The 64,371-nt window shown below is 36.2% G+C and overlaps 2 protein-coding genes across 2 annotated transcripts in view; both read left to right on the top strand.

Moving 5' to 3' along the window:
* The window catches only part of LOC149963367 (metabotropic glutamate receptor-like), a 23,260-nt gene extending 12,687 nt beyond the window's left edge, over window positions 1-10,573 (top strand). Inside the window, exons 6-9 of the mRNA XM_090170577.1 lie at window positions 4,927-5,189; window positions 6,929-7,305; window positions 8,899-9,133; window positions 9,516-10,573. Coding sequence (XP_090026703.1) covers window positions 4,927-5,189; window positions 6,929-7,305; window positions 8,899-9,133; window positions 9,516-9,951 — 1,311 coding nt within the window. The 3' untranslated portion in view covers window positions 9,952-10,573. The remainder of the gene's footprint in view (window positions 1-4,926; window positions 5,190-6,928; window positions 7,306-8,898; window positions 9,134-9,515) is intronic.
* A 30,038-nt stretch (window positions 10,574-40,611) lies between these two features.
* LOC149963368 (uncharacterized) lies at window positions 40,612-60,243 on the top strand. Its single transcript, XM_090166503.1, has 7 exons — window positions 40,612-40,647; window positions 41,220-41,326; window positions 41,407-41,464; window positions 42,416-42,701; window positions 59,209-59,423; window positions 59,667-59,947; window positions 60,006-60,243. Exons 1-7 carry the CDS (start codon window positions 40,612-40,614, stop codon window positions 60,241-60,243), a joined length of 1,221 nt encoding a protein of 406 aa, XP_090022629.1.
* The last annotated feature ends 4,128 nt before the right edge of the window (window positions 60,244-64,371 follow it).

Below are 64,371 nucleotides of genomic sequence, written 5' to 3' on the forward strand. Positions count from 1 at the left end.
GAAATTGGAAACTTATATTTAAATAATCCGATCCCACTCTACATTGTTAAAATATAGTAGATATTCAATATAATCTGACCTATAATTTAGTACACAGCAGTTTCTTGAATCCCAAACACTTTTCTAATTAATAATTCAGCAATGAATATAGAGATGGCGCCACGTTTTCGGCTGTCACCATGATAGGGTGGGATCGGCTTATTTTAATTAGGGAAATACCTTGTTTAGTTACTATCGAATGCTGCCCATATATACGTCAATTGATTATTTAGCTACTAGGAAATTAAATGCTGTCGTAATCTTCGTAAATGGCTGGTTTTAGTTACTGTGATTTCCTGCCGTAATCTTTATAAATGACGGTTTTAAGTTACTGAGATTTCCTGTCGTAATCTTCGTAAATGTCTGGTTTTAGTTACTGTGATTTCCTGTCGTAATCTTTATAAATGACGGTTTTAAGTTACTGAGATTTCCTGCCGTAATCTTCGTAAATGTCTGGTTTTAGTTACTGTGATTTCCTGCCGTAATCTTCGTAAATGTCTGGTTTTAGTTACTGTGATTTCCTGTCGTAATTTTCTTAAATGGCGGTTTTAAGTTACTGTGATTTCCTGCCGAAATCTTCTTAAATTGTTGGTTTTAGTTACTGTGATTTCCTGCCGTAATCTTCGTAAATGGTGGTTTTAAGTTACTCTGATTTCCTGCCGTAATTTTCTTAAATGGCGGTTTTAAGTTACTGAGATTTCCTGCCGTAATCTTCGTAAATGGCTGGTTTTAGTTACTGTGATTTCCTGCCGTAATCGTCGTAAATATCTGGTTTTAGTTACTGTGATTTCCTGTCGTAATTTTCTTAAATGGCGGTTTTAAGTTACTGTGATTTCCTGCCGAAATCTTCTTAAATTGCTGGTTTTAGTTACTGTGATTTCCTGCCGTAATCTTCTTTAATGGCGGTTTTAAGTTACTGTGATTTCCTGCCGAAATCTTCTTAAATTGCTGGTTTTAGTTACTGTGATTTCCTGCCGTAATTTTCTTAAATGGCGGTTTTAAGTTACTGAGATTTCCTGCCGTAATCTTCTTCAATGGCTGGTTTTAGTTACTATAAAATACTGTCGAAATTTACGTAAATGACTGGTCTAGCTATAATGAAATGCTTCCAAAATCTTCGTAACTATCAAGATTCTGGAAATCTGCTCGAAAAATTGATTTTCGCTGCTTCAGTGACTGCCAAAGGATTTCATTTTGACAATAGGGAACCCATTTTATAGAAAAATAAGATAAGTGTACGTGGATCAACGGGGGTTTAAATCTTTGTTTCGTTAAATTAGCCTTTTTCCTGGAATATCGCCCTCGAATGTTATTCGGCGGAAAAAAGAGTCTGCTATGTCGGGTGGTAGGCCTTGTCATACGATTTGGTTGCGTCATTAGTTGCCTACTCACGGGGAAAGCCAAAGGCTCTTAAATTTCCATGAAACGCATTACTTTCTTCTTCCGTAGCTTCGTCTTAAATCGATTTTTATATTTGATACTTTTATTCCTCAAAGCAGCCTCGCTTCCTATCTAGTTTGCGTTCCATTTTCCTCGAAATATTCAAGAGCTTAGACCAACTTCGCTTTAAATCGTCAAAGGTTTGGATAGTATTACCCGTAGTAAGCCGCAAAACGTTAATGTCATTTTTGCCGTTACGGAATCTTATCAAATCATATCTGAATGTTAATAGAATTATTTTAAATTGAAATATTTTAAGTAAGTATGCCTACAACTACATATTTCAAAACATTGTAATTTGATAAAACTACTAAGAATCAATGGGAGCCTGGGAAGATGCATGTTTTAAAGGCCTAAGTTTTCTTCTGCCTGTCACCCTTTAAATTAGGCCAACATGTTCAGCGGTTGGCCTACCACCAGGGTATTTGTACTCCACTAAGTTAATTTAAAGGGTGACAGGCAGAAGAAAACCTAGGCCTTTAAGTCAATAACAGTACTTGAGGGAGATTATTACCTCTCTCTGAAGAAATACATTATGCACATCTGATACTATCAAATTTACGAAAAGTTGTTTACTTTTTAAAAGATCGGTTATCTTACGCTGATGTGTTTTTGTAGCCTCTAGATTTGCAGTGATGAAAACTGTATACAGGGTTGCCACGATGCCTGGAAAACCTGGAATTGCTGGAAAATTCAGGGAATTTGAATATTGGTATGAAAATCAGGGAAAAGTCAGGGAATTTTAAAATTTTGTCTAAAAAACAGAGAAATGTCAGGGAATTTAATTTCGGTTGCAAATAGGAAACTTTTACTACAATATAGGTTAAAAAATACAAAATAAGTCAGTGAAAATCTTCGGAGATGGTCAGGGAAAACATGAAAAAGTCAGGGAATTTGATTGTGAAAAAACTGTGGCAACCCTGGTATGTATGATGTACCATTTCGGACATATAGTAAAATACTACTGATAGCGATGGATACCATAGAAATATAAATTAGACTAGAAGCACTGTCCTTTCCGTCAATCCCAAGGGAAACAGGCGAGCTAGAAGGCTGACATTAGGGTGGAATCGCGATGTACGCGCCATCTGACAAACGCATTAAACATTGTCGCCATGGCTACGACGCGAATTTCGAAGAGGGGGGGGAAGGCGATCCACTGCGCATCACGTCGTGCGCAGCTGCGGTCTTTTCGTGTTTAAATTTTTGCGTCTAAAAGCATATCCGCAAAAATGGTTAAAAACTGCGCTTATTCACATTGTAAAGAAAGATCTGGGAAAGAAATAAAATTATCATTTCATAAGTATGTAATATTAAAGTAAATATTTTATAATAATCTCGGAATAAGATATTTTTTTACACAAAGATTTCCTCTGAGAAATGATGAATTACTAGGAAAATGGGTTTTAGCGGTAATTCGCGAAAATTGGACTCCATCTTCAATTACTTCATATGACTTTGTGTGTAGTAAACATTTTCTGCCGGATGAAATTTACTTTCAAAATGGAAGGCATCATTGGAAGCAAATGCTGTACCTAAAGTTAAGTTAATTATGGACTAATCTACTTTTTCGCGTATTTTATCATACAATGCTGTACCTAACAAGTAAAAATTACCCTATACATTCTGAAATAAACAAGACGTACGACGGTCAGAATACACACAATCCTTCTAATGTGTTAAGTTTGTTTGAGCTATTCACAGCAACCTGCAACACCGGTATCGCAACCAAAATATATCCACGGTCACACATATATACATATTTACACTTATTTGTTACTTCCAGTCATACTTTGAAAGCATCGAAGATTCCTTCGATTAGTGTCACTTTTTTTAATTTCTGAACACACTTATTTGTTACTACTAGTCAGTCGTTGAGTGTCACACTTATTTCTTCAAGTAACTTATTAATTACTTCTGATCACACTTATTAGTTACTTCTGATCACACTTATTAGTTACTTCTGATCACACTTATTAGTTACTTCTGATCACACTTATTAGTTACTTCTGATCACACTTATTAGTTACTTCTGATCACACTTATTTGTTACTTCTGATCACACTTATTTGCTACTTCTGATCACACTTAGTTGTTACTTCTGTTCACACTTATTTGTTACTTCTGTTCACACTTATTTGTTACTTTTGATCACACTTATTTGTTACGTTGAGTGTTACACTTATTACTTCTGGTCATACGCTGAAAACTAGGTAGATCATGGTCATACTTAATTGTTACTTCTGGTCATACGTTGAAAGCGCGGTCCACTCTGAACGGCCTTGAATAACGCCAGAGGGAAACGGGCGCGTAGACCTCTATAAACACCCGGATTTACAATGTTCGAAATTGCTGGGCTCCGTATACGCTGCTCAAAAAACCTTACTTAAAATTAAGGAATATATTTGCAGCTCTAGGTCATATGTAAACCACAGCTATTCAAAAATTTAACTTCCATGAAAATCGAACTTAAATTAAGGAACGTTATGCCGACTTTCAGGCGGAAATATAAGTGTCACGCTTATTTGTTACTTTTGGTCATATTAGAACGGCCTCCGATAAGTGGCACACTTATTTGTTACTTCAGGTCATACGCGGTAAGCATCGCGTATTACTCCGATAAGTGTTACACTTATTTGTTACTTCAGGTCACACGTTGTAAGCATCGCGTATTACTCCGATAAGTGTCACACTTAATGTTACTTCAGGTCGCACGTTGTAAGCATCGCATATTACTCCGATAAGTGTCACACTTATTTGTTACTTCAGGTCATACGTTTTAAGCATCGCGTAATACTCCGATAAGTGTCACACTTATTTGTTACTTTTGGTCATATTAGAATGGCCTCCGATAAGTGTCACACTTATTTGTTACTTTGGATCATATTAGAACGGCCTTGGAAAATTCCAGAGAGAAATTCGCGTAAAGTCTCTATAACCACGCGTATTTCCAATGTTGGAGTTGATGGGGGTACTTAAACGCTGTCCAAAAAACCTTACTAAGAATTAAAATTAAGCAACGAAATTGCAATTCTAGGTTATATGGAAACCACAGCTATCCAAAAATATAACTTATATGAAAGTCGGACTTAAATTAAGGAACGTTATGTCGACTTTCAGGCGGAAATATAAAACCACGAACATAACTCAAATTCATTAACTGCGATTTACTAGAACATTAGAAATACAACATATTTACAAAAGCACGACTTCTGTCGGCGCGGTACCGCATGTCACCTGTTTTAGAATGCGTCCGATCTTCGGATGCAGATTCACCTGACAAGTGGCGCCATCGCGGTATAATGACGCGAACTGAATGGTAAATAAACATGACCCCAACATCTTGGTTTGATTTAAGTATGAATTGTAGTTGGCCACTTCGGGGGAAGTAAAAATAATGGGTCTTGTATTAAAGTGCCTATTTCTAAATATATGTATTTTTTGCAGGTTGCTTGGTACAGCGATGAAAGCGGATTAATGTTGGACGACTTGATCGTGTCCGGAGCGTCGAAAGAAAGGCTGCGAGCCAAATCTCTGTCCGTCGAGAAAGGCTCGTACCGAACCACTTCCGTCGACGGAGAAGCGGTGGTGGCTCCCCCTTCCAGCCTAAGATCGAGCTCTCTCTCCATGACCAATGACGATGAGCCCAATGACAAACTGCTGGAAGATGACCAAAGTTTGCTCCCGATGCGAGCCGATTTGACTAAAGGGTTTGTGACTTATTTTCATCTTAGAGCGCAGTCCCCTTTGTCCAATAGTCAAGTAGAATAATCATTATTCGCTAGTGGCGTAACGGAGCTAGGGGTCCTCCTATTTTTAAACATGGTCGCTCGTTGGGATATCTTCGAACATGCGCATAGTGACTAACGAAATTTCTAGTCGGTAGAGCAATCGAAACAGTTGTGTTTTACATTTAAGGGGAGCCGAAATAGAAAGGTATAAGTTAGTTCAAGAGTCGTCTAAGTAGGCGGTGGTTAATTGTAGTTGGTTTTGTTTTAAAGAACACACTTTGTCAAGTCCACGAAATCAATGTTGTCAAAACCATCAATGAAATTGAGGATTTTAAACTCGGTTACGCCAAGAGCGAGTTTATCTCAAAAACGTCTTGACTGATATCATCGATATTTTATACCCAGTTCCAGTTAAGATCGTTATACAACCTGGTTTCATACGGAACATTTGGGTGATCTTTAATTTATATTTTAAATGTTTTGCTCCAAGGTATGAAATGACAATTCCGGAGAAAATTGGGATAAATTGGGCCAAATATATAGATATAACAATGAACTTATAAACTACCTATTTATTAGCATATTTTTATCAATATTTTGATAGTAGCTATGGCTTTAATATCTAAAAATCAAACATCCCAAGTAGATCACACCACTAAATTGTGGAAAAATACGGAAAATTTTCCGGAAATAAGGCCTCGGATATTTTCCGCGGAAAATTTTCCGATAAACAACACTACGTTAAAACCCATAACTAAGTTGCAAAAATTGTGTAAATCCCTTGGTCTTATAATACAGGGTGTCTTAGTACTATCGGCCAGGTCATTTTTATAAATAAAAATTTAATCTGAAATTTTCAGAGTATGTTTATTGACAAGAAAAAGTTTTAAATTTTAAATTTCAGAAAAATTGGAAAAAGCATTTAATAATTTTCGGAATTTTTTTCACCGACAAAACGTTTCAATGAGAAAGCTGGAGTGAAAGTGATACGCTTATAACTTGTCTTTGTTCATGATGTAATATCTAAGGGAAAATGGTCAATTTTTGGTGGAACAAATTTTATTTGTACGTTCGAGAGTACGCTTTACAACTTTCTCATTGAAACGTTTTGCCAGACACCTATCGATGAAAAATTGTTTTTTAGAAACTTAGAAATAATTTCAGATTTCTCTGAAATTTACCAATTTAAAAGTCCGCTTGCCAATAAATATACCGTGAAAAAGTTTAGATAGTTTATAGGTAGTCTTCAAGGGCATTGCGCTATCTCTAACTTTTTCCCATTTTGTCCCATATTACCCCATATTTTATTTCGTACAGTGGAACAAAACTAGAAGGAAACACCTCAACATCCAACAAAAAATAATTAGACCACTTTAATGTGGATTAATCATGCATAGCTATATCAGTTCTTTAATAAAACAGTGTGCAAAGGATGCGACGTAATTTGCTTCAATCGACAATATAACATTGAATTTTAAAGTTCTGTACTATGGTAAAATTAAGAATATTTTAAAAATATTTATAATAAAAAGACCTGCTACTTCATGGAGTTAATTTTTTTATTTTGATTAAAATATTTTGGAATTTGGAAGCTTTCGGACCGTAGTCCTTCGTCAGCCGCTACATACATTAACTTTCATTTGGAAATAGGACAATAATTTACTCGATATATTTGGAATTCTCATTGAACTCGTGACTCGTATTTCTTCCTCGTATAGGGTTTCGTATTACGAGGATGTGACGAAGGTGGTTGTACCCGACAAACGCTATTCCGATTCGTGGTTCGCGAAACCCTGGGGACTAGTCATTTTGTCGACCTGTGGCTGCGGAATCCTCTTCACGATGTACGTCACGGTCTTCCTGATGATGAAGACTTGCGAAGGGTGCATTCGGAAGGCCAACAATATCATGGATTTCATCCAACTTTTCTCTTTGCTGGGAATATTCGTTGGACCGATATTTTTTCTCTTCAAGGCGTCACCGACCATATGCGGATTGCAGAGGTCTTTCCATAACGTGGCATTTGCATTTTGCTTCTCTTGCATTTTGCTAAAAGCTATGCACCTAAGGTCTACCAAATCAATCGGTCTTGGAGGTATGAACTACGGCCAGAAATACATGAACCGAAATTATCAGCGAGCGCTTTTTTCGGGGGATACGTTTTCTTTGTACGCCAGGGGGAGGGTAGAAAATTTAGCTTCGTTTATTTCGTCCCGCCCGACCGCGGGGAATATATCCGAGTGCACCACGGGTAACTAGTTCGCCATCTAGTGAGGTAAAATGTATCGTTTTTCTTAGAAAAAACTACGCGAAACGTCATCTGTCAACCGAGGCTTAGTGTATGTAAGCTAAACGTCTGTTAGTTAATAATAATGGAAAACGTACGAAAATTAATTCGTTATTTGGGAAACCTTACGTGTCCGTTTCTTTTGGAAAGAAGAGAGTTATTTTTGTATTGTTAAAGTCTGAAAATGTATGTAAATATTAAAATGTCTGTTAAAGCTTCTGAAGTATACTCAATGCCGTTGGCATTTCTAGTCGTTTAATTATATTGCAAAGAACCGATTTATCTCTTAACTTCGGCTTGTTTTGTAGGAAAAAAGCACTGTGTAAAAGCATCTATACTCGACAAGTTGAAGGTTTTCGTATTAAATTTTAACAATTTATAAAGATAAAATTATCGTGGTTTTAAATTTTTACACAGACTAAAAATGATGCACGCGAAGCACCTTTTTAGTTTGTGTTAACTCAAAAGTTTACCTTAGCAACACCAGGTGGCGTATTGAAACGCTCATCCCGGAGACGGAGATTCTCGTTTTTTGAGGAGGGCGGGATGACATACTGCGTTTAAGAAGGGGGAAACAGAGAATTTGGCTCTAGCGTTAGAGGAATAGGTCGCTGATAATTTCGGTTCGTGTATTTCTGCTACGGCTCATTTAAAACTAAATTACACTCAAATAAAAAGATATCAGTACTATATAGAGTCAGACATTTATCTTCTACCAAAATTATGTTAATTTCTACAGAATTCATTCTTAAAGACCTACTATACATGTATAATCATATTTAGTACGAACATATCTATGTTTAAAGTTGGGTTTACAATGTGTGGAATGCAAGATATGTTTAATGTTGGGCTTAGTATAAGTGGAATGTAAGATGTAACAAGTATTTTAAATTCATTGGCTGTCGTCGCTTTGAAGCCTACATCGATCTAAAAATGGAAGAATTCACTCAAAATATTAACATACTTGAAAAGGAATTTAAATAACCCGTATTAGTTCTCACACAGTACCTCTTGGAGATTTTAATACGACCTACACTAATTTGATTTACTTCTGCATAAATTCACTAATAAAAGGCTTAAAACTCTTTTTCAAATTAATGCCTAATCTCGAATGGGATGGCGCGAGTGAAAATCCCGGCTAAGGCATTTCAATTAAATAAATAATTTAAAATTAGTGAGTTCTGGCGTTTCATGCTATACCAACTTCGTGAATAACACTGGAGTTAACTCTCCCATTGATAAAATTTTAAAATTGGTTATTTTGGCTTCTATTCTAGCTCGAAATACCCTTCTAAATTATTACAGCGCAGTAATATCTTAGTGTTTTAACACAGTATCTGATAACTTCCTTCTAGTCTGGCGTTTTTAGGTGACTTTAATTAAAATTGTTTTTTTTTTCAGGAAGAGACAGCCGTCTCAATCAGTTTCTCTGTCTGTTATTTGCGGTTTGTGTCCAAGTTTCAATGGAGGTTCAATGGTGGAAGTTGAGCAATCCTTCTGTAACTGTGCGCAACGGTGTCGCGTTGTGTTCTACCAAAACGAATGACTTTCTATTGTCTCAAGCCTATTCAGCTGTGCTACTTTTCCTTTGTGTTGTTTTGGGATTTACTGCACGAAATGTACCATATACCAACAGGTAAACGAAGTTGGGGTTTCAGACGAAGCTCTAGGGTCTTAGATGAAGCTAGGGTTTCAAACGAAGCGGGGGGTTTCAAACGAAGCTGGGGTTTCAAACGAAGCGGGGGGTTTCAGACGAAGCGGGGGGTTTCAGACGAAGCTGTGGGTTTCAGACGAAGCTGGGGTTTCAGACGAAGCTGGGGTTTCAGACGAAGCTGAGGGTTTCAGACGAAGCTGAGGGTTTCAAACAAAGCTGCGGGTTTCAAACGAAGCGGGGGGTTTCAGACGAAGCTGAGAATTTCAAACGAAGCTGGGGGTTTCGGTCGAAGCTCTAGGGTTTTAGATGAAGCTAGGGTTTTAAATGAAGCTATGGTTTTAAATTAATTTTCTTTCATTTTCAGGGAAGGACAAAACCTGTTTATCAGCAGCTTGTTCTGCGTTCCGGTGTTTATTGCCTGGACTGTTGCTTACGGTTTAGTGTCAGATGCTGAAGGGAGAAGTGTGGTGGCCAGTTTGGGAATGACAATTACCGGCATCGCGGTTCTGGGCGGTGTATTCGGTCCCATGCTCTATTTAATCCACAAGTTCGGTCGGATCCCGCACAAACCGCTCTCGTACGCCGATTCTTTGTCGACGGTGTTCACCATGTTCAAAGATAACCCGTTGTTGGACAGCGCGAACAGTTCTCCGGTGCTGGACGGACACCGCGATAACACGCCCAGAGGCCGGAGAAGCGCCAAGACCTTGGATGGTCATTTCGACCCCACCATCGTCGTGCCGTCTCAAGATATGGTGCGCAATCCACTCTACGTCAGTACAATTTCGGCTTACCCGTAAACGCGTGGTTCCGAAACAGTTGCCGGTATAACGGACGACCGGAAAACTTGTGTCATAATCGTGCTCTTAAATTATATTTCGAAAATTTATCCCGATGGATAGAACCAATAATCGCCGTATTTATTAAACGATAACGATCAAAATTTTACACCTTGACAATGTACAAATATCCGATAATAAGTAAATAATAAGGATAATAGTTAACGAATAGTCCGATAAGATAATAAGCAAATCGTGCCATTCAAAGGAGAAACTTTCTTTTTTATTGAAATTCGGAGAGAGCCTCGAATCTAGCTTGGATCATCCATTTGCGGACCAAATGCGCTACGGTTTCCTCATTTCTTATCTAAACTCTTTTGGAACTATGGCCACGTTCTGTTCTGTCAATTGTCGGGAAAGCTATCGCGACATTAACACTAAACCCAAGAAGAAAGTGAATTCGAACAAGAAATGCGAACAACGAGACTTAATAATATTTTAGGGAAAGCTAAGCTTAAAGCGGAAGTGATCGGAAATTCGGTATAAAAATTAATGTTGGTTTTTGAAATGGGTTGAGACTGGAATTGGGCAATGTTCACGTGTATTATTCTTCAGACCTTAATAAACTAAGAATAAGCAGTTATTCGTTTCTTTAAAAGCATTGTAGGGATTTCTTAAATATAATAAAATAACTATAATTTTATCTTACAGTGGGTGAACAAAAATATGTAGGAATCATTATCCTTAAATATTAGAACATCGAGATTGATAGTAAATTTTTCAATACTTCTTTGATAGAAATAACTACTGTTAGAAATAACCTTTTTCTGAGACCAACTCCGCGTAAGTCTAAATTTTAATCAGAGTTGGCGAATTTAAAACGAAACAAAATTAAAAATTTAGAGCAGAAACAGAAAGGTGGTTGACTGTCAGTTAATTATTTCAAACGTTTAAGGATTTCTCACTAACGCCACTTCCGTATCTTCAACGAAGTATATTGTGGTTTAATTAAACTAATGGGTTCAGATGAGCTAAAGACTGAAAAAATTGATAATTAATATACATTATATTTTATCTGCAAACCTTCTGTCTCTTTAAAGTTAGAAATCGGAATTCGTAGAACGCTTTCTTTAAATATGACTAAAGATGAAAAATTCATTGACATATTTTCTTACAGTTTCAATTTGAGCTCAATGATATTTATAAAACACTGTCTCTATTAGTTTAAACCTAGGGTCAACAGAAGTAGAACTCAACGCAATTTTCGTGTGATCCTCTCTTATCATGAATTTATTCATATTCAACCATGAATATAGAAGAGTAAGTTATATACCTGGTACCATCATTATTAAAATAAAAGGCTGGACTATTTAAACGCGCCAATCAGAGGTGAAAGGATATGACGTCAATTTTGCGTTTTGCCTTTCGTTTTTAGACTCCTTAAGTTTTACATTAATTATGGTTTAAAAAGTGCTTTAAAAATGTTCGTTTCTACTAATATGACTAGTTCAAAAATGAATCTTTGAAAACCATTCTTTCCACCTCTTGTCATAATTTTAAGAATCTATCATTAGTTCATTTACGTAACTTATCGAACCTAGGCTTAGCATCATTGAAGTCAGGTTGAATAATTTTTGTACATTTTGGCTACAGCTAGGAATTTTGTTTGCATTTTTGAAGTATAATTTTCAAATCAGTCAAAATACTTGATTTTTAAGTATCACAGTCAAGACTGAGATTTCATTCATTTCGGTTAACAAACGTAGACCAAAGTGGTCTAGATGTTTGAGCCTTTGTGGTTTTAAAATTATATCCTCCTTATTGCTAACCTAGCATTAACCTTTTGGGTTAATTCTACACTCGCTCAATTTATTTTAGATAAACTAAAACTAATTTCACGCTCAACTTTCGCGTTTTTCTTACCCATAATTGCTCGTATCAAACCGACTCAAAATATTAATGGTGGTGAAATTTTAGGCAGACGACTTTATGCGGTGACGCCACTGTGGGCGCGGTTTACAAGCCCAGCCTTTTTTGAACGTGATGGCGCCAGTATCATAGAAGTTCTATGTTCATGGTTGAATACGAATAAATTCATGCCCTTATTGGCTAGAAGGAAGGGCAAAGTTCAGAATACGTCTCCCCCCCCCCCGCCCGGCCCGTTAAATGCTTTGCCAAAAAGCGCGTCCAATATATTTATGTTTAAAAACCCTTCGACAAATTGAAAAATCCTTTTTTTTTAAATTATAATCTGGTTTTCAATAGAAATCCATTCTTTTTAAGCAATTTTAATCTTTAAAATAAAACTCTAAGGATGTTCTCGAGCCTGACATTTTGAAGTCGTTCTACCATCCCGGCTCCAAATGTTCCGTTTTCGCCTGGCCAGGTTAATCTGTTGAAAATATTTGAGCAGCTGCACTCTAAAGTGGCCCCTCCGAATGATCCATCTTCGCCTTTCTGACCAGAGTCACCTAGAGGTCGGCGGCACGAATAAATTAACCGGCAAAATTTCGATTAACAATAAAAAATTTGGTTAACTGTTTTTTCTGAAGAATTTATACGAATAAACAACGATTTAACATGCAAAAATATTCGGTTTTTTCGTATATTTTTCGGATAATTGGCGGTTATGAATAAAAATAAATAATTGGATAATTTCGTATTCAAACGCCGATCTCTAGAGTCACCAGAGTTTTCTTTCTGTCTATAGGAGATAACCGATTTATTCTATATCCACTCTAACGTCGCATCGTCGTAGGCTCCTTCTCTGTCGCTATAGTGCTGGCCCAAAATTATCACGCTTTATCGACTAACGTTTTTTACACACAATCATAAAGGATTTGTGTGTATTAGTTTCACGTATTGCGTCCGCCGCCGCCGGTGTTCGCACTATTTCTTTCGGTATGTTAGATTTACAAAGACCTATGATACGTCAATCGATTGAAAATATCATGCCATCACCGGCATTGTTAACATTAGTGAGATCGGATCTCCGGAAGCAGGGCATTTACCCATTTTATGGATTTTGGGCTATTTTCGAATTTTGAAGTACAAAATTTTTCTAAATTAAGACCGACTTGGTTGAAAATTAAAACTTTACTTACTTGTTAGTACTGATCATTTCTGAACAACGTTTTCGGTAGGATTAAGAAAGTTTAATTTTAAATGAGATATCTAGCCAATTCCCGGACCCAACAACCCACGTACGTTTTACTCTGATATTTGAAATTCGTACATATTGACACAGGCGCTAACTAACTCGTTCGAAACCATTGTAATTTCGCACCAATTAATACTAGCGCCATCTATATCGTTCAAATCATTTGAATTTCGTACCAATTAATACTAGCGCCATCTATATCGTTCGAAAACATTTTAATTTCGTACCAATTGATATTGGCGCCCTCTGATTCATTCGAAAACATTTGAACTTTGTTCTAATTAATACTGGCGCCATCTAACGCGTTCGAAAACATTTGAATTTCGTAGTAAATGATACAGGTGCCATACAACTCGTTTACGTTTCACTATATTATTTCCAAAAACATTTGAATTTCGTACCGATTAATACTAGCGCCATCTATATCTTTCGAAAACATTTGAACTTCGTACCAATTGATACTGAAGCCATCTAACTCGTTCGAAAACATTTGAATTTCGTACCAATTGATAATGGCGCCCTCTAATTCATTCGAAAACATTTAAACTTCGTAATAATTAATACTGGCGCCATTTAACTCGTTTAAAACATATGAATTTGTACCAATTTATACACGTGCCATCTAACTCGTTCGCATTTCACTACATCTTAACCAGAAACATTTGAATTTAGTACCAATTAATAATTGCGCTATCTATCTCGTTCAAAAACATTTCAATTTCATACAATTGATACTGGCGCCCCCTTATTCATTCGAAAACATTAGAACTTCATATTAATTGATACTGGCGCCATCTATTTCGTTCAGGTTTCACTATCTTATTTCCAAAAAAAAATTTATTTCGAAACAATGGATAATGGCGCCCTCTAATTCATTCGAAAACATTTGAACTTCGTACCAATTGATACTGGCGCCATCTAACTCATTCGAAAACATTTGAATTTCGTACCAATTGATACTGGCGCCATCCAACTCGTTCGAAAACATTTGAATTTCGTACCAATTTATACAGGTCCCATCTAACTCGTTGGCGTTTCACTACCTCTGAACCAAAAATATTTGAATTTCCTACCAAGTAATACTGGTGCCATCGATCTCGTTCGAAAACCAATTGTTTCAAGCGAAATCTAAGTCATTCACGTTTGGCTACCTTATTTCCACAATTTTTTAACTCGACAAATTCGGTTTGTCTAAAAAGATATTTAAGTTGACGTGTTCACGTTTTACTTCCTTAAAAATTGAGTCAGTTACGAAAAGATCTCCTGGATAAAAACATTTTAATAAAACTCCCAAACAAGGTTCATTGAAGGTTATGTTTCCAGGTATCTTTTCGCCGATACTACTTTAAAGACCTTGGGGCATTTTTTGAGGAGGGGGGAATTGTATAAGAATTGTCCTGTTTTCACACCGCCTAAAGAGGTAAGAAATTTCGGGGCGCTTTTTTAAATTATTCAAGAGTTATCAGTGTAAGTTTTTTATCGTATTTAAACTATTGAATTTTTCATAAGAGCGATTGTGTACCGAAAGGCTCGTAACGTGGTCCGGTCTCAAAGTTCAGCATTTGAACACACGCTGTGGTGTGTTCCCGTATTCAAACGCTATCCGTGGCTAAAACTAAAACAAAGAATGAAAAGTAAGGAGAGCCGACTCTGCCTTTGACGTATGAAAGGTGCTTTTGGAATTACGATTCTATCCCTACCTGGCCGTCATACGGTAGAATGATTAGCGTTCAGCGCGGAAAATTTCAAATTTCATATTTAACTTATATCAAAAGTGACATAATTACCAAAAGTGTGTCAATCGGACCTATTTCTTAATGCATAATACAAGTTGTAAGGGGAGAAGGGAAAGTATGCCTTGGGGAGGGAAGGAAGTTAAACAAATAACGCCTCTTACGAGGAGACTACCTGAGGTGATAATCACCAATTTTGTTGAAACTAGTTGGATACGTAGACCTTATGGCTAGTGTTCGTACGGGTTCAAAATAAAGTCGGGGTCGGGGTCAGGGTCGGGGTGGGTCTAACCCCGCGAAAAACAAGTCGGGGTTGGGGTCGGGGATGGAAATTTCTATGTATTTATTAAAAATAGAAAAATTATAAAAATACCCCAATTTTACTGGTTAAGATTAGATTGTGTATCTTGTGTAAGCCAGCCTCTGAGCGTAGGTACTATTAGTAATAGTCTTAGTTAGAGGTCAGTGGAACAAATAAATTAACCGCAAAAATTTCAATTAATCATTAAAATTAGTATTATTTGTTTTATACGAATAAATTATACGAATGAACAACGATTTAACATGCAAAATTAATATTTTTTTTCGAATATTTCTGAATAATTCTCGGTTATGGATAAATATAAACAATCGTATAATTTCTAATTCAAACGCCGACCTCTAGTCTTAGTCGATAGCTACGCCGCAAAATTTTCGTTTTGAAAACGAAAACATTTGAGAGAGTTGGCGGTTTTCGATCTATCGAAATCTGGCAGCCTTGCCTGCCTTTCGGCCTCTATCTCCATACCGAAAATGGCCGACGATTACGCCGCCGAAAATATTTTACAAAACTTACGGCGGCATTTTTTACCGTTATTTTGTATTATCGACTAAGACTATAGTAAAAATAGATAAGATAGGTAGATTTTAAAATAGAGGTCTATAGCTTAGGCATTGTAATTGTTTAAATGGGTTGTTTTATAAATTCACAAGTTCTTTCAGGGCTCCCAGAGTTCCTATAATTCCTATAAATTCCTATAATTTCAATATGCTCCTATAATTTCCTATTTTCTCAAAATTGTTCCTATAAATTCCTATTTTTTCGAAATTTTCTAGTTTTTCTATAGCTATATCCAGAAATTCTTATAATTTTAAAAATAATTAATTAAAAAACAGCCTTAACGTTTGGAAAAAAATTGCCTTCTAAACAGAGCTTAGCTCTGGCTTAGGTCCGGTGTTCCCGAAAACCTCAACGGTTGGGCTCCCAGTGTTACTATAAATTCCTATAATTTCAAAATACTCCTATAATTTCCTATTTTCTCAAAAATGTTCCTATAAATTCTTATATTTAGCTAAAATGTTCCTATTAATTTCCTATTTTCTCAAAATTTTTCCTATAAATTCCTATATTTAGCTAAAATGTTCCTATTAATTTCCTATTTTTTGGCTAAAAATGTTACTATAAATTCCTATATTTTCCATGAAATTTCTTATAATTCCTATAATATTTAAAAAAATATCGCTGGGAGCCCTGTTCTTTCCAAACGTTGTAACTCCACACTCCTTAGCTAAGGCTGAGAGAGCCCGAAACAACGGCAATAATGATACTAAAACTTAAAATCGACTCAAGTCGGAGTCAAGCGTGAGCTACGTCAGCGGCATCGGTCATTCGGATCAATCTATTGTCGCCCACGAAAAAAGGGAGAGAAGGAACCTATCTATTTTATATTTTTAGGATTTAGCGTCCCATTCGACCGAAATCCCATTCGACCGAAGGCGGTTTTTGAGGTGTCCCATTCGACCGAATTCCGCCGAAACGTGCGGTTTTTATGTGTCCCATTCGACCGAACGCTTTTATGTGTCCCATTCGACCGAACGCTGCTATATAAATTGGCTTTTGGAATGAGCATGAATTATATTTTTATCTTCACCTAGTCAAGAAAAGTAACTGAACCAAAACTGAAATAGTAAACTTAACCAACTCTAACCTAACCTAACCTAACCTAAACATGGATCTTCGATAGTACATACCTTATAAATAAAATACCAAATCACCCCGCCAATTGGGCTACATTTTAAAATTCTTTCGGTCGAATGAGATTTCGGTCGAATGGGAATAAACGACGAACACTACCTTATGGTAACAAAAAATTTCACCAAGGGAAAAGTTGCAATGGGCATTAGTTTTGTCATAGCAACCGAAAACGTTTTTGACAACACGGTATGTATATTTTCCCATTGAAAATGACATGGGAATCTAAACACTTCTAAAAAATAATAATAATAATTCTAATTAAAATTATTCATTTTGATGAAATTCAAACAACTAAATTCTATTTTATTAATTTTGATAAAATTCATTTATTACCGTCGATTTGGCGATAAGTTGGTATTTTCAATGAGAAAATATACGTACTGTGTTGTCAAAAACATTTTCGGTTGCCATGGCGAAACTAATGTCCATTGCAACTTTTCCCTTAATGAAATTTCATGTTACCATAAGGTCTACATACCCACCTAGTTTCAACAAAATCGGTGATTATCACCTCGGGTAGTCTCCTCGTTAGTGAGGAACGGAGGAACTAAGTAACACTGGTCAAAGTTGGTGTATTTTTTTTATTTTACTTCGTTCTGTGGAGATGCTATCGCCATCTACCTACGATATAATACCATAGACTAAAAAAGATCTAGAAAGGCGACAATAAATAGTCTTTTACGTGGTCGATCTCGAGTCGAGCATTCATTAAACCTTTAGCATACGAAAGTACAGGGATTGTCACACTTTTGGTAATTATGTCACTTTTTCCTATATTTATATATACAGGGTGTCTTAAATTGATCGGCCCAGGCGTTTTTCCCAAAAACTTTAGTTGCTAGAAATGTGAAATTATCAGGATATACTTTCTCGGGGAGGACCCTTTTCTTTTGAAATTTTCAGAAAAATCGTGAAATTTTTCACCGTTTTGAAATTTTTATTTTTTGAACGATAAGTGGTAGATGAAAATTTTCAACCAACAAGTTGTAGAGGGTACGCGAAAACCTTTAATGAAATTGGTTTGAAATATAACGTCATGAAACAAAACAAGTTGGTACTACCCAAAAAGGTAGAAATTCAGAGAAAGCTATCTAATTTGAAATGATCGTATGTTTGTAAAGATAAAAAAGGACTGTTTTTTAAGCCAAATCATTTTATATGCAATACAAATCCGTGCGCGATGAAGCATATTTTGAAACGAAGCACGGACCATCTCGGGAGTTACGAGTTGGAACGCTCCGTTGATTCTCTGCCGTAGATCTTCTTCGTTTGTGACAGGCGTTTTATACATTTCCTCCTTGACGAATCCCCACAGGAAAAAGTTCGGCGGTGCGCTATCTGGGGACCTCAGAGGCCATCGTACTGGACCGTTCTTGCCTATCCATCGCCCGGGCAACACGTTGTTAAGGTACTGCACGAATATGTCTTTCTTGGTGGGCAGGTGCACCGTCATGCTGGAACCAAAGGCGTGGGACGTCGACTAATGGCACATCTTCCAACTCGTCTGCGACTTCATTTTGTGGAAAGGCCAGGTAGTTCTGCCCATTGAGTCGACGCGGAAGAAAAATTGGCCCAATAACGCGATCTCCCAGAAGACCAGCCCAGACGTTTAAACGGAATTGTACCTGATTGCTGTGAAGAAATCCCCATTGCGGATTTTCATCACTCCACATGTGGTTATTTTGTCTGTTAAACGGGCCGTCTCTCCCAAAGGAGCACTCGTCGGACACAAGAGTCAAACGGAGGAAATCTTCGTTTCCGTCGGCCATAGTACAAAACCAGTTACAGAAATCCAGCCGCAGTCGCTGATCACCATCGCAAAGTGCTTAGTGGAGCGTGGCACGAAATGGGTGATAGTTATGACGGTCAAGGACACTCCAAACGTAGTACTTTGACAAGTCCAAATCGGAGCAGGCCATTCTTATGCTTGCTCGAGGGTAGGCGACAAAGTAGGCGATGACTGTGTCTTCCATGTTGATGTTGTCATGGCCAGGTCCAAGGAATCTGCGATTCACGTTGCCTTCGTTTTCAAAGTCACGGACAGCATGGAAAACAGTGTGGTGGTTTTGACCACTGTCAGGATACAACGGGCTCTCTTAAATCCTGACTGCAAAGCCTCCTCGTGGCGAGAGCCGGGCAACGTATGGCTAATAACCTGCGGCTGATTTGCACAGGTACACTGTTCCTATCCAGTGGTTTGATGGGGTCACTGGAGCTCTTGAGGGGCTCCACACCCGGCGTTCGGTGTCGCGGGGCTCTTGGGGGCGGTCCACACCCGGTTTGCTGGGTCACTGGAGTCCTCGAGGAGGTGTCTCGTGATCGGGGCGCTGGGTCACTGGAACCTCGGGGGTGTTCCATACTTGGCATTCAATATCCTACTGGGGAGGATTTGTGTGGTGGAAGAGGAAGTCACTCTAGTCCTCAGCTGTGCGAGGGTGGGAATTAGGGCAGCCCATGGTGTCGCCTTTTGTTGGGCCATGATGAGGGCGTTTGTTTGCCATATGTGAGCCTGTCTTTATGGCTGTCTCACTGGCCGAACGTTTGTTTCGCAAAGTGCATTTTTGTCCGGCATGACTCTTTGTCTTGTGTGCCGCCGTAGTGCCCAGCGGAACGGCGGGGTACAAATACATAACCTTATGTCAGGATACAACGGCCGTCAAGGGGTCGGAGTGTGCAATAACTGGTGGCTTTACTGGGGAGTCGTAACCCGTAAGGGCGGTGGCGCACTGGGAGATGCTACCTCCGTCCAAATGGTCCTATCTCCACCTCCGACTTCGGTCAGGTGTGGGCTGGATACTGGGCTTCGGCCCAGGCTAACGGAAAGGGGCCGGCGGATTGGGTAGCCTGCTGTGGGACTGCGGGACTCCGTATGAGGGCACGGCGGCCCTGTTTCCCGGCCTTTTGGGGTCCAACGGGATATCCGGTGCCAGCTGTGCCGGGTTACTTGGGCTGGTGTGTGCTCGCCGTTCCCCTTTAAGAGCTCTTTCCAAAGGGCTTGACTTCCTGCCTTTCTCGGTGGGGTGTTGGCTGGCGTTGCTAGAGCATCCGTTATATACCCCACTGCTGTGCGCGAAGTGGCGAGCTGTTCGACCCATTGCTGCGCCTTCTGCTGGGATGAGCGGCCTTCGTCGAGGGTTCGACCATCAGTAGTAGGGTTCTATTGTGTTAGTGACGTAAGGTCTAAATTGACCTTATCGCGTAATATGATAAAAAAGCTATTTACGACCGCATAAATAACCCCGGTCATTCTGACTGGGTGTGCATTCGCTTTCAGCCCTCAACATGTAAATATTGATTTTGTGAATTATGTAACGAAGTTTAGAATAAGACAATTAATCTTTTAACGAGATAAATCATAGTTCTTTATTGCATCTAATACAACATGGTGTCAGAATAAAACATGGTGTCAGGATAAAACACAAACCAACCTGATGACTGTTCCTGCCTGCTGTTCCCGTCTCGCTTCGTTCCCGCTTCATTGAAGTGCTCCACCAGTGATATCCGGTTCATTATGCTTCTTGCCCAAACCACAGCCTCGTTCCAGATCAGTCCACCGGAGTCGTTGACAAACCCGAGTGACTGGCTGGCTTGGATAAAGCGCTTTGAACGATTTCGCCTTGCGTCTGGACTGAGTAAATGTTCAGAAACGGAACAGGTCAACGCTCTGGTGTACTTCATGGGACCACAAGCAGCAGCCATATACGAATCTTTCAAGTTACCTCCTGAGGATGCAGCCGTCTACGATACCGTCAAAACACGATATGACAACCACTACGTCGTGAAGAGGAATCGTACAAATGAACGCGCTAAATTCAACTCCAGAGTGCAACAGGAGGGCGAATGCATGGAGGTGTTCATTACGTCGTTACATACACTAGCCAAGCACTGCGAATTTGGAGATCTGCACGAAGAAATGATCTGCGACCGTATCGTCGTAGGAATACGAGATAAGGGTCTATCCGAGAAGTTACAACTAGAAAAGAATCTCACCCTTGAGAAAGCTGTAACGATGACGAAACAAAACGAACAAGTAAAACTTCAACAGAAAGAGATCCATCCGCCTTAAGACAAGGTCACTGTAGATCGTCTCCACGCGAAGAAATCGAACTCAGCATCTGGGACGCAGTATGATGCATCAAGAAAACCAGCAACAGGACGCCGACGAGACAATCCGAGAAATACGATGCAAGGTACCAGAGAACCACCCCGAAACAGTTTCTGTCTGAATTGCGGAAATACACGGTCACACCCTCGAGAAAAGTGCCCAGCAAAGAACGCTACCTGCTTTTATTGCCAGAAGAAAGGTCACTTCAAATCAAAGTGCAGAAGTACCGCTGTAGAAGAAATCACGAGCTCAAGCACCAAGCTAGAAGCTTTCCTAGGAGCGATATAAGGTGGCAAAACGAACAGATGGACAGCAACGATTTCCATCGGTAAGCAGCTAATAAAATTTAAGGTGGACACTGGAGCAGAGGTCAGCGCCATATCGAGCAGAACCCTCCAGAATACCAACCTAGCCAGATCAATGGTGGAGTCGGATAGACGATTATTTGGTCCAGGTCGCAAGGAGATACGATGTCTTGGAGTCATACAAGCACGGCTCAAGTATCATGGCAACACTGTAAACGAGAAGCTCTATGTAATACCGAATCTCGACGTACCACTCCTAAGCTTAGAAGCCAGCCAAGCTCTGAGAATAATCGCACGAATCGATGCAGTTGAAGACACGAAGACAACGGCCTCTATTGCTGAAGAATTTCCGATGCTCTTCACTGGTTTGGGAATGGTCGAGAAAAACTACACCATTCACCTTCGGAAAGATCTAGTACCGTATGCTCTTCCGACAGCGCGACGTGTCCCACTACCGTTAATGCGGCAGACTAAGGAAGAAATTGACCGAATGCTGAAAGATGGGGTGATAACACCAATCGAGGAACCGACAGACTGGTGTGCCCCAATGGTCATCGTGCGAAAACCGTCAGGCCAGATCAGAATATGCGTGGACTTCGTTGAACTAAACAAATATGTACAAAGAGAACGTTTTCAACTACCGGCAGTAGACTACACACTGGGACAACTGGCGGGGGCCATGATATTCACGAAGCTGGATGCAAACAGCGGCTATTGGCAAATTCCATTGGATCCGGATTCGGCTCGTCTGACGACATTTATTACACCGTTTGGACGTTTCCATTTTAACCGTCTGCCATTTGGATTGAGTTCCGCTTCCGAGCACTTTCAACGACGCATACAGGAGTGCTTAGAAGGAATAAAAGGCGCATCGAACCTACAAGACGACATTTTGGTCTGGGGCTCGACTCAAGAGGAACACGATACGAGGTTGCGACAGGTGCTGGAACGTTTAAAATTAGCCGGAATTACGCTCAACAAAGCCAAATGTCGGTTGTTCGTCTCACAAGTCACCTTCCTGGGTCATGTCGTCGATGAAAAAGGAATTAAGCCTGACGGAGAAAAAATAAAAGCATTAACCGAGTTCCCTACACCGAAGAACATCAAGGATCTGAAGCGTCTCTTGGGCACAGTCAACTATCTGGGAAAATTCATTCCTGGTATGTCCGAGACTCTCAAGCCGTTGAATGCACTTTTCAGCACGAAAAACGTTTGGCAGTGGGGTCCCAGTCAAGATCAAGCCTTTCTGAGCATCAAGTCTATCCTGAGCAGTAAACCGCAATACTCGCAATCTACGATCCATCAAGACCAACTATCGTAGCAGCTGACGCTTCCTCATTCGGCATTGGAGCCGAATTGAAGCAAGAACAAGCAGATGGCCAAATTCGCCCCGTAGCGTATGCGTCAAAGACACTATCGGACGCCGAAAAAAGGTACGCCCAGATAGAAAAAGAAGCGCTCGCTCAGGCCTGGGCGTGCGAACGCTTCAAAGATTACATAACGGGGATCCCAATAGAACTCGAAACCGACCACAAACCACTCCTTCAAATCCTGCAAAGCAAGCACTTGGACGACCTATCACCCAGACTCCAGAGACTGCGAATAAGAACGATGCGTTATGACTATAAGATCAAATACGTTCCTGGTAAGGATCTCATCGTAGCTGACACACTCTCACGCAATCCGCTACCAGACATCGGGAGTACGGAGCTCGAACAGGAACTGTCAGCCTATCAATCTGGTTACGACGGGCATTCCCACCTCTGACGTCAAGCTAGCCGAAATCTGGAAGGTACAATCCGAGGACGAGATATGCCAAGTTTTACAGCGCTACATCATCAATGGGTGGCCAGCGAAGAGTCGCATACACGAAAGCTGTTCACTCTACTATCCGCATCGTAACGAACTCTCTTTCCAAGATGGTCTAATCATGTACGGCGCCAGAATTTATATTCCAACCAAGATGAAATATTATCCAGAATTCATGATGGACATCAAGGCATCACCAAGTGCAGAGAAAGAGCTAAAACCACAGTTTGGTGGCCCGGGTTATCGAAACCATTGAAGAGAAGGTAAAACGCTGCATTGCTTGTACCATGGAATTAAAAAATCCAAGCGAGCCTCTACTACCATCACCATTTCCCGATCGACCCTGGCAAATAGTTGCAATGGACTTGTTCTACTTGAAGAAAACATGGTATTTATTAGTGACTGATTACAACTCTCGTTTTTTCGAATTGCGTACTCTAACCCCAGTAGCAAAAAATGGTCGGGCCGACTACTATAAATTTAGTCGGCGGGCCTGCTAATTTTGAAAGTCGGGCCATTGGCTTCGATGTCCAAGCCAACGACTAGCTAATGCCCCGTCGGTAATCCGGCGTAACGTTTCCTTCCCGACCCAAAAAGAGACTACTCATTGGAAGTCGGCTAAGAGTCGGTCAACATACCTTGCCGACCTTGAACCGACTCAAAATGGCCTACCCAGAAGGGGTCGACTGAGAATCGGTCAACATACCTTGCCGACCTCTAGCCGACTCGAAAGTGACTACCCATCGTAAGTCGGCTGAGAATCGGTTAATTTACCTTGCCAACCTCTAGCCGACTCGAAAGTGGCTACCCATCGTAAGTCGGCTGAGAATCGGTTAATTTACCTTGCCAACCTCGAGCCGACTCGAAAGTGACTACCCATGGTAAGTCGGCTGAGAATCGGGTAACATACCTTTCCAACCTCGAGCCGATTCAAAAGCGACTTCCAAATTAGTGGTTGGCAATGAGAAGAAAACGAGTTTAAGCCCACTCAAAAGTGACTATCGTTTTATTGGTAGGTTGAGAAACTGTTAATAAGCCGACTCAAAAAGGACTACCAATTTAGCTGAAAAAGGGATGTATGCCATTTTTCACCACGAGCCGATTTTTTGATGTTGCAACATGCATAATAAATGTAAACAGATAATAGACAATGATAAAAACAATCTTTTATTTTGTAATCCATTAACATTTTCTAATTAACATTTTCAAGGCTTACTCTTTTTTGGCAGCCACCCTTCCGGTCCTTGGAATGTTTCACCCAATCGCGAATAGACTGTTCTATTTCGTGGTCTGTTGCTTTGAAACATTTATGATTACGGCGAACAGCATCTATAGAAAATTAAATAAAAATTGCTTCAACATTTAGTGTTAGTTATGAGTAACAAACATCGAAAAACAATTTACTAATAATCAAATCCATGCAACTAAAAAAGGTATTTAAATCTAAACTATATTAAGAAAATATTATATTTTTAAATTAAAACTATCACTTCAATATCGGTACTGATATGATTTAACCTAAGTGTTCTTCTAGTTCCTATCATTTTCGAATAGTCAGCAATAATGCTTAACCCTTTTTTTATTACGTAAACCGTCTATCATTAAAAATATAATTTTAATTTTATTTTTGTTATTTATAATAAATAAATATTGTCTTTACCTTTTAGCGCTTTAATCAATTTAAGACTTTTCAATGCCGATTTTCCATTTGCTCCTGTCCAATTTATTTTCAATGATAGTTCCTGTGATATAATTTCATTCAGAATCCTCCTTGAGGTATTTCGTACTGTCGTGCCACCCCCAGATGCCAGTTTATTTACCTAAATTTCCTAAATTAGGTTACTTAAAATCTCCAAAATTTTTACTATTTACAATTTTTTTCGAAATCTCAGGGTCTTCCATTTTCTCTTCAATATCATTTATATCATTCAATGTCTTCAATGGAAGGGTAAAAAAATCTGCATCAAACATTTGTCTGGACATAGCCGTCAAATGCTGAATTTGCTGTTTGAGATCGTTTAGTTGGTAGAGAACTTGTTTTTTAAACCCTTAAAGATTAAAATTAACATTTTGTAAGTAAAATTATTAAACTATATAGTTTTATATTTTACTTATATCCATTGAGTTTTCTGATTCTTTGCCCTGTTGGTCTCTAGTTGCACCTGGTTTTTTTTACTGTAGAATTGACGCTCATCTGTTATTCGAGGTGTTGACTTTAAACTATCTGAGAAAAAAGTATATTAAACACTTATATTTAGGCATGCATTTAATTGGCCCCTTAATAATTTACTTTTTAGACCCTTTCTTAAAAAAACTCCCTTAAAAAATCAATTACAACCCTTTATCCATAGAGTTGTTCAGGCAAAGAGTAAGAAAATAGCCTAAGTCAAAATTATGTTAATATTAAAAAATTTGGTCGGTATTTCCAGCAAGATTTTAATCCTAATTTGTGATGATAAAATGCAGGCACATTCTATTTATCAGAATTTGCAAGTCGGACGCCTGTTCGCTCTATAACCGTTTAAACTATTGATAGTAAAGGGTAGGTACATCGAACAAAGTTTTATAATTTAAAAAATGAGCTTGGTATTGGCAAAAGATAACACCTAATCAGCGAGGGCATGTAGACCCTTATTTGGAATTGATTACTATAGAGTTACATTCTATATTCTTTGTTATTGTAAGTAAATATATTTTTATATAACGTAATCAACAAACAGATAATGGGTCCAAATTAATTTTTTAATTATTTAACGGAAAAAGGGTAGAAATCAACAAGGGACTTCTATTGTTAAAAAAGGGTCTAAAAAGGATTTATAAGGGATCCAATAAAATAATTGTCTTATATTTACTATATAATCTAATTATACATTTATAAAATTTATTTCAAGAAAAGTTTGAAATAGTGGGTACTTACTAGATTCTCTATTTCTTTTGGTAGGATATTCAGAATCGCTTTCAGTTTCAGTGGATTGTAAATCGCGCGAGAACTGAAATCTTTTTTTTCTGCTTTTACTTCCTAAAAATTATAAGTTAGAACATTAAAAACTTTTCCCCATAAAGCTTTTGACACTCTCCAACAAAAAGCTTAATTAATTCTCCTGCATAACCATTTATAGCTCGACAAAGTTCTAAACTAGATAAAATATAAATTGCACAGTGGAAAAGTCTAAAGTGCTTAAGGCAATTTTCACTAAGAATTCCAACTAATAAAATGGGCCCGGTATACAAAAGAAACTGTCGTAATTCAGTGCCTTTCCATTTATCTACATGCTTTAGAGCTTTTGGTTTACGAGCAAACTCGCTAGGAATATATTTTCTTGCTTTTAACAATTTATCAGATATCAAATCTATTTTTTTTTGCCCTAATCTAATTGAGAACGGCCCTTTCCTCATCCAAAAATACAATAACCTCCGCATTAATCCTAAACATACTAAATGAAGGTAATCATATGGAAACTGAGTTACCATTCCAATTTTTAAAGCTAAAAGAGGAGAATGTTCCCCAGCTGAGTGATGATCTTCATCTAACTTCTCTAAAAAAAACTGATCAGTACGCATTTCTGAACCATCAGTAATGAAAGTCATACGATTATCAATACGTTCTCCTTCAACGGTGCATTTATCGCAAGAACTGTAACCCGTGTGCCCTTTGGTTCGTTTTACAAATGCTTTTGCAGGGGTGTCCAAAATAAATGGCCCTTTTAAATTAACGGTGTAATTTTTACCACCAATATTGAAGCCGTTCCTATCAAGATCTAGAAGTTCATCAATAAAATCTTCAAGATAATCTTTTAAGGGAAATGGTTTTTTTTCTCCGCAAAAGATGGCCACAATAAAAGGTTTCCTAACCAACCCAGTTTGAAAATTAAAAACTGAAGCCAAAATTGGCCAAAATTCTTAAGTACCGCTTTTTGAAACGGGAACGCCATCAATGTTTACAGCGAATGAGATATCAGGATTATATGGAAAGTTTTGTAACAGAAAGTTGGTCAAACTGGTCTTAAACCCAAAATAGACAAACTCTCCATTTCCAAATTTTTTAACTTTCACAACTGATTTTTCGGTTTTTAAGAGAGTTCTACTATCTTTCGGTAAATCATTGCCATGTTTTCTTAACAATATCAGTAAATTATCTAATGCTACATGCGTTGTTCGATTTTGAAGGGCCCATACGGCTAGGTCAGTTTTAAGGGGCATATTTGATATTTTATTTTCATCATCATCTGTTTCAGTAGAATTCCTATTTGTTTCATCATATTGGTCAATATGTGATTCAGTATCACTAGCAGAAATGTCCGACCCACTCTGTGGTGGTGATTGCTCTCTAGGTCCTAAAATATCATATCTCATATCTATGTCGCTTTCTACGTTGAAATTGGAAGTGTCACAGATGGGAACATTAGCTAAAGCATCACTATTGCATTCATTATGAAACCATTCCTCATATTTTTTTTGTTGTTTCTATTTCTTTGCCTTGTTGACAGTGGTTTCAGAAAAGATTCAACATCAGATATCACCAAAGGATCCATCTAGTTCAACAATATTAACCATATCACAAATGGAACATTTGTTATTCTCAACATTAATTTAAAAGGAATATAACAAACTCATCCTCTATACAGTATATTTCAACGACATTAGGTATTACTTTGTAAAAAAAAGTACTAAGTAACGAGGCACAGCAAGCGATAATTATTAATTCAGTAATTATAATAAAATAATTTCTAACACAGAGCCAGAATGGTCATTAAAAGTTGCGTTACTTCCCCTTTTATTTTTTCAAGAGAGTTTTCTTTAACTAACCAATATACATGCACTACCGTACTAATGATAGCAATAAATGGCACTGAGTAAGAGACTGAATAATTAAAGGGATTTAAAATTAATTAGCTAACATTCGTCCCTAATTGTAGCGTTACTTAAGACATTTTGTCACGAAGTTAGGGTATAACTTATTTATGGTTCAAAATTTTAATAAATAAGCTTGAAGAGTATATTTTTCAAAAACCAATACTATAATTAAATTTAAGTAACAGAAGGAATTATAAAATAACTTACTTTTTTCTCACTTTCTGCCATTGTTATATTTTTCTCGAAATATTCACATATAATCCAACCACCTAAATATAATTTTTACATCAATCAATATTATAAATGACAATGTAAAATACTAATGTAACTAAACTTGACTAGTCGCGATCCTTTGAAAGAAATAAATGGTAAAGTTGCCTGACCCCAAAATATATACCTCTCAACGTAGGTCTCCAAAGTTTTACCTTAGTTTAAAAATATTGTAACTTACAAGGCCTGTTGCGAACTTGCGATAAAGGGGAAATTAAATCACTTGGGAGGTTTATGGCTAGCCTTGCCACAGCTAACCGCTAGCTGTGGCATAAGATCAACTAGCATTGAAAATATATTCAGAAAGTGTTTCGAAATTGTTTGTAATTTATACTTTGTCATCTTATTGTAAAATTTTAAAAAGGGAACCCATCCCCCATCCCGAAAAGAACGCCCCGCCATAAATCTAGGGATATGTTATTTGGGGAGGGAAAGGGAGAAGAGGTTATAAGGGGGGGATATATTTTTTCATGTTTCACCTCTGGCTTCCCGCGCCGCGAAGGCGAAGGCAGGGGAGTACAAATTTGTGCCTCGCCAAGGCGGCATTTAGTTGAAATTTTATAATAAAGATCATAATCGCAAAAATGGGAAAGGTTTTACGACCCTTATATCTCAAACTATTTTCCGCGAGATGAACCAAGGTGTTAAAAACGTTGTTCATTTTAAAATGTGATAAAGGAAGTTACGATATTTTTAAACTAAGACCACAAAAAAACCATATCTTTTAAACTACAGGTATGGCTCGCCTAAGCCTTTGTAAAATAGGCGTGCTACTTGTTCATTATTTATTATCCAAGGTTGCACGCCTTTTTTCAAAGGCCTACTAACCATGGACGAATTAATTAATTAATTCGTCCATGTACTAACTATTGAGTCTTAAAATACGTAATATTTTGTATTTGTTAAAATTCATGCCTAACCAGAACCACTATTTTTACGAATCTTACTTATACGTTAGGACTAATGTAATGTCAGCCTGCTTAGCCAAATATAAGTTTTTCTACAAAAAATAATGAAATACAAATATTCTTACCTTGTGTTTAACAAATTCACTTTGATAGTAAATAAGCTTCTATACTCTTGTTACTCGTAGTGTTTCTAGAGCGACCTGTGGAATTTCGCGAAAAAGACAAAGAAAAGTCCAGAATACTGAGGAGAAAGAAGTGAAGATCACCAACTTTCGGTCAATGTGGCGACTGGCGATGGCCGGTAGCTTTTCCAAGGCTTTTCGGAGGCCAAGCGTTGCCAGATTTCCAAAATAAAATTATCCTTCCAAAGACTAAATATTATATATTCTCAGTCCAAATTATAGTAACCAAAACGTACAACGGAAAATTCGATTTTGAATAATAAAACCGAGCGTAACCAACTATAAAATAGCATTTTTAAACACACAACAATACGGAAATACTTAAAAGTATTTATTTTATCAGTAACATTTTATAAAAGATAATAAAAAGACCTTTTTTTTATAACAGACTTGACAGAAAACGTCGATGGGAAAATAATTTGTATTTTGGCCAGAAAATGTATCGAAGGAAATCAATGCTCAAAGATTGTAGGAAATGTTCGTTCTAATCGCCTCAGTTTGTAAAAGTGTCCGGTTAAAATTATAGTATGCCCCAAAAATTTACTCAAAATTATAGTAAAGTTCTATAATTATAGTGACGTCTGGCAACTCCAAAGTTAAAACCCGTTGGCGCGGGGGGGGGGGGGGGGTATGCCAAAACACGTACGAAATAGTCACCATACCTAAGAGTTCCACCTCTTTTTTCTTACCCACCCGCACATTGTGCCCCCAAAATAAACCTTGGCGGTTGACTCTCCGAATTCAAGTCGGCGAGGTGACAAACTAAGGACTAAGGGCGTTTGGAAGTCGATCTACGACTCTCAGCCGACTTCGACTCTCGACCGACTACATCGTCAGTGAGCCGACCAAAATATGGACAGTCAATGCTACTGGGGAACCGATCTCAGGTCGACCACTGTCATCTCGCATATCAACTCTATCTTCGCAACTCACGGAATCCCCGAAACTGTTCGAAGTGACAATGGCCCGCAATTCGAACCCGTCACCACGTCCGAATTCTGCTCGTTCGCCAAAAACTATGGGTTCAAAATCATTACCTCAAGTCCACGCTACCCTCAAAGCAACGTCTTTGTCGAAGCAGCAGTCAAGGTTATAAAACAACAGATGAAGAAGTCGGAAGACATTTATCTTGCCCTGTTGTCCTATCGCTCAACGCCGCTATCGAATGGCTACAGCCCACCAGAGTTGTTGATGGGAAGACAACTACGATCAACAATCCCAACCTCTTCCAGGCAACTAGACCCGGCCATTCCATCCCGAAAGGAAGTCGCTGAGAAAGAGACGATGCGCAAACAAAAACAAAAAGACTAGTACGACAACCGCCACAAGGCCAAACCACTCCGAAGTCTGGGAAAAGGAGAAGTAGTATGGGTATAACGAGGTATATTTTTATTTTACTGAAGTACGTTCAGAGTATGATTTTAAAACGAAGCTGTGTCTCTTTAAATACTAAAATGGAGCCACACTTTAAGCGACAGAGTAGTGCAAAATAAAAAACACGTGGGAAATTAAGTTGGCATAAATTAGACGGTTTCGTGGACTTCTTGCAACATTCTTGCCCCAAATAAGACGCGTTAATTCTGGAATTCTACTACGTAAATTGTATTTTCTCTAAAAAATTATTTAAAATGATTTGGCTTAAAAACAGTCCCTTTTTTATCTTTACAAACAAATCTTAAAATAGTTTTTTTAATCTTAAAATAGTTTTTTTTTAATGGGTTGTTTATCGGAAGCCCATGCAGAAGTGAAGCAATCTGTTTATTAACGAGAGTATGAAATCACAATTTAAACAAGATGTCAAAATACACACAAAATTATTTTAAATATTATATTTAAATTTTGAAAATTTTTCAATCATCTTGTACATTAACTTAATAAACCCAAGAGGAATTTTATAAAAAGGAATTTTTCGAGTTACCTGGTTTTGGAAATAAGGTAGCGAAACGCGAGCCGTTAATTTAAATAAATTTTTAGACAAAACGAATTTTTCTATTTACCTCATTTTGGAAAAAGCGAACGAGTTAGATTGCGCCTGTATCAATTGGCACGAAATTCAAATATGACAATAGTGCTTGCGCGTGTTGTGGGTAGGAATTGGCCGAATCTCATTTAAAATTAAAATTTCTTAATGCAACCGAAAACTTACTTCAGAAATGATCAGTAATTTATAAAAGTATATATATTTTAAGCCAAAAAATCGCCTAAAATCACTAAAATGAAAAAAAATTAACTTCTTAGGCTCGTATTTCAAAAATTTATAACAGGTTACCGAGGGCATGATGTATGCTTTTGATTGAACACCAATGACTCTTCTTGAACTAATTATGAAAAGTTATGTGGATTACGGTAGCGGTGGTACCGGCTACAATGTACGAGAGCCTTAGAGATTGTGTGTAAAAACGTAAGTATAAAAACATAATCTTATCGAGAGCTTCAAGAAGTAATGAAACATGATCCTTCGCGGGCTCCCACTTCGGCTTTCCGGCGGGTTGGTTTCGGGTAACTTTAAACCCGACCTGACGGCAAGCCAACTGAGTTAAAACCTTTCGAACAAACACCAATATTTAATGACAAAGATTAGTTTATAACATATAATACTAGGGCGTCACAAAACCCCAACGGGTATTTTTGACAAAAACCTGAGCGGAGCGAGCTAGCGACAATATAAATAATTCAAATATTGAACACACATTTAAAGAAATTATGGTAATAACTTTTATTTTTATGACATACATATCATAGTAGTTTCAGCCTCTCCAGTTCTTTTTTTTGGAAGCTAGTCGGGTATTACTATTGACTTTCAAAAGTCGTTCTAAATTTGGAGGGCGAAAGGTAAGTGCACAATATATTTTAATATTTTCTAAATTTGGAGGGCGAAAGGTAATTTACGTCTGCCTTCCGTTTGTAATATATTCTTAGACGTTCCCTTTGCAATCGCGACCGCTTACAACCAACAAATAAACCCGCTTTCTTACTCAGTCGACGGCTTGCAAAACACCCGTCAAAAAGGCAGCCGTTGATTTCAATACTTCTCCGGCCCACAAAACGCCCGTTAAAAAGACAGCCGCCCCTCCAACAAAGTAACTATTTTTCCCGAAAATGAATTTCTAAAATATGAATTTTTTTTATTAAATAACGTTATTCTAAATGGAGAAACCTTTCGGACGATCTGGAGTTTAACGTCGACAGTGACGACGAATTCGACAAATTGGCCAGTTTGATACCGTTCACTTTAATGTCTGGGGAAACTGTGATGGAATTATGGAGAGGAGTAGTTGAGGTGGAGGAAACTTGCAGTGGTGGTATACGCATTGAAGTTTTATAAGTTGAAAGAAGAGTGTAAATAAATGTGTAATCCAATCGTAGAATAAAAATCTAAAACTTTTAAATGGTTTTACGTAGTTTTTACCTATCTACCCCTTTTCTCTAGCATCCCCTCGGAGCGCGAACGGACAAAATTTCCACCTGCTCTCGCTCTGTCTCTCTTCTGCTAACACCTCTGACGCCCACTCTAGCGCCCCTACCATCCCCCTCCACTTCTCGACAAAACGTTTCCGTACAGCTCACTCCTATCCCCATCTAGCGCCCCCCTAGCCTCTCTCTCTCTCTCTCTCTCTCTCTCTCTCTCTCTCTCTCGCAACCCTCATTCGACGAAAACTCGTCATTAAGCCTAGTCATGGTTATTATATTATTAGCTTACCTGATTATCTCTTTTATAACCATACAAATACCTGAAATTAGGTATCACTACACTTCTTTCGCGAAGAACATTATAATTACCATAAAATATTAAGTACGATAACAAATTGAGGTTTCTAAATCCATTGTTTTATAAGCCTATTTGGCGCGGGAAGATCGCCTATTTGTTACCATTCGAGAAAAATAATGACAATTGGCATTAGTGGGGTGGCGAAAAGGTAAGCACTCTGGCATCACACCAAGAGGAGCCGGGTTCGATCCCAGTTTGTGGTATTGGGTGAAAACTCGGTTTTATTCCTTTTGATTTGCGTTTGTAGGTTCCCTCTCCACGGGTTAGAGGGGTTTGACTCCTAGTTCTTACGTTTTCCGTTTCCACAAAAACTGGCTGAGGTTAACGGTAATAGTAAGTGTGGGGGGCTTGAAGGGCTTGTTTCCATCCTCCTCCGTATTTAAACCAGCCACGTGAAGTTGGTGTCACTAGTTGACTTAGACCTGTGTGGCTCCTTCGAATTAGCGAAGCTTGTTATTATTATTATAAGGTACATTTTAACCACGCTTCTTCTCGATTTTCGCTTTTTATTCACGAAAGATGGATCTCTGATCTGGGCCTAATAAGTAGATTTCAAAAAGTTAGGTCTAACCACTACCTACATAATTAATCAAGTGTACCGCGAACAATTATCAAACCCTGATAAATTAAGAGATAAATATAAACTTCTACAAGAAAAATTACAGCCGATAGACATTCAGGACGAAAATTTACTTAACGTTCGATTACTAAAGGTAATAAAAATAGCCAAACTTCGCTAACTACGTTATTGTAAAAGCCCGTACAAGGATTTTTTTCTGTTAATTGCTGATTTTCTAATTCGACAATTCTGCTCGCTAGGTTCTCTCGTATCTCGACCCCGTTGCCCAGGCAACAGTAAGGTTTCCACTTTCAAGAGTTTAGACCCACAAAAAATATGGCATTACAAAATGGAAACTGTTGCGTTATAGCAAGAGTTTGATGTAGTGTATTTTCTTAGCTTCTTTAAAGATTAATAACCAGATTTTAAGAAAGAGGAAGATGATGACCTTAATTTATATGGTTTTAATAAAAATTGTTATTTGGTCTCAAAACGTTAGGTCACTAACTACGTAATTAATCGAGGCCCATGCAAACTAGGGAAAAAAATTGGTCTTTCAAATTCATCGCAAATTCCCGCTAGGTGCGCATGTACGTCGAATCTACTGCTTAGGCCTTGTCTAAAGCATAGGCCATCGTGCTAAATCATGTAGGCTACGGCCGGTAGTGGATAAATTGCCTCTTCGTAGGGCAGCGTTTAAAGAATAAAACTTATGCTTAAATATTTTTTTATTATTCTTAATATTCACATTACCATATTCTAAAATCAAAATATTAGTTAACCTATTTCTATTGGTTAAAGTTGTATATTTTGGCAATTTGTACAAGTAAAATTTTTCGAAATTTTTAGCCAAGCCAAGGCTTCGCTAATAGATATAGCTTAACTAGTATTTCGATTTTAAAATTATGTAATATAAATATTTAGATTTATAAATAAATACTTACAAATTAGTTTCATTCTTTAAAAGCTGCCCTACGAAGCTGCGACGCAGCCACAACCTACGTGATTTAATCACCATGGACTATGCTATAGACAAGGCCTAAGCAGTAGATTCGACGTACATGAGCACCTAGCGGGAACTTGCGGCTAATTTGAATTACCAAATTTTTTTCTAGCTCTCATGGGCCTTGATTAATTACGTAGTTAGTGGCTTAACGTTTTGAGACAAAATAACAATTTTTATTAAAACCATTTAAATAAATGTCATCTTCCTCTTTCTTAAAATCTGGTAATTAATCTATAAAGAAGCTAAGAAAATACACTACATCAAACTCTTGCTATAACGCAACAGATTCCATTTTGTAACGCCATTTTTTTGTGGGTCTAGACTCTTGAAAGTGGAAACCTTACTGTTGCTTTGGCAACGGGGTCGAGATACGAGAGAAGCTAGCGACCAGAATTGTCGAACTAGAAAATCAGAAATGAACAGAAAAAATCCCGTGTACGGGCTTTAACAATAACGAAGGCAACGAAGTTTGGCTGTTTTTATAACCTTTAGAAATTAAAACTCCAGGAAATTTTCGTCCTGAATGCCTATCGGCTGTAATTTTTTTCTTATAGAAGTTTAGATTTATCAGTGTTTGATAGTTGTTCGCGGTACACTTCAGACTGATGTTGGCTTGTGACACTTCAAAATATACTAAACAAACCCTTTGAAAATCCTTTTTAATACGTCAACTTTTTACAACTTTTTATCCCGTAGTTTATGTATCAAACTTTATATACATCCCATTAAAGCTACTGAATTTAGAGGAAGAATACCTTAAAAAGCTAAACTTTACAAGCTTCAAATAGAAAATCTCTTCTTTACCCGTTTCTTAGCACTTTTTCGGGGTGTTTCACGTGAGACAAAGCGATAAAGCATCCGTCTTTCTGGTGGAATTTTAGTAGGCCGAAGGGTCTTAAAAACTTCAGACTCCTTTGATCCGATTCTGCCATTAGTTTTATACACTTCAGCCACTTCATCGATTTTCAGATTATCAGGAGGAGCCGGAGAGCCATAGATCTATTGAGGTTTTTTTTGACTCGCTATTTTTTACTCGAAAAGAAGCTTCACCTCATTTATTAAGCTTAAAGTCCTTTTCGGAAAACGGCTTTTTTCACGTTCCCTTCATCATTTACTTCGCAATTTACTTACTTAGAATGAAACGATTTTGGCATTACTTCTAAAAAGCAAGTAACCTATTATTTAAAAACGAAAGTTTAAAATAAACGTAATTTTGCTAGAAGTGTATAACGAGCAAACATGACAAGAAACAATTTCTCTGTCGTGTTTTCTCTATTTCAAAGTTATCCACATCATTCTTGATTTATATGATTTGAAGAATGTAAATAGTTCCCCGTGGTGAGTTAAATTACCATATTATAAAATTATGATATTACCAAGAATGTATTTTCTCTATTTCAAAGGAATTAACACGATCAAGAATGTTTTGAAGTATACTTAGGGATATTGACTATGTTAAAATATTCCGCGGCCAACATCGCCGAATTTACCTCAGGCAGTACTGGATTTACTAAAGGTGGGGCGATAGGCAGATGTTGGTGGGAGCCTATGTAAGGAAAGCATAAAACCGTAAAACTCGCGTGTCCCGAAGAAGAATCCATTGCTTGCATCAGTGGTGGGGCCTTCTGTTGGTGGGGGCCCATAGGCCAAAGCCTAGTAGGCCTAGTCCCTAATCCTTAAAGTATACATAACTGTAACACTAATTTATGTACAATTGATACCAGAAACGTTTTACCATTTCATGTATCAACTTCATTTGTATTTGCTTAGAAAATAGCAAAATGTTCTTACAGTACTGTTCACAAATTACGGAATGAAAAAACGAAAATTTTTACTACCGAAATTAACAATTGTAAAAAGTCCCAGCCCTTTCTCTACATAATAAAATCATGTTGAACCCTACACTTATAAAAGCAACACTACCATATTTATGTTAAAAATATTATTGATTATCAAACTAAGATTTGGCTAATAAAATTCTAGTGAAGCCTTCCCCTCTAACTTTTAATAACGCCAAAAGAATATATGCTAATTTTTTCTAAAATCGATAAGTTGTTTTTACATTTTATATCGTCTAGTGGATTAATAAATGTGGAAAATTATGAGCCGTGACGAGAAAATCACACTCATTGAAACACTCCTAGCGTCTCCGAATGTATGTGTTTAAATTTTATGGCGTAGATGGATTCTTCTATCGTAAGATAGTTTATAAACTTATGAAATCAGTTACGTAAACCTACACTTCCACTTTTGGCGTTAGGTACATGTAGTTGGTGAACAGTTCCAAATCAAATCTTTGCGAATCATAATAAAAAACGTTTTCCGAATAATATCTTAAATATGTTCAAATGGCTAACTGGTCGGGAAGAGTACTTTGGTCATATTTATGCGCGCTTGCACCAGCTTCGTTCTGGCATTAGCTTTTCGAATGGCCCATCTGTACTCAAGCTGCACAATGAGCTTCCTAATCCCCAATGAAGCGCTAGGAGACCTTAAAGTTTCTTGGCAGTTTTCGCGGTATGTTAACCTAGATTGCCCATACTAACATAATGATTAATGAGTTATACAACGACTATGCATATTTACCACTACATTAAAGAGATACTACTTCATAAAGTTGTAACCAAAATTATATTTATTATTACATCTTTAAAAGACCGACCATGTTCAGACGATTTCCCGTCAAAAATTGAATTATCACGGATCTGATTGGATACCTAAAGCTGACGTCTTCCAACGAGATTAAAGCAGCCCCAAGCGCCAGGGAAAATTTCGACCATGATGTCACCCGATAAATAAATACGTTAATGTTGTTATTTATCAAATGATCAATATTTTTTTGTAAATATCAGTATACAGGGTGTCTTACTTTAATCGGCCCAGGCGTTTTTCTCAAAAACTATAGTTGCTAGGATATAATCTCTCGGGAAGGACCCTTTTTTTTGAATTTTCAGAAAAATCGTGAAATTTATCAGCGTTATGGAAATTTTATTTTTTGAACGATAGGTGGTAGATGAAAATTTTCAATCAATAAGTTGTAGAGCGTACTCGAAAACCGTTGATGAAATTGCTTTGGTCAAAAACGGACAATGTTTCATTGAAATAATACGTCATGAAACAAAACAAGTTGGTACTACCCAAAAAGGTTTACGTCTCATGAAAAAGAAAGAGAAATCTATCTAATTTGAAATGATCGTATGTTTGTAAAAATAATAAAGGACTGTTTTTTAAGCCAAATCATTTTAATAAATTTTTTATAGAAAATACAATTTACATAGAATTCCAGAATTCACGCGTCTTATTTTAAATGAGGTTCTATAATTACACCGTCCGCTGCAATACAAATCCGTGCGCGATGAAGCATATTTTGAAACGGACCATCTCGGGAGTTACGAGTTGGAACGCTGCGATGATTCTCTGCCGTAGATCTTCTTCGTTAGTGACAGGCGTTTTATACAATTCCTCCTTGACGAATCCCCGCAGGAAAAAGTCCGGCGGTGCGAAATCTGGGGACCTCGGAGGCCATCGTACTGAACCGTTCTTGCCTATCCATCGCCCGGGGAACTCGTTGTTAAGGTACTGCACGACGTGTATTTCTTGGTGGGCAGGTGCACCGTCATGCTGGAACCAAAGGCGTGGGACGTCGACTAATGGCACATCTTACAACTCGTCTGTGACTACATTTTGTAGAAAGGCCAGGTAGTTCTGCCCATTGAGTCGACGCGGCAGAAAAATGGCCCAATAACGCCAGAAGACCAGCCCAGACGTTTAAGCGGAATTGTACCTGACTGTGGTGAGGAAATCCCCAGTGCGGATTTTCATCACTCCACATGTGGTTATTTTGGCTGTTAAACGGGCCGTCTCTCTCAAAGTAGCACTGGTCGGAGACAAGAATTAAACGGAGGAAATCTTCGTTTCCGTCGGCCATAGTACAAAACCAGTTACAGAAATCCAGCCGAAGTCGCTGATCACCATTTTAAAGGGCTTGGTGGAGCGTGGCACGAAATGGGTGATAGTTATGACGGTCAAGGAAACTCCAAACGTAGTACTTCGACAAGTCCCAATCAGAGCAGGCCATTCTTATGCCTGCTCGAGGGTAGGCGACAAAGTAGGCGATGACTGTGTCTTCCATGTTGATGTTTTCATGGCCAGGTCCGCGGAATCTGCGATTCACGTTGCCTTCGTTTTCAAAGTCACGGACAGCACGGATAACAATGTGGTGATTTGGACGACTGTCAGGGTACAAAATTTGAAATAATCGACTCACTTCACGTGTATTTCGTTGACCATCTCCGTAGTATAATTCGACCATCCTAGACCGCTGTTCACAGGTATAACGAGGTATCTTTTTATTTTACTGGAGTACGTTCAGAGAATGATTTTAAAACGAAGCTGTGTCTCTTTAAATACTAAAATAGAGTCACACTTTTGGCGGCAGAGTAGTGCAAAATAAAAAACACGTGGGAAATTCAGTTGGCATAAATTAGACGGTTTCGTGGACTTCTTGCAACCATGGATTAACAATAACTCACAGGGATAGTTCTCTTACATAGAACTGTCATTGCCAGCCAAAAATACGTTTGCTACAAACTCTTCCCCCTTAAATGTCCTACACTTCCCCATTTCCGCCTTAAAAACGATACAAATCCGGAAATAGTAACGCCATCTCGGGTCTGAAATCGATACTATGGTTTTTTAATATGGTTTTTAGAAATGGCGATTGTTAGTAAAATTGGTCCGCAGATTATTTTATTCGGAATTTGATAGGATTTGTCATTGTTTACGCCGTAATTTTTATATCGCTTAGGTAAATAGTAATTAGCTTTACATTAATAAAAATCCAACAGTTATTGGATTCTATTATTATTATTATCAATCAAAAATTTTAACCTGATGAAAACATCTTAAGTACTAAAAACAGAAACGCGATGCAAAAATTCATTATTTTTCGCGCCGCCGAAAAAACTGCCCGTCAGCTCGCCGAATTGAATCGTTTCCGCTTAGGCCTAGTTCCGATTTCGCCCGCTAGGACCGATGGCGTTTGAATCAAACTTATTTTCGAAGAGAACAATCCCTATGAGTTATTGTTAATCCATGTTGCAACATTCTTGCCCCAAATAAGACGCGTTAATTCTGGAATTCTACTTTGTAAATTGTATTTTATCTAAAAAAATATTTAAAATGATTTGGCTTAAAAAACAGTCCCTTTTTTACCTTTACAAACATACGATCATTTCAAATTAGATAGGTTTCTCTTTCTTTTTCATGAGACGTAAACCTTTTTGGGTAGTACCATTTTTTTCATGACGTATTATTTCAATGACAAATTTACCGTTTTTGACTAAACCAAATTCATAAATGGTTTTCGAGTACGCTCTACAACTTGTTGATTGAAAATTTTCGTCTACCACCTATCGTTCAAAAAATAAAAATTTCAAAACGGTAAAAAATTTCACGATTTTCTAGCAACTACAGTTTTTGAGAAAAACGCCTGGGCCGATCAAATTAAGACACAGTGTATAGGTTTAGAAAAATTACTAGTGCTTTGTATCAATTAATGTCATTTAAAATAGGTAACATAGCTATTATTTAAGAATGAAAAACTACTTTCACAGTGAAATATTTTTTCTTAAAATTTTACTGTGTAACTAAAGTAACTTTTTCATTCTTTTAAATACCTTATACACATGAGTCTTAATTATTTATCAAATTACTTGAAAACTGCACGTTAAATTAAAGTAGACGAATGGTATTGGAAATATTTTCAGGTGTTTGCATTCTTTCTTGTTCCCAGGAAAAACGCCACAAGTTTCATTTCCAAAATACCTCCCGCTATTTCAATTATATTTCAAAATATTAGCACCGCGTGGGACAAGCTTTGGTGGTATACCAAAAAGCGGTTCAGCAGAAATTGATTTTCGTTCTTTAATTTTATAACAAAGCGGAGATTGTTGCCTGTATTCATAAAGCCCGTGAGCTCTCATAAAGGGAGCTCTATGAAACCAAAATGTCTGACTTTCCTTTGAAGTTAGCTGTGAAAGCTGTAAGTTAAATAAATTAAATATTAAGTAAACCTGCGATTGAAAATACCAATTTTATTATGAACTTATAAGTTAAATTCTTTATTATTCAAATTCAATTCAAATATTTTTTATTGCCTGCAAAATAACACGCCTATAGGCGCTTTTTACAAAATTACAGGTTTTTATATTATGTCTGCTCTTTTTTTTTTACAATTTCACACCATGATCTAACAAAAATGAAATAAAAATGAATAAAATAGTAATGATTTCTACAAGTAACTGTAATTTTCTTGGATTTTGCATATATTTGCTGCATGATTTACAGCTATGAGAATATTTAGAAGGATATGCAACATCAATTCAAAAAATGATTCTGTTTTCTAATAAATATCAATACTCATGATCTCCAATCTGATTCGGAATTACTTATTGCTTCATTTAGCATTTAAGATTATTTTCAGTGTAATAATGATTTTCAAAACGAAGGATTTTACAATTTTATTTTTGTTGAATATTTAGTGGAACAGTCTGAACGTATAAAGTGGTACGATCAAAATTATTAATTTATGACTATCTCGGAATGTATTTTCAGAATTCGAGCATGATGAATCCAGGTTTCTGGTCAGGGTACAAATTGGGAATGGCAGAAAGCGACATTTACGATATCGTTGATTTCACTTTTATCAGAGCAAATTATTCGTAAGTTGCGCATTACTTTATCAAGAATATCATCTTCATAAAAAATAGTTCTTCAATGTTAACGATTAATTGTTCTCCAGTATAACGTATGTTACTACCGAAGAAAATATCGCACCGACAATGTACATTTCTGAAGGAGTAAGTTCATTTCTTTAAAATTATCACAAAATGTACTTGTACAGCAAACTTCTGATTATATCAGCGCCGGACGATATATCCTAATATAAAGCTAATAATAAGCTATGTCTTTAACCTACATTGTAATGGGTGTAAGGCCCTTTTAACAGTGATACAGGGGAGTTTATACAACGAACAAAGTTTTATATATTCTTGCTTTAAATTTATTAATTCTGTTGGTTAAGCTTTTAAAGGGCCACAGAATAATTAGAAAATTTTAATCCCCATTTCAAGTGGCCTCTCAGCGTGATAGCAGATCCAACCAATACAATTCTGGAAATTAGTTAATTGAGGCTGATCAGTATCGTGCGGAATATCTGGCTAGCGACTAACACACCGAAAAGAAAAGCTAAGCCTAAACGTAAAAAAAAATTCAAAACACGTTGCACAGCAACGGAAAGCCGAATAGAGAGATAGTGGTGGAGAAAAAAAATAAATGAAAAGTTAAATTAATAGGAACCACCTATGGACTACAATGGAAAGAATTCCAAAAAAACGCAAAAAGGTAGAAATTCCATAATGAAAAAGGCGCAAAAAAGCTTATCCCTAAACTAGTTTAAAGAAGTTAAAGATCTTACAAGTTTCTCGATTAAAATGCCTTCGAGAATTGATAAAAGACACGAAAAAGTTCATATAATAACGTGATATTTATGTTTAAGAAACTCTTTGACAAAATAAAAATTACTTTTTTAAATTAGGATCTAGGATTCAATAGAAATCCGTTCTTTTTAAGCAATTGTTATCTATTTATAAAGATGCGTTACCTAATTAGTTAAAAATATGCTGGAGGTACTTAATATTTAAAATCAGTGAAACATCTCCTGAAAACAGGATTCTTTATTGATGCAACTGAAGTCGTTTGTTAAACTGTCAGGTTAGAGAAAATCTAGTTAATTTTGTTTGTGTCTACAGATTGCTACCATATATGTCGATAAACTGGTGCCATTTGTAATTCCCGATGGAATAACACTCTCGAATCCGTATTCGATCACATTCACGTCCATCCTAACAACCAACCAAGCCTACGAATTGCAGCCGTTGTACTCGGTCTACTTAAGTTTGGGTTACGATTCGATTGTTTTGGAATTGCTCATAATCCTCGTAATGGCTTTTCTCGCGGCGAATTGCAATTCAAGAGCTTATATCTCGGATTTTAAAGAACATTTGTGGATGAATATTGGAAATTTGCTTCAAAAACGTAAGCTAATGTTAAATTGATACCCTTTTAACGTTAAGTAAATGTATATAAAGAGATAATGTCAGCTTGTACACATTTCGAATTTTGTGATTTTTATGTCCAGAATTCTAAAATATATAGGCTATGGCACTTAAAACAAATAGTTATGAAAATTTTCTTAAAAATATTTATAACTTAATCATTTCGCCTCAATTTTTCTCATTGTTGACGTCATAAATTATGACGGAGAGATGGAGATTTAGAAGATTTCCTACCATTCTAGTATCTGTTATGATTAAATACATGTATAAAATTGTGTCGATTCTTTCGGCGGACGCTCCTGAGTCCCGCTATAATAAATAAAATAACAATAATAAAAATAATCAGCTAGGCTAATATCCAGGGCACCACCCTAGGCCAATGTCATCTGGCGATTTTTTTCCTTTAATTCAGGTGGCCGGATTAAATTGCGCAGGAGGGTGGTAGCAAGCCCTTCATGCCACGCGAGCCAACAGCTCCTTACACTCACTATTACCGTTAACCTCTACAAGTTTTTTTGGAAATGGAAAACCGAAGAACTGGTTGAAAAAAATTACGAGCAACTTAGGACCTAACGAAATTCGTGTGCATGTCCGTGTGATATCTCTAGAAATCCGAAACCCACTTCCGATGGTAATCCACGGATGTCTAAAATGCGGACCTTTAGTCATCCCAATTTAGTCATTTTAGTCATATCCGAATATCCTAACCTGATATTTCTGGGACTATTTTGTGTTTGCTGGGACTATTTTCGCTTTGGTCTTGCTCTAAAAATTATCTCTCGGCTGTCTCTAGTAGCAATCATAAATAAACATCTACCCGCAAATGACGTAAATAAGAGACACCCAAGAAAGGAAGGGAAACCTACCCTTTCATTTAAAAATTAAAATTTGCTAATGACTATTATCTTTTTATAATCTTAGCAATTTTTTAATGTCTTGAAATAGATATTGTTCGTGCAAAGAGAACGAAGCCTCATTTTTCAATTCGTTTGAATACTTTCCAAAATGTACCCGTTAAACAAATTTCACCCATTTTCCAATACGACTGACATAACATTATCTCTCCTTTTCCCCGTTAACCATAATCCCCAGAACGTTTTTCTCAGCGCTGTTATCTTCGTTAACCAGACTGTAACAGCAAGATTTTTAATTCTCCAGAATCTGTATTCCCCGAGCTACCTCATTATCCAGATTATAATCGCTATATTCTCTCTGCACGCCCCCTCGCCCCGCCCCGTTAACCATAATTATTATCTCTCAATCCTAAGTCCGTAATCAGTAGACTCTCTCTCTGCTTCCCCATCCTCTTTGTTCACCCCCGTTAACCATAATTTCTAATTTCTAGAATATAATTAATAATAACAAGTTATTTAAAATAATTAATTTTTATTTTAGAACTTTGTTTACATTTTAGTCGGTACTATCAGATATTCCATTAAGTGGTTATCTTGTACATTACACAATGAAAACATCGTTACCCATATTTTCTTAAGCGCTGCTAATTTCAATAATTCCTGAAATCTAAAATATCCACCATCGCTCCCAATAGCTAGAAATCGGTTTTCCCCCATTCGCTATAAATCACAGCAGTTTGCCAGAATTAGTTTTACCTCACCGAAATACTTCATGTACCCAAAATTGGACCGCAAATTGTTTCTTTTTAGGGGAATCTCTATGGGAGTTTAACATTACATTAAAGCTAAAAGGTCCAGTTTGGGGTACTTTTGGTGCGAAATGGGGTACATAGGGCCGAAAATGGTGACTTTGGTCGTTTATAGGGTACATTTGGTCCATTTTTGTCCATTTTTGGGTACATCAGAAATGCAGTTGGAAAAACGAAGAGCCGTAATTTTTTCCACCCATCCCCAAATTTAAAGTTCTAACTTACGTATTTGTAGTGTCTAACAGCAGTATCGTCTGACATACGAGGGACAGTCACAAACGTCGTCTACTTCAGGTACAGGTGATAAGCTTTTATCGATGACACTAGTTGCTTTAGGCGTAGGTGGAATGTCCCATTCTTGCGAGAGATACTTTTTTTCCGAGGGTGAATTATCCCTTGACCGACAGCGTGGGAAGGAAATGGTGTGTTCAAGTTATGGTACGTCTCCTGATTCCCAGTTTCCTAAGACTCCATGGCACTTGTAACATCGTACATCATCGCCCCGTTGAATATAGTAGAATCCATCCTTCGCTAGTTTATCTTTAGTGACGTTCGGGTTTTTCCAGTGACGAAACGTTTCAAGTCGATACGTTTCATTTTCAATAGTTGATCTAGACACAATATGTTCTATAGCTTCAAATGATACATTCTCTAAACCTACATTTATCACTAAGCCAACTAAACCAAATTTTATCAATATGGTTAAATTTCTACGCTAAAATTCTCAATATAAACGCTTTTTCAATAGGCAAATTGTTTTAAATATGCCTAAAATATATAGTTTACTACAAAATAAAAATAGTAACTTACTTTCTACGCTAATCTTACCCTATACATGACCTAATTTAGGCCTAATTTTCTGTCTAATATATAAAAGAACGCCTAAAAATGTCATTTTAAATATAATAAAATAGAAACTTACTTTTTTCGCTTTGACGGTCGGAATTCCTTAAGCCTATGCCGTAAAATAGAGCTGACGAACGGCTGAAAACGGAACAAAAACAGCGTGACCTTTAATGACTATTCCCAATGAGTGAAAGAAAGAACGCTATGTGACGTGTAGATAAGACTTGAGGTATTGAAACTGAAACTAAGAATTGATTCCCATTACTACACTGACGTCATATCTTAAGTACCAATGGAAAAAAAACCCCCACTGACGGTTTATCAGGAGGAGGACCTCTAACGAGACTTTTCTGAACCTATTATCGTGTGGAAAAAACCCATTGCTCAAAGTTCTCTCAAAGTTCCGTTATCTTATTAAACGTGCGCGCGCACATAAAAATGAACGATTCACGTGAGAATCGGTACGTCACGAGCCCCTATCGAGAATATTTCGTACTATGAAGTTATACATGTATAAAAAATATTACACTGGAATTTATAATATCTAAGCCCAATGGGGTCTCGATCGAGAAAACGGTTTAAAAGAATTGTTCGACTACCTCCAAAATTCGTCTGCTGCTGACGTCACCCAGATTAGATCCTATTGAACGAGATATTTCCAAACTAATAATTATCACGTGATCAAATATGCAACTAATGATACTCATTGATGTCACATAATTTTACCCACTTGAAAAAACCCTTTGTTGACGTCACATAATTAACCCAGTTTAATATCTAAAGTGGAACCTATTGTTTGACGTCACATAATTAACCCACTTGAAAAAATCCCATTGTAGATTCCTCTCGACAGCTTTTGATGCAATCATATCCTAGAAAACAATACAATTAATAGAAATTTACATTAAATTAGTATACTATTAATACCATTTTGCGAACTACAGTGAAAAAAGTTACAATTTTACGGTAGAAACGTTTTCAAAATACCATTCTCATTTTAAACGCTTTTTCAATAACTTAATTGTCTAAAATATATAGTCTACAACTAAAACAAAATAGTAAATTACTTTCTACGCTAATCTTGGCCTAAAAAAAGCAGAATACTAAAATTCATTTTTTAACTCTACTTCAGATTCCTACCTGGTAAGCCTAAATTTAATATACTAAGTATAATATGCCTTAAAGTTCAAATACTGTCTAATACAATAAATATTCATGAAAAATTCTTACTTTGTATGTACAATGAACGCTCCAAAAGGCTGAAAATGTAACATGGGACAAGACAGAATTTCTACTCAAACCTTTCCGATTGTATCGTCAAATAAAACAAAGATCTCGCTAAGTCAAAGTTCAGCTATCTTATCAATGGTACGAGCGCACGCGGTCGGAAAAATGAACGAGTCACGTGAGAATCGGTACGTCACGAGTTCCTATGCATAAATGTTAGGGCGTCTTACTACCATTAGATCTAATCGCACTAGCACATTCTCGAAAAATAAACCAGTTCTTGGGAATAAGAGACGGTTTTTTTATCAAAGATAAGCCAATTTATAGTTTATTGTATGAAAATATTAATTAATTCGGAAATATATTCGATGCTTAGTGGTTTTTTACCAGTTCATTTTAAGTACGTTAATCTATTTTAGTCCTATTTACGCCTATTTTAGGCCTATGTGTGCCTGTAGAAGTGTTTCAACAAAAAGACATGAAAATATTAATTAATTTGGATGGTTCTAAATACAGTAAGCCCAAACTAAAATATGGTAATAGTATGCAATAAAGAACGCAAAACGTATTTAAAGGCTTTATTATTATTATTATTATTTTCGATCGCATTGGTTCTTTTTCCTCTGATCTCCTAGTTTCTGCTTCTGTCTTTAGTATTTATAAATATTTTCCTATCCATAAACCATTTCCTAACTGGTGGACTTTGTTAAGACTAAAATTTTACTTATAATACGCTGAAAACTCGGAACAACTCCTTCTGCGCTGAGTTTGCAAGTTCTCTCCCCACTGGTTTAAGGGGTTTTCCCCCGAGATCTTCGGTTTCCCCTTCCATAAAAACTTGTTTAGGTTAACGGTAATAGTTAGTGTAGGGAGCTGTTGGCTCGCGTGGCTTGCGGGGCTTACCGCCACCCTCCTACGCATTGTAACCCGGCCACCTGAATTGAAAGGCTTTAAAAGTCGCTCAATGACTTAGGCCTAGGGTGGTGCCTTGGGTATTAGCCTAGCTGATCATTATTATTTTATTTTTCATTAATACATTTTTCAATACGTAAAAAATTAAAGCTAGACCTAAAAACCTGTAAAGTGTAAATAGCTAAGACTAAATTTCTAAGCCTAACCCATGAAAGTACATTCACCAACAATCATATCCTAACATGAATGCATTTGTTAAGAATAAATAAATGTTTTTTAAAAACGCTAATTAATTTCGTAAACCAGCATAAATTTTAGTTCGTCCTTCCTCCAAAATATCTAATAGAGCTAGTACATTCTCGATAAAACACAGTTAAAAAAAATATATCAAGGTTTTCAATTCAGTTAAAAATAATTAAATTAGATGCATTGTGTTTTATATTTTTTAACTTAATTGCATTGATGTTTAATCGCAAACCTCGGGCCTAAGAAACAGGCAAAGTGTAAATTGCTAAGACTAAATTTCTAACTCTAATAATGTGTAAATCAATTATACAATTATCTATTCATAAGTGTTAGAGACTTTATTACAATGAAATAAAACCATGTAGAAATGTATATGATATAAATTTAAGAAAACTCAAACATTTGACAGACATCCCTTTTCTGTTTTAAATCAACAATTTTATTATTCTTTCTTATCATTTTTTATACAACCATTTGTTTTTATATAGATAACCTGAGGACGGCTATAATATGAACATATACCTAAAAAAAATCGGGAATTAAACAAAAACAACCTTAAGTTTACTATTTTTATATTCACACGTCCTCAATTATGCAAATTTTATATTAACATTTCTACTATACATATTTGATAATTAATATGTACATAAATAATTATTTTTTATATAAAATCGTACAATTATATCAGAACTTAAACCGGAAGATTCAGGCATATAATTTCCAAATACACAAACTACATTTGGAGTACTAATATTTATACTCACACAATTATATTTCGTACTAACAATTTCACCATCTTTTAAACTTTCAAATACTGCCAAGTGTTCGTCGCATATTTTTGTACTTCTCAAGGTGTTAAAGAAAAAGTGGTTTACACCATAGCAAACTTTTTTCAATTGAAAAAGCATTTCACTCCCCGAAACTGTCACTTGCTGACAATGTGTAAAATTGGGGTTACGGGATTTCAAGTAATTTAACATCCACGATTTTCCTTCATTTCCATCTTTCCCAATTACAAATATTATTTTTCTGTCTGTGATAATTAAATGTTCCAATAAACTTTTCTGTCATGGTCTAAGTTCTATATCTTTGTTTATTCGTTTAGGGGTTTTCATTTGTTCCACCCAAGCACTTGTCAAATTTCCAAAGAGATGCGATGGTAGTCCAGATCGAGCAACGGCTTCAGCGCGGACTCGTTGTTTATCAATTTCCGCTTCTACTTTGCCTAATTTTTCTTTGTGAGGGTTTAGACTGCAACGTCTAATATGTCGACTCAGTTGTGATTTAAACGATTTATTGCACGTTGTACACGATGTACGTTTACATTTATGGGTTCTTAATCTATAGCTACGTATTCGTTTCTCGCAACTTGGACACTGAATATATTTGTTTCGACCCATTTGGAATATATTCAAAGGAGACAAACACGTACTTTTTACTCGAACCGAGTCTATTCATAAACTGTCTCGATTTTTGGGGGATCTCCGTATATAAAGTTTTAAATGTGTGTTCTGAGGGTAGAAACAATATCAGCCCTATTTTGGTTTTCTTCCAAGTTAAGTGTTTCAGATAACGTTTACTTATTCCGCACCTTCCATCCATTTTTTCACATTAACTTGATATAACCTTGTATCTTCTTACAATTCAGTTTTATGCTATGTACAATTCCCTTATTCATTACATCATTCCAAATGTAGTCTAATTCATTCACGGGCGTTGATCTTCTGAAATGGATATTCCAATAAAACCTTTTTCTTATACATCGCTTCTGATTAATCTGAATGTTGTCAATATAAAAAACATCATATGCTATATTTAAATATAAAGGATAAACACTGCTTAGATTAGGGATAGATTGAAATGGAATATTTAAGTAAATAAACATAAATTTCTAAGGGCCTTTTCCTCCAAAATATCTAAAAGGGCAATTACATTCTCGATAAATATACAAGTTCTTTGGAATAAGAGACGTTTTTATCAAAGATAAGCCAAGTTTATACCTTATTGTCATTAGTTCCATAACAAGAACCACGTTGTAACGTGATAATGGCTACCCCTATCGAGAATTTTCGGCACTAAGAAATTCTACGTTTCTATGTATTATACGGGTTTTGACAGATCGATATTTTAAATATCCGTGAAACGTAAACTTATCAGAATAAGAAATGGCATACAATGAGATTAGATAACTAGATAACGATCATTGATAATAAAATTCTAATCGTGTAAATCTAACATATATTTTTTACTAATAATAAAAATATTTAAGAAACATGCTATTAGTTTTAACATATATAAGACAATTTTTTGTTAAACGCTATTTCTTTTAGTTAAACACTAATATCAATTTCTGAACAAACTATTTCAGTTTATTTTTAACAGCAAAATAGTGTATTAGATATTGTTTAAATTCATTTCAAGTGAAAGGGTAGTTAAACTTACCACGCATATCCTTAACACGTAAGCTGGTGCAAAATCGTTTGATAGTTTCACTTACTTTATTTCTATTTTCAATAATGAGCTATTTTGATTTAATATAATTAATGTTAAATTCTTTATTTTTAATAGAAAAAATGTTAATTATGGTCGCGTTGGGGGAAAATCATACAATGTGGTGTCGGAATTATAATATAAAATAACACACTAAGCCTTGGTAAAAACGTGTTTGGTAAGTTGCAACTATGCAAGATGTATAATTTCAGCAGCACTATTTTTCTCAGTCGAATAACGCATTTTCAAAGTGCTACGCTTCTAACTTTAATTTAGATGGCCTAAAAGCCAAGTATTTAACAAATTGTGTAACCAAGTAAATGGACCTTTAAACAATTTTTCAGTCATAAAGTCAAGGAAATGTTCAAATATACGTGTATTTGGTCATTTTGATGGTCAAATAGCCCGGTATGGAACTGCCCGCGCCCCGATGGTCCCCCGCGCCCCCGTCGACGTCTGAAATGTGAAACGGGCCACCGACGGGGCGCGGGCAGTTCCATCCTGGGCTATTTGACCATCAAAATGACCAAATACACGTATATTTGAACATTTCCTTGACTTTATGACTGAAAAATTGTTTAAAGGTCCATTTACTTGGTTACACAATTTGTTAAATACTTGGCTTTTAGGCCATCTAAATTAAAGTTAGAAGCGTAGCACTTTGAAAATGCGTTATTCGACTGAGAAAAATAGTGCTGCTGAAATTATACATCTTGCATAGTTGCAACTTACCAAACACGTTTTTACCAAGGCTTAGTGTGTTATTTTATATTATAATTCCGACACCACATTGTATGATTTTCCCCCAACGCGACCATAATTAACATTTTTTCTATTAAAAATAAAGAATTTAACATTAATTATATTAAATCAAAATAGCTCATTATTGAAAATAGAAATAAAGTAAGTGAAACTATCAAACGATTTTGCACCAGCTTACGTGTTAAGGATATGCGTGGTAAGTTTAACTACCCTTTCACTTGAAATGAATTTAAACAATATCTAATACACTATTTTGCTGTTAAAAATAAACTGAAATAGTTTGTTCAGAAATTGATATTAGTGTTTAACTAAAAGAAATAGCGTTTAACAAAAAATTGTCTTATATATGTTAAAACTAATAGCATGTTTCTTAAATATTTTTATTATTAGTAAAAAATATATGTTAGATTTACACGATTAGAATTTTATTATCAATGATCGTTATCTAGTTATCTAATCTCATTGTATGCCATTTCTTATTCTGATAAGTTTACGTTTCACGGATATTTAAAATATCGATCTGTCAAAACCCGTATAATACATAGAAACGTAGAATTTCTTAGTGCCGAAAATTCTCGATAGGGGTAGCCATTATCACGTTACAACGTGGTTCTTGTTATGGAACTAATGACAATAAGGTATAAACTTGGCTTATCTTTGATAAAAACGTCTCTTATTCCAAAGAACTTGTATATTTATCGAGAATGTAATTGCCCTTTTAGATATTTTGGAGGAAAAGGCCCTTAGAAATTTATGTTTATTTACTTAAATATTCCATTTCAATCTATCCCTAATCTAAGCAGTGTTTATCCTTTATATTTAAATATAGCATATGATGTTTTTTATATTGACAACATTCAGATTAATCAGAAGCGATGTATAAGAAAAAGGTTTTATTGGAATATCCATTTCAGAAGATCAACGCCCGTGAATGAATTAGACTACATTTGGAATGATGTAATGAATAAGGGAATTGTACATAGCATAAAACTGAATTGTAAGAAGATACAAGGTTATATCAAGTTAATGTGAAAAAATGGATGGAAGGTGCGGAATAAGTAAACGTTATCTGAAACACTTAACTTGGAAGAAAACCAAAATAGGGCTGATATTGTTTCTACCCTCAGAACACACATTTAAAACTTTATATACGGAGATCCCCCAAAAATCGAGACAGTTTATGAATAGACTCGGTTCGAGTAAAAAGTACGTGTTTGTCTCCTTTGAATATATTCCAAATGGGTCGAAACAAATATATTCAGTGTCCAAGTTGCGAGAAACGAATACGTAGCTATAGATTAAGAACCCATAAATGTAAACGTACATCGTGTACAACGTGCAATAAATCGTTTAAATCACAACTGAGTCGACATATTAGACGTTGCAGTCTAAACCCTCACAAAGAAAAATTAGGCAAAGTAGAAGCGGAAATTGATAAACAACGAGTCCGCGCTGAAGCCGTTGCTCGATCTGGACTACCATCGCATCTCTTTGGAAATTTGACAAGTGCTTGGGTGGAACAAATGAAAACCCCTAAACGAATAAACAAAGATATAGAACTTAGACCATGACAGAAAAGTTTATTGGAACATTTAATTATCACAGACAGAAAAATAATATTTGTAATTGGGAAAGATGGAAATGAAGGAAAATCGTGGATGTTAAATTACTTGAAATCCCGTAACCCCAATTTTACACATTGTCAGCAAGTGACAGTTTCGGGGAGTGAAATGCTTTTTCAATTGAAAAAAGTTTGCTATGGTGTAAACCACTTTTTCTTTAACACCTTGAGAAGTACAAAAATATGCGACGAACACTTGGCAGTATTTGAAAGTTTAAAAGATGGTGAAATTGTTAGTACGAAATATAATTGTGTGAGTATAAATATTAGTACTCCAAATGTAGTTTGTGTATTTGGAAATTATATGCCTGAATCTTCCGGTTTAAGTTCTGATATAATTGTACGATTTTATATAAAAAATAATTATTTATGTACATATTAATTATCAAATATGTATAGTAGAAATGTTAATATAAAATTTGCATAATTGAGGACGTGTGAATATAAAAATAGTAAACTTAAGGTGTTTTTGTTTAATTCCCGATTTTTTTTAGGTATATGTTCATATTATAGCCGTCCTCAGGTTATCTATATAAAAACAAATGGTTGTATAAAAAATGATAAGAAAGAATAATAAAATTGTTGATTTAAAACAGAAAAGGGATGTCTGTCAAATGTTTGAGTTTTCTTAAATTTATATCATATACATTTCTACATGGTTTTATTTCATTGTAATATAGTCTCTAACACTTATGAATAGATAATTGTATAATTATAAATTTTAAAATTTTGTTCCATGGTTATTTTGAATAGTTAAAATTTTTAAAAAAGACTGATACTTCATGGAGTTTTAAAATATTTTATTTATTTACAAATATTAGAAGCTTTCGGACCGTGGTCCTTCCTCAGCTAGTCAATTATACATTTTAAATTTATTTCACCATTTCTTTTTGCAAGGTTTTGATGTTACCCCTGGTGTCAAGTAATAAAATTCCAAATTATTTTTTTAATTTAAAACCGCCCCATCCCTCCGTGTTTACCGACCCCCTATCTAAGTTTAACCCCCCTCTATCTTTAATATATACCGACTCCTTAAAGCACCTTTTATACCAATTTCCCTCCTGACACATGACTCTCGTTGAGTCCCAATCTATTTCGTGGGTTTTTTTGTTATTTATATGTACTGCTAAACCATTTTTTTGATCTCCTTTTTTGACACTGTACATATGTTCATTTCTTCGTTTTTTTGCTTGTCTTTTCGTTTGACCAATATATTTTTCATCACATTTGCATTTTATCTCATAAATTACTCCCGTTTTATCTAGTTCGTCTACTTTAGGTTTATTTCTTATTAACTCTGATTTTAATGTATTCAGGTTCTTGTTTACTAACGTCACTTTCAGTTTTTTACATTGTCTTGCTGTTTTTTCCGATATCCCTTTCAAATATGGTGTCGATAAAATGTGGTCCGGTTTTTCTTTTTTTATGTTGTTTTTTACTTCATGAGTGTTAAAAATTGTATCTACGAGTGCTTCTGGATAGCCACTGTTTACAAATTGCTCTTTTAATCTAATTTTATCTTTTAGCGGGTCGTCCGATAAGGTCTCAATTTTATTTTTAAACATTTTGATAATACCTATTTTTATGCTTTTAGTATGAGAGGATTGGTAATTTAAAAATATTTTAGCATGGGTTGGTTTTTGATATAAAGAACAAGTTATCGTTTTGTTATTATGTTTCTCTAGTATGTCCAAGAAAGGTAAAGTTTTTTCTCTTCCTCTTCATAAGTAAATTGAATTTCCATAAGAAAGAAAACTCCCTTAGAGTTATAGTATCAGCGATAAATAATCCGACATACACGTGTGCGAAAAGATTAGTAAAAATAATTTCACCACTAATAGGAAATAAAGAGTATTCCTTAAAAAATTCGTATGACTTTGTAGCGGATTTAAAAAAACAAGAATTGAATGAAATGGATGAATTATGCAGTCTAGATGTAATTAATCTATACGGAAGTGTACCAATTCCAACGGCATTACACATATTGAAAGTGAAATTGAAAGCGGATAAAACGTTAAGTGACAGAACTACATTAAGCAAGGAAACTATTTTAGGTTTAGCGGAAATTTGTTTAACGGAGACCTTTTTTGTATTTGAGGGAAATTTTTACGCCCAACAAAAAGGACTTGCAATGGGGAATCCTCTATCGGCACCAATTGCAAACTTAATCATGGAGCACGTAGAAGCTAGTATTTTAAGGAAAATAGTAATTAAAAAAAATATCAAATTATGGCGTAGATTCATGGATGACGTGTTTATTATCAAAAATAAATTATTAGAAAAAAATGAATTATTAGATATAGCAAACAAAACGCTGAAGGAAATTCAATTTACTTATGAAGGGGAAGAGAAAAAAACTTTACCTTTCTTGGACATACTAGTAAAACATAATAACAAAAGGATAACTTGTTCTTTATATCAAAAACCAACCCATGCTAAAATATTTTTAAATTACCAATCCTCTCATACTAAAAGCATAAAAATAGGTATTATCAAAATGTTTTAAAATAAAATTGAGACCTTATCGGACGACCCGCTAAAAGATAAAATTAGATTAAAAGATCAATTTGTAAACAGTGGCTATCCAGAAGCACTCGTAGATACAATTTTTAACACTCATGAAGTAAAAAACAACATAAAAAAAGAAAAACCGGACCACATTTTATCGACACCATATTTGAGAGGGATATCGGAAAAAACAGCAAGACAATGTAAAAAACTGAAAGTGACGTTAGTAAACAAGAACCTGAATACATTAAAATCAGAGTTAATAAGAAATAAACCTAAAGTAGACGAACTAGATAAAACGGGAGTAATTTATGAGATAAAATGCAAATATGATGAAAAATATATTGGTCAAACGAAAAGACAAGCAAAAAAAACGAAGAAATGAACATATGTACAGTGTCAAAAAAGGAGATAAAAAAAATGGTTTAGCAGTACATATAAATAACAAAAAAACCCACGAAATAGATTGGGACTCAACGAGGGTCATGTGTCAGGAGGGAAATTGGTATAAAAGGTGCTTTAAGGAGTCGGTATATATTAAAGATAGAGGGGGTTAAACTTAGATAGGGGGTCGGTAAACACGGAGGGATGGGGAGGTTTTAAATTAAAAAAATAATTTGGAATTTTATTACTTGACACCAGGGGTAACATCAAAACCTTGCAAAAAGAAATTGTGAAATAAATTTAAAATGTATAATTGACTAGCTGAGGAAGGACCACGGTCCGAAAGCTTCTAATATTTGTAAATAAATAAAATATTTTAAAACTCCATGAAGAATAGATAATTCTATAATTGATTTACACATTATTAGAGTTAGAAATTTAGTCTTAGCAATTTACACTTTGCCTGTTTCTTAGGCCCGAGGTTTGCGTTTAAAACATCAATGCAATTAAGTTAAAAAATATAAAACACAATGCATCTAATTTAATTATTTTTAACTGAATTGAAAACCTTGATATATTTTTTAACTGTGTTTTTATCGAGAATGTACTAGCTCTATTAGATATTTTGGAGGAAGGACGAACTAAAATTTATGCTGGTTTACGAAATTAATTAGCGTATTTAAAAAACATTTATTTATTCTTAACAAATGCATTCATGTTAGGATATGATTGTTGGTGAATGTACTTTCATGGGTTAGGCTTAGAAATTTAGTCTTAGCTATTTACACTTTACAGGTTTTTAGGTCTAGCTTTAATTTTTTACGTATTGAAAAATGTATTAATGAAAAATAAAATAATAATGATCAGCTAGGCTAATACCCAAGGCACCACCCTAGGCCTAAGTCATTGAGCGACTTTTAAAGCCTTTCAATTCAGGTGGCCGGGTTACAATGCGTAGGAGGGTGGCGGTAAGCCCCGCAAGCCACGCGAGCCAACAGCTCCCTACACTAACTATTACCGTTAACCTAAACAAGTTTTTATGGAAGGGGAAACCGAAGATCTCGGGGGAAAACCCCTTAAACCAGTGGGGAGAGAACTTGCAAACTCAGCGCAGAAGGAGTTGTTCCGAGTTTTCAGCGTATTATAAGTAAAATTTTAGTCTTAACAAAGTCCACCAGTTAGGAAATGGTTTATGGATAGGAAAATATTTATAAATACTAAAGACAGAAGCAGAAACTAGGAGATCAGAGAAAAAAGAACCAATGCGATCGAAAATAATAATAATAATAATAAAGCCTTTAAATACGTTTTGCGTTCTTTATTGCATACTATTACCATATTTTAGTTTGGGCTTACTGTATTTAGAACCATCCAAATTAATTAATATTTTCATGTCTTTTTGTTGAAACACTTCTACAGGCACACATAGGCCCAAAATAGGCGTAAATAGGACTAAAATAGATTAACGTACTTAAAATGAACTGGTAAAAAACCACTAAGCATCGAATATATTTCCGAATTAATTAATATTTTCATACAATAAACTATAAATTGGCTTATCTTTGATAAAAACCGTCTCTTATTCCCTAGAACTGGTTTATTTTTCGAGAATGTGCTAGCGCGATTAGATCGAATGGTAGTAAGACGCCCTAACATTTATGCATAGGGGCTCGTGACGTACCGATTCTCACGTGACTCGTTCATTTTTCCGTGCGCGCGCGCGTACCATTGATAAGATAACTGAACTTTGAGAGAACTTTGAGCAATGGGTTTTTTTGCTCACGATAATAGGTTCAGAAAAGTCTCGTTAGAGGTCCTCCTCCTGATAAACCGTCAGTGGGGGTTTTTTTCCATTGGTACTTAAGATATGACGTCAGTGTAGTAATGGGAATCAATTCTTAGTTTCAGTTTCAATACCTCAAGTCTTATCTACACGTCACATAGCGTTCTTTCTTTCACTCATTGGGAATAGTCATTAAAGGTCACGCTGTTTTTGTTCCGTTTTCAGCCGTTCGTCAGCTCTATTTTACGGCATAGGCTTAAGGAATTCCGACCGTCAAAGCGAAAAAAGTAAGTTTCTATTTTATTATATTTAAAATGACATTTTTAGGGGTTCTTTTATATATTAGACAGAAAATTAGGCCTAAATCAGGTCATGTATAGGGTAAGATTAGCGTAGAAAGTAAGTTACTATTTTTATTTTGTAGTAAACTATATATTTTAGGCATATTTAAAACAATTTGCCTATTGAAAAAGCGTTTATATTGAGAATTTTAGCGTAGAACATATTGTGTCTAGATCAACTATTGAAAATGAAAAGTATCGACTTGAAACGTTTCGTCACTGGAAAAACCCGAACGTCACTAAAGATAAACTAGCGAAGGATGGATTCTACTATATTCAACGGGGCGATGATGTACGATGTTACAAGTGTCATCGAGTCTTGAACATGCCATTTCCTTCCCACGCTGTCCGTCAAGGGATAATTCACCCTCGGAAAAAAAGTATCTCTGGCCAGAATGGGACATTCCACCTACGCCTAAAGTAACTACTGTCATCGATAAAAGCTTCTCACCTGCATCCTGAAGAAGACGACGTTTGTGACTGTCCCTCGTATGTCAGACGATACTGCTGTTAGACACTACAAATACGTAAGTTAGAACTTTAAATTTGGGGATGGGTGGAAAAAATTACGGCTCTTCGTTTTTCCAACTGCATTTCTGATGTACCCAAAAATGGACAAAAATGGACCAAATGTACCCTATAAACGACCAAAGTCACCATTTTCGGCCCTATGTACCCCATTTCGCACCAAAAGTACCCCAAACTGGACCTTTTAGCTTTAATGTAATGTTAAACTCCCATAGAGATTCCCCTAAAAAGAAACAATTTGCGGTCCAATTTTGGGTACATGAAGTATTTCGGTGAGGTAAAACTAATTCTGGCAAACTGCTGTGATTTATAGCGAATGGGGGAAAACCGATTTCTAGCTATTGGGAGCGATGGTGGATATTTTAGATTTCAGGAATTATTGAAATTAGCAGCGCTTAAGAAAATATGGGTAACGATGTTTTCATTGTGTAATGTACAAGATAACCACTTAATGGAATATCTGATAGTACCGACTAAAATGTAAACAAAGTTCTAAAATAAAAATTAATTATTTTAAATAACTTGTTATTATTAATTATATTCTAGAAATTATAAATTATGGTTAACGGGGGTGAACAAAGAGGATGGGGAAGCAGAGAGAGAGTCTACTGATTACGGACTTAGGATTGAGAGATAATAATTATGGGTAACGGAGCGGGGCGAGGGGGCGTGCAGAGAGAATATAGCGATTATAATCTGGATAATGAGGTAGCTCGGGGAATACAGATTCTGGAGAATTTACAGTCTGGTTAACGAAGATAACAGCGCTGAGAAAAACGTTCTGGGGATTATGGTTAACGGGGGAAAGGAGGGGGAGAGTCTACTGATTGCGGTACGGTTAACGAAGATAACAGCGCTGAGAAAAACGGTCTGGGGATTATGGTTAACGGCGGAGCAGAGATAGTCTACTGATTGCGGTACGGTTAACGAAGATAACAGCGCTGGGAAACGAGAGCAGAGATAATCTTGCGGTTACCATCTGGTTAATGAGATATCAGACTGATAATCTCATTAACTAGACGGTAAAACTTCTCTCTATGGGGTATATTGTCAATCTTTTTAAGTTTACATATATTGGTAAAATAAATGGTAAAATCATTTAAGTATTTAAAAATATTAGTCATAAATGTTTAATTTGCAAATACACGTAAAGCAAGTTTTGGTTCTCATTTACAGCAAGGGTGAATCTACCAAACTACCAAAGAGAGAAATTGCTATTCTTGTTGTTGCTTTTTGAAATTCAATTTTTATTCGCTTGGTACAACGCCAACTTTCAAGCTGGACGGACCGTGGCAGATGAAACACTGATCAATGGTTTTGAAGATCTGCTACACAATAAAATTAAAATCGTCATGTCAAGTTCGTCGCCTTCTCGCGACCTGTTTATCACTGCAAGTTCTAATTGTCAATTAAGCAGGATGCACACATAAAGCTCGCAAGTGAATTTTGAGCGACGTGGAATTACAGAAAAAAATCCTAATTTCGCACACGCTTTCAATGGTGTTGCGCTAATTTGGTTTTTGAAACAACGCGTACGCGCGATCAAAGTTAACTCGCAAGCTTTATGTGTGCATCCGGCTTAATGGTAAGAAGTGTCCAATTTTCAAAACGGGTGCGTGTATGTTCCGGAACAGGTGTGCGAAGTTGATGTAAAATTTCAGTCACTCCAACGAAGGATTCAAACGCATCAGAATAATGATCTCCATGAAATGGCTAGCAACGGAACCTTGGCCAACGATCTCGTCGATGGACAAAGCGTGCTAATCGATACTGTTTCGAATCTCAAAGAAATCGCTTTGATTACGAATAGAACCAGTCACTTGAAACTAGCCGAAAAGAGATATTTCCCGCAGAGCGTCATATTTCCCATAAACAACAACGTTTCCAGACACATTTTGGAACAAATTAACTTCAAGTAAGCAGACGTGTTTTCTCTTTAAATGACCATGTTATAATTTGGACCAAATGAATAGGCTAAGCTATTTTTTCGATACACATCAGCAAGTACCTTTTCTGCGTAGAATGGATTTCAAAATTGGTCTCAAAATGTCAATAGTCAAAAACCTTGTGGATCAACTAACAATTATTGAACTGTTACCAATTTTTGGCCTGCACGCATTTGGTAACGCTTTAGCAGTTTTATCTTTGATATTACAACGTACAATGGCCACCAAAGAAATAAGGAGACGTTACAATTACCGTTACCGGTAATTAACAGTTTGGTAAGTAGTGTAATTTTTAAATTCTGCAATAAATTTAATATTTGCTTTAACCGTTTCAGTAAATCAAAGATAAAGCCATATAATTGATGGTTTGGTAAATATTTGAATTGAACGGTTGTTGATATTATTTAAAAGCAAATTATACGAAATGGGTATTTATGTACGTAACGTGTGAATAAGTGTGGCAGATTGTATTAATAGCAATATAAAAATTGTAAAAATAAATATTTACTGGTATAAATAGTTGTACATCCTATTGTACCTCATGTATAAGGTGTATACAAATATTTGGTTTTCTGGTTTTATTAAAGCTACGGCAACTATGAAAATCCATTAAACGTATTTCACCATTTAATTTAAAAAAGGTTTTTGAGAAAAGAAAATATAAATCTTCAATTAAGGGACAATAAATATTTATCACGGGGAGGTTTAAACCAATTATGTGTTCTATATGCAATTTATATTGTATAAAAACCGCTACGAGAGATATATACGATGTGTATCTTATCCTGACCACATGCGAAAGCGAGAATCAAGAGTCTGAAATAATCCCAGGTTTTACAATGGATGCTTTATCTAACTGGACGGGTAAAGTAGCTATTTCAGTCACCCAACCTACTATCACTTTGCGTCCTAGTTCGCGTTAGAAAATGAAGACGGCCGTACCGGAACTCATGGGCTATCAAGGTCGTTACAGACGGAGCTATATACAAAATGGCTAGTGTATGCCTGAGTGGGTATGAAAATTTGAAATTATTAATCGTAAAGAAAAATGGAAACGAACATTCACACTATGGAAAGTAAGTGTTTTTTTATTAAAATTCTAAGTGCGTGTTAGACATTTCATTTTGATTTTAAAATTGTTTATACACATTTTTAAAAGTATTTTTTCAAATCCAAATACTTTGAGTAATTGGGCTCAAGACCCCTTCAATTTTTCAAATTATCCTGTACAGTGGCGCCAAACATTTCTAAAGCCAAAGGCAAGAGCGGCCAGAGCGGAAAACGTTGGTGTTCCACACCACATACCTGAGGTTTTATTCCCTTAAATATGAAGAAGAAAATATAAGATTTTTACAATTTTTTTAAAATTGAGAAGAAAAGGCCTGTAGTAGGCTTTTCTATTAAATAAGCTACGCTTGCAGAACTTGTTTTTATGTAGCTCAGTCAGTTCAGTTCAGCTTAGACCTAAAAACAGGGTGCCTCGAATTTACTCCAGGGCTTTTACCAGTAAAACGTCATCGATACGTCCTCCGTGACGCAGCAGCAACATCGAAACAAGAACGCCAATGTCACTTCATAGAAAATCCTTTTGTATTTGAAAGGGAAACATTTTTCAAAAGAAAACAAAAAAACAGCGGTCTTCACCAACATTAAGGAAAAAATATCTGAAAACCTAAAATCTAAATAATCCCTTAGTATTTAGTGAGTTATAAAGATTCTACTTTAACTTTTTTAATGGATAATTTGAATAAGATAGTGAGATTTTAAGTGCAATCTAAATTGAGTGTAAATTCAAAAGTAATATGAATTTTATTTTTACGTTTATGTTGAAGCTTTCAGTTTAAAAAGGAAATAAATTTAAATTTACGATTTTAAACATTCTTAATAATTTATTTTTACAAATAATATTTGGGAATAATTGTAGTTTTCTTAATGGGCCAAAATTTCATTTTCCAAACTTATAAATCTATCATTATTCTGGCATCAGGGTTGGTATTGCCCTCACAGAATGCTCAGTGCTTCCCAAATTCTTGCTCTAAGCAATATTGATTTAAGTGGAATGTTAAAACCAATGAAGTGCCTGTAGAAAATAAGAAAAGGACAATGGCAAGAACTGACTGATCTGTCATGGTCAAACCTTCCACTGTCTCTCGACTTAAACTCTTTTTTTGACATTCTGCTGCGGCGAATTTAGCTAGTAGAAATTCCTCGAAATAATTTATGAAGGTGCGATCCAGCCACTGATAAAACAAAACTCTAGTCAGTCATTGTACTTAAAATATAAAGGTGGTACAGAAGTTAACTTAATTCTAGGCTGGCATCTGACGGATCTTTAAATGGACTCAATTTAGGATTGCGCTTCGGTTTTCAAGGTCCTCTTTGATGGTAGTTGTAAGACACCACTAGACACGATAAGTTTTATGAAGCCGAAGACTTCCGATAGAATTGAATGCACAAAGGCAGTACTTTTGGATGTCATCTTCGCAAGCTCTTATTTTTCGCTTTAAGGGCTGAAAGAATGTGTCTTCAGGTTCTAGTTCTAGTCCCCATTTTTTAAGCTGGTTTCTTACACTGATTTTCATTTTTCTAATATTGTCCCTTAAATACAAATTTGTGTTGCTTTATATATTTTTTGAATGGCCTCATGACATAAGGCGAACTTCTAGTTTCACGGCCCCCAGGATATTCGTGAAATTTTTATTATTTAATATAAAAATTCTAAATTTCTTAAAACGATCCTTAAATTTATAATTACAATTCTAACTTATACAATTAAAATTATTATTTATGTTTCGTAAGTGTAAACTCGAGAGCGTATTAGCTTCATTGTAAACTTTATAATGATTTATAATTTGCAAAAAAATAAAGTTTAAACCACGCCCCGCAAAATACATATTTATAAGCAACGAAAAACATGGTCTTACACTCGTAGGGGTGAGTCCACACGGCGTAAATGAGTTGGAATCCTTCTTTCGGGGCCAATTTAAAGCTGTCTTACAGCTAGGAGCAACAAACACAAGGAGAACGCAGCTAGCCTTTAAACACGCTAACGCATTGTTGTGTACAAATTTCATTGGACGAATCTTTACGCTGAACTTTTTACGGAAAGGGGGAAGACAATAGTTCTTTTTATAAACCAACGTGGCCTTCTTGTTGAAATGTTGCTCTTACGTCACAGTCTCTTACTTTCACAAGCCTACTAGCGCGCGCTACAGTCGCGAGGAATATAGGTTTTTTTAGCGCGCGTGAAAATCGCTCGTGCGAAGTATATACTAATAAAGCTGCGTCTTGTGACGTAAGAGCAACTTTTTAACAAGTTGGGCAAGACCACTTTTTATTTTATAAAATCAACTATTTCCGAGTTTTCCCGTTCCGACGGCAGCAGGCGCTAAAGCGTCTAGCCAATGAAAAATGTACGCAAGTAAATGTGCGACCCTTGACGGGTGCATTATCCTTTTCTGGGGTGCTGTGTTTGTTGCTCCTAGCTTTCAGCCACTTATGAACCGAATTCCTTCCACACTCATTTGTTACTCTGATATACTTTATTTCTTCAATATTAAATTGTGAATTTCAATGTTATCCCATAATGAGATACTTTAAGCTCACCACAGCCAGCAACTGATCTTCGTCATGCGGTTTAATTAGAATATGAAGAAGAGCTAGGGTCTGTCCGTTCAAATTGAAATTAATAAGAGAAATGTCACCAAAAAATGCTCGATTTCTCTTTGTTTTGGATAAGTAATGTTAAAGAAAAAAAACTTCTTGAAAGGTATTATGTTTAACAATTTTTAACGTACCTCCCAATGTCCTGCCCCTAAAAACTTATAATCATTCCATTTGTTTTCTTAAAGCGAAATCTTCGCACGTGATTGAAGGGCGTATTTAAGGGGGGGGTTGGGGGTTCGAACCCCCCCCGAAATGCTGATTAAGGGGGGGGGGTGCCTAATAAATATCAGTTAAACTTCCGTCAGCACCCCCCCTTGAAATTTTCCTTCAAAACCCCCCCCCCCCTGAAATAAAATCCTGGATACGCCCTTGCTAGTGACTCTTATCCTTCCTGCTCTAGTGTGAGTGAAACATTTGTCATAGTTATTCTCCTGAAGTATAAGTAAATGCAATCTTCATTGAGGTTGACGTTTGTTAAAATATTATCCTGGGTTTAGTTTGAGATTTTTAATATTTATTGTTGTATACGTGTGACCGTTCTAGAGTTGAGACCTCTGAAGGTCTTTGGCGCAGTTAATAATAAAGGTTTTTAACTAAATCAAAAATTCCACGTGTACTTCCTTGTAATAAACGTTACAATTCGAAATATATTTTTGGTGGATACCTCTGTACCAATCGTCCACGTTGCGTCCATGATAATTTTTTAAGAACTTTCCAGTATAATCGA

Source organism: Leiobunum rupestre, chromosome 1, assembly GCF_980474605.1.
Source record: "Leiobunum rupestre chromosome 1, qqLeiRupe1.1.hap1, whole genome shotgun sequence".
NCBI lineage: Eukaryota > Metazoa > Arthropoda > Arachnida > Opiliones > Sclerosomatidae > Leiobunum > Leiobunum rupestre.

Bases quoted from the DNA above. Each gene is read 5' to 3' on its own strand.
- LOC149963368 (XM_090166503.1), top strand. From the start codon at position 40,612: ATGTCTGACTTTCCTTTGAAGTTAGCTGTGAAAGCT. The intron at 40,648-41,219 runs GTAAGTTAAATA...ATGTATTTTCAG, and splicing joins TGAAGTTAGCTGTGAAAGCT to AATTCGAGCATGATGAATCC. The intron at 59,424-59,666 runs GCAAGTTCTAAT...GTTCCGGAACAG, and splicing joins CTCGCGACCTGTTTATCACT to GTGTGCGAAGTTGATGTAAA.